General features: G+C 37.2%; 1 protein-coding gene across 2 annotated transcripts; it reads right to left on the bottom strand.

Moving 5' to 3' along the window:
- Nucleotides 1-50,198: 50,198 nt before the first annotated feature.
- PDR2 (phosphate deficiency response 2) lies at nt 50,199-57,482 on the bottom strand. Of its 2 annotated transcripts, none has more exons than XM_079046557.1 (22): nt 57,260-57,482; nt 56,630-56,947; nt 56,400-56,489; nt 56,116-56,306; nt 55,956-56,028; nt 55,696-55,868; nt 55,444-55,615; nt 55,232-55,336; nt 55,040-55,150; nt 54,856-54,942; nt 54,580-54,762; nt 53,817-53,867; nt 53,622-53,747; nt 53,444-53,523; nt 53,243-53,351; nt 53,018-53,146; nt 52,867-52,932; nt 52,702-52,773; nt 52,420-52,571; nt 52,191-52,302; nt 51,785-51,901; nt 50,199-51,407 (listed from the first exon to the last, which is right to left on the bottom strand). In XM_079046557.1, the coding sequence occupies exons 2-22, from the start codon at nt 56,876-56,878 to the stop codon at nt 50,361-50,363; spliced, it is 3,495 nt and encodes a 1,164-aa protein (XP_078902683.1). In that variant the 5' UTR covers nt 56,879-56,947; nt 57,260-57,482; the 3' UTR covers nt 50,199-50,360. The 2 variants fall into 2 exon arrangements, with proteins under 2 accessions (XP_078902683.1, XP_078902684.1); XM_079046558.1 differs by having other exon boundaries at nt 56,630-56,942.
- Between the last annotated feature and the right edge of the window lie 14,607 nt (nt 57,483-72,089).

The raw sequence follows: 72,089 nt of genomic DNA, 5'->3' as shown, positions 1-72,089 counted from the left end.
TGGCCCAATTTTCCAAATTAGGCCCAAACCTTTACATGGTCCTAAGTAAAGGCCCAACTACTTAGTCTAGTCCAAACATTTGGCATTTCTAATGGCCCAATATCATATAATCATTAAGGCCCAAACTATGGCCCATGTATGGCCCAATTCTTTTTCAAACTAAATCCAAAATTTACCTTTTTGGCCCTTGCTTCTAAACTTCCTTTCAAATTAAATCCTTAATTTACTAAACAGCCCTCGACCTGCAAAATTCTTTACAAACTAATCCGGAATTACACTTTTAACCCCTGACTACTGAAATTGTGACAATCAGCTTCTCGAAATCACACCTCGCTATATAATTATTGATTTTAGGCTACGAGTCATTCATTAATTTATTAAATGAACAGGGCGTTACAAAACCCCCGCATGGTCTTCACATAAATACAAAATGTATCAGTAGCACATCCGCAATAATCATCACAACTAGATAAATGGGTCGGCCTTGGTGCCTTAGACCCATTGGTATGATGAGGAGACTCACCTCACACTGCTGAAGTCCCGCGGATAAAACTCTAGCTGCTGGTTGACAGATTCCCGAACTGTCAATCATCAAAACGACACCTAATTAATAATTGGGTTCCAGTACATAACCATAACTCCATGTTTGGGGTATAAAGACAATTTTACCCTTAATCTAACATGGTCCAAAACCAAGGTCCAAACACGTACTTTGAAGGCCCAAAAGCCAAACAATGAACCAAAGCCCAACATATGGCCCAATTTTCCAAATTGGGCCCAAACCTCTACATGTTCTTTTCTTATGGCCCAACTATTTACTCTAATCCAAACATTTGGCATTCTAATGGTCCAATATCTCATAATCATCAAGGTCCAATTATGGCCCACCTTTGGCCCAATTTTCCAAATTGGGCCCAAGCCTTTCCAATGGGCCTTATCCTAGAGCCTAATAATTTCCTTAGTCCATAAACTTGTTCCCATTTGGCCCACGAAGGCCCACAGCAGCCCAGCCCAAGAAATGGCCCAACAAGAACCCAAACCCAATTAGGGTTTTTCACATAAAATGACGATTAGCGTTAAATGTTCCTACTTAACCCATTAGGGACTTAATCCACTAAGTCCACCACTCCACTAGTCCAAACATACAATATGGTCGGGTGTAATTCATAATTCCAAATCCAACGGTCCAAACAAGGGTCCCAACTAATCCAAAATACACATTCCCAAAATTAAGGTTTTCTAAACCCTAATTAGGGTTTCCAACCCAATCGTGTGCCATTTAGTCAAATAGTTAGGTTTTTAGGTCAATTAGGGTTTCATTAGGTTAATTAGGGTTACATAAGTCGGGCACCACCCACTAACACCTCGGGTAGTGGTGGTCAACGGTGGCTCACGGCGGCGGCCACCACCTCGTGGTGGTGGTTATGTTTTTTGGCTAAAAATATCCAAGCATCCCAAGATAACAATCACACACACAAAAGCACCCAGCCATCCAAGGTGGCGGCTGGTGGCAGTAAAATGGTGGCGTGAGGTGGCAACCACCACCTCACGGCGGTGACGGGTTGTTTCCTTGAATAATCCGGCCATACAATACATTTTACATCGCAATATCCAAATAAACACACACACACACGCACACACCCAGCCACCCTTGTGGTGGCAGGCGGTGGTTGGAGGTGACAGCCACCACCTCACGGTGGTGGTAGTGGCTTTTCTCCTGAAATTCGGCCAAGTAACCACACGCCCACAAACTGAAACACGGACACAATACACGTCTTTTGCTCGGAAATGAACACAACCACCCACCTCACGGTGGCATACGGAGACGGCATCGACACTGGAAGGCGGCCACAGCAGTGGCTAATGGCGGTAATGAGCGCGAAAGGGTGGCGACAGAATGCAGTGGATGGAAGAAAACTGCTTGCGGCAATGCAACAGTGGAAGGAGGTTATGTAGCAGCAACGATCCGGAGAAGAGGGAGGTTCCGCGATGACAACAGCCACGTTCCAGCTCTTTCGGCTTCTCCCAACAGCCACAGTGTTCCTTCCCGTCGGTCCTCGATCTTCGCCGGCAGCAGATGCAACAGTGGTGGTGGATGTTCCGGTGCTTCTCGGCGGTTGACGACGGTGCTCCAGCTTCAACAGGTAGGAAGGCGGCGCCGAAGATCGTAGGAAGGAGGGTGGCGGCTGGATGAACCTGTTAGGGTTAGGGTTAGTATGGTTGAGCAAGGTGACGGTTTTAATACATGTTCATATAAACTTCTTGTCAAATGTACACCTTTGGTCCTTCATTCCTAATTTATTTTTGATTGAGCTCCATAAGTTACCATATAGCCCATCCATGACAAATTCTTTTCAACTTAGGTACATAATTTACCATTCGGCCCTCCACATTCCAAAATCTATTCAATATAAGTCCAAATGATACCAAACACCCCCTGACTTCTGAAAATCTTTACAAAATAAATCCTGGAATTACACTTTAACCCTCGAAAATCCAATTTATAACATTTGGCTCCCCGAAACCGACTCTCTGCTAAATATTATTGATTTTGCTATAAACAAATATTAAAAATTACATCTCGGGGCTTTAGAGTTTATTATTTATTTAATTAATTTTAAACGGAATGTTACATGATAATGATCACCTGCCTTGATATGTTTCATTGATTTTAATCTGAGATTACAAAGATTATGAAAATAATATGAGTACAAGTGTAATGGTAGAGCTAATTTTCCGTGGTGTGCTATTTACAAGTGTTATTTATTGTCTAAGTTAATCAACGAGAAGTCCGAGATTTCCAGGATCCTCCTTGAACAGATATTTCCACGTTATTTAACTTAGTATCCTCGGATCTTAAGCTTGGTTGGAGTGACTTTACGTTGACAATGAGTCTTGTGTTGACTAATTCTCCACATGTGAGAAAAATAAAGAAAAATATAGCCATTATAAGTGTAAGGAAATATTAATGGTAATAATCAGGATCCTGGGATGTGTTTAAGGATCCTGAGGCTTCAGAAATATTTAAGGATCCTGAATACGATTCAAGGATCCTGCCCCTTACATATATCAGAGTATTGATATCGCAATAATTATACATATATTTCGAGCGATATTTATGTATTTTTAGCTATATTTTGGTATGATTTAAGATAAAAGGTACTTATAAAGTTTGAAATTCCATTTTACAGCTAAAAATCATTTCTGAAGAAAAAGGAGAAGAAAATGTGCAAAAATCCGCAAAAAGAAGTGAAAGAAAGTACACGAAGAAAAACGAGATCAAAAAGTCAAAGAATTCAAAGATAGCCACGTTGGAAAGACGAGAAAACAAAATAAAAATATAAAAAGAATTTAAATTAATTAATGAGGTTTAATTAAAATAAATTATTGGGAATTAATTATTTAATTTCTAAATAATTTATATTAATTAAATTAATTTAATTAAATTTAAATTGCAAAAGAAAAAAACAAGAAGAAAAAAAATAGAAAAGAAACAAAAATTGAGCCCAAACTCGGAACTAGCCCAAAACCCGGAGCCCAAAACCCGAAGCCCTGATCCATTCTCGCGACCCAGATCCGGAAGATCCGAGCCCGATCCGATGTCCGCCCCGCGATCCACTTCCCCTCACAGACTAACCCGATATTTCCGATCCATACCCGGCTCCGACCCGGGTTGGATCCGCGCTTTTTTTCCACTGGTGACGTCATAAATGACGTCATCGATCCGATCCATGAACAGACTTCGATCCAGGCTCCGACCCGACTCCGATTCGTTTCCTCTCACATAAAGTCCGCGTGTCGACCCGTTCCGACCCGGTTTCCGACCCAGAATTCGATCCGGTACTGTTCAATAGCTAAACGACGTCGTTTTATGCTCCAGATTTGCCAATTCCGATTCCATTCCATTTTTAACCATTTTTTCTCCACTTTTTCCTATTTTAAACCCATTCCTTTCCAACCAATACTCAATAATTCACCACCTTTAAACTTTCCAACCTTTTATTCCCATCTTTTTATTTCTTTTGAATTCTTTTTCATTAGATCCAATCTCAATTTATTTCTTTTTGGTATTTAATTCTTCCAATTTTTACTATAAATACCACCATTTTTCACCAAAAAAAGAAGAGGAAAAAGAAAAGAGAAGACATTGCAATTATGCATTTTGATACACAAATTTCTTCCAACCTTTGAACCAATTTTCTACAATTGGGGATTCAAGAGTCAAAGAGCTAAGGAATTGAAGATTGCAGTGGCATTAGGGACTACATCGGGTTTGTTTTATCGAAATGTTTAACATTCTCAATATGTTTTCTATGTATGTTGTAACTTTAATTATGGGCTAAATTCCTTTTGCTTTCACTTGGATAATGAAACCTTGAAAATATGATTTGATTTATATTATTCGGATATTAATTGTTATTTATTTTATCATGCATATTTGATCATTTATTTTACATGTTGAATTTTTTTGTAATTAATTTTCCTATAACTAAGTTAATATTTTTAAACGATCACTTTAAATATATTATCTTGAATCATAAATTTTTCATGACCATTGATATTTATGACTAGTAATGAACAAAATACTAGGATTAGGCAAAATAAAATACTAAAAATTTAACATGTATATTTTATATCGTATGACCAACTTACGATTCCTATTAGTTTTACTACCACTAAAATTAATAGTTTGATCAAATGTTTGCATGATACGAATTAATTATTGTTAATAAAAATTGTTAATTGCATGACAATTGTTTTTAATTATTTTTATTATAAAAAGGGTAAAAAATCTAGATCATGATTTTTAACCAATTTTAGAAATCGGTAAATAACTAATAATATCCATTGCACTTAATATAAATCATTCATTACTAAAGGTGGAATTAAATCTAAGTGAAAGCATCCTTATCATTCTTGATTCTTAAAAACCAATTCTTGTTCTATATTTGTTTTTACACTTTAATCGTTAAAATTCTCACTATTTGTCTCGTTACTAAAAATTCCCCCAAGTTACTTATCTTTTAAGTTAATTAGCGACAAATAGTCTAAACGTAAATCATACTCGTTTCCCCAAGTGTTCGACATCCGTTCTTACCATTGCTATATTACAATTACAATTAGGTACACTTGCCTAAGTCGTGTAGTAAATTCTAGCATCGGTAATTTCGACCTTATAAATTTAAAACTAGAGTGAATTTTTACACATCAGTATCCTAAAATCATAAATCATATGAAAGTCCAGGATGATGTGCACGATCAATCCTTCTCCTTGACCCTGTCCTCTTAAGTACCTGAAACCATAAAATCAAACTGTAAGTCAAAGCTTAGTGAATTCCCCTAAAATATCACATGCATTAAGATAGATAACACATGTAATGGTTCTAATCAATCATTGGATTGGAATGTCTCTTCCCAATCAGTCATCGGACTGGAATGCCAACATGCAACGGGTCCAATCAGTCCTTGGACTGGGATACCCGGGCCTAGTCAGTCATCAGACTGCAATGCCCGGGTTTGTTAGCTTACACACATAGCAGTAAAGCCTCAACCCAATCATACTATGGTGACATATGCAATAGATCACACATATAACAGCGAACAAATAATCGTGTGGATCTAATAGATCACTATAGTATAAAAACATCCTATATACTAGGATACATAAGCTAGTGGGCCGGCATTGGTGCCTTTGACCCACAATGTAACACCCCGATTTCTTGGATGCGGAACTTGAGAATTTTATTCACATTATAGGACCTACTCGACAAGTTGGTTGGTCCCAACTCGTCGTGTAGGAGTTGAGATGTCCGTGTGATTCTTAGATTCTACTCGACGAGTTGGAGGACCCCAACTCGATGAGTAGGAGTTGAGTATGAAAACCCTAATTTTCAGGGTTTGTACCCTATTTAAAGGACCTTAAGCCTTCATTTCCGCCTCCCTTATCACCTTAACGCACTGAGGGAAACCCTAATCGATCTGTATTCATCTATGTGTGTGAGAGAGAGAGAGAGGCTAAGATTGAATGTTCTAGTGCATTTTTGGAAGGAGATTGAGGAGCAAAAGGCTAGGAACGAGAAAAAGCCCTTGGATCCAGTGTTCTTTCAGTGCTAGATGCTATTTGGAGGTAAAAATCTATCACCTTGATCATTGTTTGGTTAGATCTCTTCACTAGGGAGTTTATGGCCATTTCCATCTTTTCTTTGGGTCCATAAGTTGTTTGAGCTTTCCATGGAGTTGATACTTCATATTTGGACAGTATTAGGTCCCTTGAGCCTAAAGATTCAATCTTTATCAAGCTATTGGCCAGCTTTCATGCATTAAACCCTCTATAGAGCTTGTTTTGGCATTTTGAGCCCTAGATGCCATGCATGGACGTAAAGCTTGCAGCTTTACGTGATACTTCAGCCTTAGAAGGCTAGATCTAGAGTATGGGGCCTTAATTCTGCTTAAAAACATATGAATAAGAGAATAGACTAAAGGGACTCGACGAGTTGATGAGCCAACTTGACGAGTTGGTTAGAGTTTTTCCTCGATAGACTGGACGCGTTACAACTCGGCGAGTTGATGAGACAACTCGACGAGTTGAGTGGAGCTTTCCCATTTTTGGATTCATAGTGAACTCGACGAGTTGGTGGGACAACTCGACGAGTGGTTAGGGTTTTCCCTGATCTTCTGGACTCTGCATGGACTCGACGAGTTGGTTAGCAACTCGGCGATTTGACTCCAGTTTTTGTGATTACTGGGCACTGAGGAACTCGACAAGTTCATGAGTAGCACTCGACGAGTAGGGGCAGCTTTGACTGTTTACTTCTGTTGACTTTAGGGTTTTGGTCAAGCTATGGATTTTGTATACCATGGAGAGGCGGAGTCTAGACCAGCAGTTCGAGTGTCGGATATATTGCTTTTCTAGGCGAGGTGAGTCTTCTCACTATACTTACTTGAGTGGTAAGACTGTGTGACCAGAGGGTCTTATGTGCTTATACTGAGTTATGTGATATTATGCATTTTGTCTTTGTGATTTATGCTATATATTATTATGTGCCTTACTGAGTTAGGATCGTAGGGTCCAAACCGAGTTGTGAGACCGGAGGGTCTTCAATGAGATACTGAACTGGAGGGTCCAACCCGAGCTGTGAGACCGGAGGGTCTTCACTGAGACACATGACCGGAGGGTCCATACCGAGCCGTAAGACCGGAGGGTCCTCACCGAGACACATGATCGGAGGTTCCATACCGAGCTATAGCCATGAGAGGCTTATTATTTATGTATGTGGTATTTTGGGCAACTCACTAAGCTTCGTGCTTACAGTGTTTGTGTAAAATGTGTTTTAGGTACATCTCAGGATCACGGGGAGGCGCAGACATGATTGTACACTCCAGCTAGAGATTATGTTTTTGAGGATTCTGGGATATTATCAAACATTTTGTGGTTTTGTGTTTTGAACAACTTACACATTTAGGTATTGAGAAATGTGAGAATGTGTTTTATGCGGTTTTAAAAATGAAATTTTTGTTTGAAAATTTAGAGTGTTACAAGTTGGTATCAGAGCCTTGGTTTGAGGGATTCGGATGTACTCTCGAGTATGTCTGGACTCAAACTGAGGATTTGAGAAAATTTTCTAAAAATAAATGATTTTTATAAAACGAGTAAGAGCTTTTAAGAGAAAACGAGACGGAGCAGTGTGTACAATCAGCCAGAGCCCAAACGGTGATTTCCCAAAATACCATTACTTGTTTATATTATGAGATACTTATGAGATATTTGAGCTTCATGCTAGAGGATAGGCTAGGTATTTCAGGAATTTAGAGCTAGAGTTGCCTGATTCATGATGCCTTAGCCTAGGGGATGCTAGTGATTGATATTATCTGCTATTGCTCTATGTATGTGCTGAGTAGGAGTACCTAGCAGGGATCTTTTAAAGAGAGCTTTAAGTGGAGGAGTAATCTAGGAGAGATACCTAGATGTGCATTTGAGGAATCTACTGAGAAAGTAGTTAGCTACCCATAAGAGGTAGGATTGCCTGAGTTCGGTGATGCCTTTTGAGCTGAGGATAGAGCAAGTGGATTTGTATGCTAGAGTGGTTTTATATGCTGGTGGAGGTTATTCGATGCCCGAATGTTGCTTGCTTTATGCTTTGTGGAATTCTTGAATGATGGGAGACATCTACTAAGTGAATATGACTATATTCAGGAGGTAGATGGTTGGCATCATGAGGACTTCTTCAGCAGCTAATGGCAGAGAAGTGTGAGAGCCTAGGGGAGCCTAGGGAGTAATTTAGCCCGATGAGTGCGTTGTTTAGAGGTGAGTATTCAGCGAGCAGGTGTAATGGAATTGGTTGATCGAGAAGGTTGAGCAGCTACTTAGGAGATCTGGGACGATCTGTGTAGAAAGTATGGGTAGATGTGGAAGGTAGTATGGGCCCGTACTACAAAAAGCAGAGGACCCATACTCGAAACAAGGAGAATTCCAGAGGTTCTAAGTAGCAGATTGAGGGGAGATAACATGGTTCAGGTACCATGATTCGTAGCAGATGGTGCTTCCATCTTTACCAATTATCCCGTTGTGATTGTTCAGACTGCGAGTGGATATGGTAGATTGTGGAGCCAGAGGGCCATGTCAGTCGAGCTTCAGTAGAGTGTACTATGCGATGAAAATTGAGTTTAGATCCTGAGGATTTTGACTAGTGAGATGCCAGTTGGAGTCGCGGGACTCAAGGAAAAGTTGAGATAATGCCTTGTGGAGGATTGCGGTTTGGGTTGAGTGATCGGCCGATGGGTGAGATGTTACTTTCTGTGACGAGAATTACACTATTTCCGCTTCCCGTGTGGAGCGAAAGGGATAACGAGCTTACGGTTTCAGAGTTTGGGGGTAAACCCTGTGGGATAGCATATAGTTGTGATATTTTCACCGGATTATTTGTAGTATGTCTGACGCGAGGTATTTCTTATACCGTGAGAGAGTCATCAGTGGGGACTGAGATGGATGAGGACAAGGATATGCCTTAGTCGAGTATTGTAAGGCATATCTTAGCAGCAGTTCTAGTTAATCAAGAGGAGTATATCGGAGCAGCGGCACTCGTTGTTTATGTTGTATATCGACTGTGAGAATGAGGTCTCTTGTTTCTATGATAATTCATACGATGGAATGTTAGCTGAGGAATCGGAGATGAGGTGTGTGTCAAAGTTCATTATTTTCAGGTTGAGAGTCGTAACTAATTCGGGACAGACGAGATGTCTGGTGAAGTGTCGGTATGAGATTTTCGGGTGACTAGAGGCAATCACATTGGGTGGATTCCGAGGTTTTCATCTGAGATTCGGGATACTTGGAGTTATTTGGTCATTATCTGGAAGGACATCGAGTGTTGCGTGTACGTTCCATGATTCAGGAATGTTACATCTGGTGAACCAGTCTGAAGTGTGGTCTGTTGGTATGGCAATAGACGGTGGTTCGAACCCTAAGTGGGGGAGAACTGGGTATTCTATGGGGAGGATCCTCAATCTGACATGGTACAGAAGTTTGGGTTATGGGGATCTGTGGTCCAAATATATGAGACTGGGGTCATGTGGTAGTCAAGGCAACGTACAGAGCGAGATGATGCATGTTACATATGCTCAGGAAAGAATGAGTGTCTTCATGGCAGGTGGCCGTTGGACAGGAAATTGATTATGGTCTGTGTTTCTTCGGGTGTGCCAATGTTTGAGTTTCGAGACGGTTGGGTCGTTGAGGTCAAGATTCGATTGCTGATAGATTGATAGTCCTACGTATAGATTGTTATCTGTACTCTGGGAAGGGCAGCAGTTGATTTTTCAATCAACTCAGAGTCGGTATGAGTAGTTCTGCATGGGCTTGATCAGTAGAGGATGGGGCTTTGGATTGTCGTCAACATGTTCTCAGTCATTGACGATTCCACCGTGCTTCAAATTGTGAGTTGGAGTATTTCAAAGTTTCGAGTTCTGTAAGTGGAAGATCAGTGGTCGTGGCAAGACATCGTGAGATTCTGTGATGGTGTAACGAGGTATCCGAGTATGATGCCCTAAATTGTTGGATTACTACGAGACTTGGGTTGTCATACGGCAAGTGGAACATCAAGCGAGTATATTTCCAGATGTGAGATCATTAGTTAATTGTCGCCAGACAGGGATTGTCCAAGGGTGTAAACTGTACTGAGGGAAAGTGCCTAGTCTACGAGAATTTTCGTCAAGAGTAATGGTGCATAATCTAGGTAGGTGTGTGCACCTATCTATGTTGGACCGCGGAGCATGAGTTAGTGAATTCAATGGGGTGATGACTTGATGAGGAGATTGTGGGGTGATAAGAGAGTGAGTGGATCCGGGTAGGAGTAATCACTTAGGACAGTCAGGGAAAAACCATGGGATGAGCCCATGGCGAGTGAGAGAGTGTTGTAAGACTATGGAGAGCCATAGCATTCATGAGACAGTGAGAGAGAGAGTATCGTATGACTGCAGGGAGTCGTAGCATACACAAGACAGTGACAGAGAGTATCATATGACTGCGGGGAGCCGTAGCATACACGAGTCAGTAAGAGAGTATTGTATGACTGTGGGGAGCCGTAGCATACACGAGACAATGAGAGAGAGTATCCTATGTCTGCGGGGAGCGGTAGCATACACGAGTCAGTAAGAGAGTATCATAATACTACGGGGAGCCGTAGCATTCACGAGTCAGTGAGAGGGTATTGTAAGACTACAGAGAGTCGTAGCATTCACGAGTCGGTGATAGAAAGAGTGTCATAAGACTGCAGGGAGCCGTAGCACTAATCAGTCAGTGAGAGAGTGTTGTAAGACTACAATGAGCCGTAGCATTCACTAGCCAGAGTGTGACGCATCGGGGTTCTTAGGCCTGGGTAGCCTTGCCAATTGATTCTGTGGGAACCTGGTGGCCAGACCAGGGGCGAGAATGAGGTCTCGGCGATGGTGGGGAACCGTTATATTTTGAGTTAGGGGGTTGTCACAAATCAGAAGGATCGAGGTGTAATGCATGCGTAGATTCATAGAACATGGGTCATGAGTTGAGTATTAGATTGGATACGAGTGGTTCCAATTCTGTGTAGGACCAGACTCTGGTGTTGAGTTTGGCTCTATCTATGTGGAGGATGAGCAGGATGGGATTCGGATTTTTCAGATGGATTTTATTCTGAGTGGGAATGTTTCCCATCTGATGTTTTTAGACTTGGGTGAATCGGTTTGTTGGTTTGAGGAGGACCACGACACGCATGAATTAGCAAGTAGTAGACAACCGAGGTTGGAGGTGAGGTGCGACTTCAAATCGGTTGTAGTAGTCGCTTGGGGTAAAGCGAACTTCGTGAATTTGTAGTTCAACTATGATTGGTTGAGACAGCTCGGTTTGATAGAACGATTGTGAAGTCGTATGGCCGGATGTGCTAGGGTAGCCGTGAAGGTTCAACTTTTAGGTCGGGAGCTGACCTGGTACTCAGAGAAGGAAGGAACATTTGAAGGGAAGCCGATGCTTATGGTTATGAATATCAGGGGATATTTCCGACTGGACATGGTCGTTCTTCTATTGTCTAAGGGCAGAGTATTGAGATCCATTTTTCATATTGGTCTGATTGTAGTACCGGTGGTTGATACTTGGTGAGATGTGGCCCATCTGTTCCTTTTGAGCTACGGTTTGGATCGATTGGTCTGTCTGACATAAGTGATTAGCAGCCAATTATGGTCAAGGACTTGTCCCCATCACTCTCAATGAGATAATCAGAGTTGGATGTGTTTTATCGATCCGTGATTCGATAAGCGATTGACATGGTGATATTCCGCATGGCGGTCTGCGGGGAGACAGACCACTACAATTTCTGAGTTCGGGAGGGTCAGAGCTGATACCGCCACGAAAAAAAAGGGTCCGTCCTTTTTCGGGTTGAGGGTTCCTGTTTGATTTCGGATGTCATGGGAGAGGGGATCGTTGTATGATACGAGATTTTCCGGTTGTGCTTCTCGGATTGTTGTTCCAACCGATATGTCGATAAAGAGCGATTTCGAAGGCAAAATCTATTTAAGTGGGGGAGAAATGTAACACCCCGATTTCCTAGATGCCGAACTTGAGAATTTTATTCACATTATAGGACCTACTCGACGAGTTTGTAGGTCCCAAATCGTCGTGTAGGAGTTGAGATGGCCGCGTGATTCTTAGAGTCTACTCGACGAGTTTGAGGATCCCAACTCGACGAGTAGGAGCTGAGTGTGAAAACTCTAATTCTCAGGGTTTGTACCCTATTTAAAGGACCTTAAGCCTTCATTTTCGCCTCCCTTATCACCTTAACATACTGAGAGAAACCCTCATTGATCTGTATTCATCTGTGTGTGTGTGAGAGAGAGAGAGAGAAAGAGAGACTAATATTGTATGTTCTAGTGCATTTTTGGAAGGAGATTGAGGAGCAAAAGGCTAGGAACGAGAAGAAACCCTTGGATCCAGTGTTCTTTCAGTGCTAGCTGCTATTTGGAGGTAAAAATCTATCACCTTGATCATTGCTTGGTTAGATCTCTTCACTAGGGAGTTTATGGTCATTTCCATCTTTTCTTTAGTTCCTTAAGTTGTTTGAGCTTACCATGGAGTTGAGACTTCAGATCTGGACAGTATGAGGTCCCTTGAGCCTAAAGATTCAAGCTTTATCAATCTATTGGCCAGCTTTCATGCATTAAACCCTCTATAGAGCTTGTTTTGGCATTTTGAGCCCTAGATGCCATGCATGGACGTAAAGCTTGTAGCTTTACGTGATACTTCAGCCTTAGAATGCTAGATCTAGAGTATGGGGCCTTACTTCTGCTTAAAAATGTCTGAATGAGAGAATGAACTAAACGGACTTGACGAGTTTATGAGCCAACTCGACGAGTTAGTTAGGGTTTTTCCCCGATAGATTGGACACCTTACAACTAGACGAGTTGATGAGACAACTCGAAGAGTTGAGTCGGGCTTTCCCTTTTTTAGATTCAGAGTGAACTCGACGAGTTAGTGGGCCAACTCGATGAGAAGTTAGGGTTTTCACCGATCTTCTGGACTCTGCATGGATTCGACGAGTTGGTTAGCAACTCGGCGAGTTGACTCGGGTTTTCGTGATTACTGGGCACTGAGGAACTCGACGAGTTCATGAGTAGCACTCGACGAGTAGGGGCAGCTTTGACTGTTGACTTCTGTTGACTTTAGGGTTTTGGTCAAGCTGTGGATTTTGGAGATCATGGAGTGGTCGAGTCTACACCAGCAGTTCGTGTGTGGGATATATTACTTTACTAGGCGAGGTGAGTCTTCTCACTATACTTACCTGAGTGGTAAGATTGTGTGACCAGAGGGTCTTATTTGAGTTATTGACCTGAGGGTCTTATGTGCTTATACTGAGTTATGTGATATTATGCATTTTGTCTTTGTGATTTATGCTATATATATTATTATGTGCCTTACTGAGTCAGGACCGGAGGGTCCAAACCGAGTTGTGAGACCGAAGGGTCTTCAATGAGGTACCGGACTGGAGGGTCCAACCCGAGCGGTGAGACCGGAGGATCTTCACCGAAACACATGGCCGGAGGGTCCATACTGAGCCGTAAGACCGTAGGGTCCTCACCGAGACATATGACCGGAGGGTCCATGCCAAGCTATAGCCATGAGAGACTTAATATTTATGTATGTGGTATTTTGGGGGACTCACTATGCTTCGTGCTTATAGTGTTTTTGTAAAATGTGTTTCAGGTACATCTCAGGATCGCGGGGAGGCGTCGGCATGATTGTACACACCAGCTAGAGATTATGCTTTTGAGGATTCTCGGATATTATCAAACATTTTGTGGTTTTGTGTTTTGAACAACTTATACATTTGGGTTTTGAGAAATGTGAGAATGTGTTTTATGTGGTTTTAAAAATGAAAATTTTGTTTGAAAATTTATAGTGTTACACACAAGTAAAGTGAGGAAAACTCACCTCACAGTCTGAAAAATAATTGAACAAATCACTACTCCAAATACTGCCTCTACGTGTCCCATATACAATAAACATGTACCTAATCTCAAACTACTATTCAAATTACCCAAAATGCTCTTAAGTCAAACTTGGTCAATGTCACACCCCCGAACCAGGACGGCCGGAACGTCTGGGGGCGGATGACGTCATTGTATATTATCACAACCATTGAATATGAATGAAACATAGCAACCAAACAACATACATTAAAAGATATCAACATACATTGTTTACATATTGTATTTGTTCAAAAAATTACACAAAAATGACATAAAGTATGAAATTCCAAAATGCAGCAAAATCTGGTTCTTAGGTACCTGCTTACTGGTTCCCTGAGAATACAAGTCATTTTGAAAATCGTCAACATTGAATGTTGGTGAGTTCATAAGCATGTTTGTATGAAAAGATTTGTAACATCCTTGCTTGTAATATTTCGTATGACTCCAGAAAATCCGATATTTTCTATGAAAAGGGTTTGTAAGTATCGTTCCAAAACTGTGAATATATGCATGCATGTCCTTTGTTTTCTTTTGTTTGTAATTGTAAAGAGTATGTTCCCAGAAAATCCAATATTTTCTTATAAGTAAACGGTAGTCTTAACCCTAAGACCAGAAGTGTAAGTGGCTGTGTACTAAAAAATGATATGCAGTTTTATATTTTTAATAAAACCTGTGAAGTATAAGCTTCCCGTAAACCAAATTAGTATTGTTAATCCCTAAGTGAGTTCTTATAACCAAGCTTGATATGACTGCTATGCCTGAACGACGTTCTTCAGGCGTTGGAATTGATAGACTTTTGTCACCCTAGACTTGTCGGTCTAACTGTAGCGAACAGCTGAGGTGTTGGGCTCTCAATCCCGCATAGATCTATACACAACGGTATCGCTCTCCCTCCAGGAGACTCTGGTTATAAAGTAGGACTTAAAGTGTACGCTAGCTAGGTACGGTGAAGACGGTGTCTCACTAGAGCCTTAGCGGATTTACGCGAACTTTAACTTCCATTATTGAATAATGAAAATGATATTACTTGTGTATATTTATGGTTGGATTTTTATGACACGTGTTTTACAGCTTTCATGACATACAACTCATTAATCATGCTATAAAGGCTTTATGACAGGCAGATTATGACACGCAAATTTTTCTGTCATAAATTTTGTTTTGTAAATCATTTTGGTTAAATTATTTATAGCACTTTTTATAAATAATCATTAATGGTTATATCTATTCGTAATATATGTTGTGAAAATAGCATAATACCTTAGATTTTAAGCCATCAAAATAGTGATAACATAGTTACGATTATTTTACTAATAAAAATTATTTTTAGCAAAATAATCAAGTTTTGTAACTTGTTTAACACACCATATCTAGTTTGAAAGTTTTGTAACACAAAATATATTATTTTGTTTTCACTCTAATAAGTCACGAATTTTTTTCAAAACGCAGTTAATAACCTTGAGATCTATTATATCTAAATATTTGTGTAAGAGTTAAAAATACATATGTCCAAGGGTTAAACATGTTTGGGCATACACCCATATTTTCGCCATTTTTAGTGTACAACATGACCACAAAAACTTTTATAACACAAATATGTCATCAACATTTACTTTATCTTTTTAACACATGTTAAGAACCTTTTTGTTTAAGAACTTGTTTCATTTTTTCAAACCATAAGCATGAAGCATGCAAATATTCCAAAGGGTAACGAGATTTGAAAAAACACGAAAATATAGGGGTATGAAGCTCAACTTGATTTCGTGTGGTAGGAAGAAGAAGAAGAAGAAGAAGAAGAAGAAGAAGTTGTTGAGCCTAGTCTTGAGCTTGGAGAGATTTCGAAATTTTCAAGGGTTTCTAAGATTTTAACACACAACAAAAGTGTGTAAACAAGAAGTTTGTAGCATAAAGATGTTTGGAATTACAAGGGTTACACGAAGTTCTTACCAAATGACTAAGATTTTCTTGAAGTGAAACTCCTTCCTTGAAGATGGAACTCAAAAATTTGAGAGAAAAGATGAGAGAACTTGAGAGTGATATGGAAAAATGTTTGATGTGTGTGCGGTTGTGCTGTTTGCGGCCGATCATAAGAGAGGGGGGTTAAGGATGGGACTTCTCTTGATACATGGTGGGTATAAACACTTGCATGGATAAATGATGGACAATTACTTTGAGATTTGTTGGGTAATTATGAGGTGTCACCACTAATTTCCATTTCTTTTGCCCTTTTTTTTCGTTTTACTAATACCAACCGAAAACCATAGGGTTTTCAGCCCCTTATGGCTCTTCAAAGCGGTTTTCGGTTTTAGGGTGGCCGAAAACACCCTAATTCTTTAAAGGGTTTGCGATCTTGATGTGTGTATGGGTTTTTGGGTTTTATTTGATCCAATAGGTGGGTTTTCGGTCCAATGGAAGGCCCAAAAGAAGGGGTTTTCGGTCCAATAAGATGTGCATGGTCTTTGGGCTTATTTGGGCCCAATAAAAGAGTTTTCGGTCCTATAAGGCCCAAAGGGAAAATGTGTTTTCGGCCTAGAGGGTTTGGGCCGAGAATTCTTGGCCAAGGCCCAAAATCAATTGGGCTTACCTATTGTGTCAAGTTTTGGGCTTGCAAGAGGTTATCTTAACTTGGTTCTCAATGTATGCTCGTATGTAATCCAATAACATTGTAGTTTGAATTTCATTAATTTGATGTTATAAAGTTACATAGAGGAAGTTTGTGTACATGAAACTGTTGGATTAGTGTCTAAGCCCATAACTATTTTGGTATGTACTTGACCCGATTGCGAGCATGGTCCTTTTGGGTTGCCTTCACCAAAGCAACTTGATAGGATGATTTATGGAGAAAGAGATTAATTATGATTTATTAATATATTATATGAATAATATATTAAAGGAGAAATCATATTGTTTAATTAATATTAGTCAAGAATTAATTAAGAAATTAATTTTGTGGCTAAAAGACTTTAATTAAACTTGGGGGACTGATATTGTAATTATAAGATAGTTGCAATTGGGCTATGGATCACCTTGGAACATAGGTTGGACCCATAAGGAATTCGTCCAAGGGGTGTTCTAAAGGGAGTCCATAGGCTGCTTAGGGCCTAAGCAGTCAGATTAGGGTTTCCTAGTTCAAAACCCTAATAGCCTCACATATATAAGGACCCCAAGGGCACCAAAAACGTGGTGAAGCTTTCCTTAAGGTTCTTTGACGAATTTTGGTGCCTCCTTCTCTTCTCCTAAGTCATCCTCTTGCTATTGGTGTTTGTGAGCCATTAAAGGTGTGACACTTGTGACACTAAGCTTTCAGAAGCCAATTACAAGAAGGAATAGATTGTTATTGCTACATAACAATCAAAGGTAAGATCTAAACCCTATTCTTATGTTAATATCGATTATCACATGCTAGATCTAGGGTTTATGGCTTTGGATGCTTATTGCATGTTCATTAGACAAACTAGATCCAAAGCTTTAGGGTTTGCATGTACACCATAGGAATGATGTAGTGCTCAAAACTCATTAGTGGTATCAGAGTCTAGGCTGTTTGTTTGATGTATTTGATGCTATAGATGATTATTCAAAGCTAAAAATCAAAATTTCTTGGATCTGGAGGCTGGACTCGCCGAGTCCATAGGTGAACTCGCCGAGTTCATAGGCAACTCGATGAGTCCAATGTTGGCTCGACGAGTCGGAGTATCAGATTCGAGATATTTCGGGATTTTGACCTATTTTACTGTGGGATAATTACCAAAAACTTTTTTCATTAATAAAATCCGAATTTTATCAATATTTTGTGATTATCCTTACCAAAATAGAAGATAATTGTCAAAATTAAGATAATTACTTGTTTTATAAGATAAATATTAATTATTTGTAATTTTGTTTTGAATTATCTAGTAAGAAATTAAATTAGTTCAAATTTAGATAATTACCAATTATTTGATTAATTTAATTATTTGTAGTTTGATCTAGATAGTTTTGAAAAGTTTCAAAACTTGCCCTCAAGTTTTGGAATTTAAATTTTTTGATTAAAAGTATAATTTTGAAATATTTAAATTCTAAACCCTAATGTTTTTGAAATGTTTCAAAACTTGCCCTCGAGTTTTGGAATTTAAATTTTTTGATTAAAAGGTTAATTTTTGAAATTTTAAATTCTAAAACCCTAGTTTTGAAAAGTTCAAACTACACCCTTATGGTTTTATTAAGTTAATTAAAAGTATAATTAAAAGAGAGTTAATAAATCCATTATGATATGGTTTATATTTAATTAAATTAAAAGTGTAATTTATAAAATTAAACCACCTAGTATTTTAAAAGTGTAAAATACACCCTTATACTATATAACGTTAAGAGTCCAATATTATATATGTATAACTTAAACTGCTAGTCTTACCGTTAGTAGGCCTCATTCACGAAGCCGATCTATAAGGGGGTATAAGGTTATGGCCTATAAAATAGATGTTTAATAGGTGTCCACTCTTACCCACCGCTTCCCTGATTGGTGGAGGGTCGTTAGCCGAACGGGTAGGATAGGGCAAACCCTCTCCTCATTAAAAGTATAATGAATGTTAAAGTAACTAAATGTTTTACAAAAATTCTCAATCTTAGTTACTTTTGGCAAAAGTGAATTGATGCAATTCCATGGAATTACACTTTGTACCCTTGTCGAGACAATTAGTGGAGCGTGTGTGGTTAACCGGCACACTAAGTTGGGTTTGGCATTGGTAGCGAAGGGTGACTCGATGTTTGTCATAGATCGATGGAGCGTGTGTGGTTAACCGGAACGTCGATTAGGTGACTGTAACATTGAGGGCACCACGTACATTCGCATGGTTATTCACACCTTATTTGTGATCCTCGGCATCCCAATCACAAATGAAGGGCATAATCGAGATTAAACATGACATTGAAAAGTTCAATGAATCTCAAAAGATCTAGGAGTTTCAATTCATTTAAAACTTAAACCTTCAATTTTCGTTTTTCATGGTGGAAATTGGTAAATCGTCATTTACCTACCTTCAAATGTTCTGCAATTTGGATTACGGCATCCCTCTTCATATTTGTAGGATATTGTGTTGGGTCCTAGCCTTAATATCTCATTTGGGTCTTTTATTAAGGACTCAATCAACTAAACTTGAAATTTCTCCCGTTTTATAGATGTCAAAGTCTAACAACTATGGTCTTCCTAAATTCGTTGGAAAAAGTTTTCCACGTGAAGATGATGTTCCACGATTGCATTGTGGAAATAGAAATGATGCTTCACTTCCTCCACCTCCTCCAATAATTCTCCCTGACCCACGTGTTCAAAGACTTGAAAAGTTCAAGGTCACTCAAGCCCTATTGGAAATAAGACACAAAGATGGAAAGTCTGTGTGTGCACACGTCTTAAAGATGAAGTCACACATTGACAGGTTAAGGATGTTGAGTGTCGATGTCTCAAGGAAGTTGGTTGTTGACTTGGTTCTTCAGTCACTTCTCGAATCATATGGTAAGTTCGTTAGAGAGTACTATATGATAGACCATGACATGACCCTCATTGATTTGACTTATTTGCTTATTGCTGCTGAATCAGAAATGATTTGGCGCACTGGTCGAGCAAATTTGTCTGATAAATCAATGTCCCAACCTTCTATGGGCAATGGAAACATTGGAAGTCCAGAAAAGTTTTCTCTACGCAAGAGAAAGGCTGAGTCTGAGATAGTCCCGTGTACCATTCCATAAGAATCCATGTGTTTCTTCTGCCAAAAGACGGGGCATTGGTTACGAAGCTGCCCTCACTACCTAAGAGATCTAAGAGATGGGAGAGTCAAGATGTATGACTCTCCTTTAGGAAGTATCCACTATATAACTCTATTAAGTTCCTATTTGGAGATTCTTAATACATGATGTGATAAGATTACATTTCGATGTTTTTGAAGGATCGAAGAAAGGAAAGGAAGCTTAGAGGAAGGAGCGAGTTGAGTCTGATCGCGAAGAAATGGATTACGATCGCATGGATTCGATGATCGAATTTTTGAGCTGTTGCTTAGAGTTATGATAAATTGCTTAGGCATATGTAATAGCATAGTTTTCATTTTCATTGTAAGGATATATTTTTCCGCAATAAAATAAATTTTAATTTTGTCTTATATATATTTCCTTGGAATGGCAATTATGAAAATTGATGTTTATGTGTTTATATTATAAGCAATATTAAGTGGATGTGATTCTTAGTTATGTTATTTATGGCAGTGTCGTAATTTTCTAAGTAAGGAAATATTCCCATCACCCAAGTTTCAATTGGACAGAAGCTTGGAATCATATGATTTGAATCATGTGATGTATGGAAATCTTGGTACTTAGAAATTTTAAGGCCAATTCCTTGACAAAGAGTCAAGTGAATGACTAGGAGATTGAGTTCACAATGTTGTGCATTGGTCAAGTCCACCATAAATAACAATAAGATTATTTGTCATGATTTACTAAAAGTCTAGTAGACGTGATTATGCTTACAAGATTAAGTATAATTCTGAATCATTGAAAGTTTCAATGAATGGCAGAACGAATAAGAAGAATCAATGAAGGCAGAAAGATAAAAAGTTTCTCCAATCTATGAAGAAGGGAGAGTACTTTTGTATCTTGTTTTATGATCGTCTTAAGAACCATATTACTATTCATCCTCTAAGGACACCTTAGGGCACTAGTATGGCTAAGAAGAGGAGTCGGGAATTGTCAAAATGGTTAAGTCAATAAGATGTATCGTACTTCGTTCCAAAATCAAGTCTTAGAGTCATACTCCAATATTGTAACTTGAGTGACATAATCTTAAGTAGGAATGTTCTTACACTTGCACATTTTGGTAAGTTGTGATGTCTTGAATAAGACAAAGACCAACTAGAACCAAATTGCGCGTAGATTTCTCTTGATATAGACACACACTAACTCTTGGATATTTGTTTTGTCAAGAAATGTTTCTTGATAAGAGAATCCAATATGTCAAGAGGTCAGTGGGAGTCTAAAGATCTTGAAAAGTTTCAAGAACAAATCAAGAAGTAAACCTATTAAACACTAGCACACGACTTGAGGATTGTAACCTATCGTGTTGACAAAATTTTATTTCTGTGCCAATCCAGTTGAGTGATCATGCATATGAGTTCTACGAGTTCTCAGTTGAATGCATAAGGGAAAACACCTTGATCAATGAAAGTACATTGACTGGAATAGGTGAGCTGCTAAATAACTTGGAAGCAATGGTGGGACCCTTGATGGCAAGAAATTAAGAATGAACAAGTTCTGTCCATAAGAGTTTGAATTTGTCACAAACATTATCTTACGATTATGCTTAAGACAAATTTGCATGGATAGGAACGCATGCACCATAAAATCTAAGTGTCATAAGGTTTCTCTCCTTCATGAAAATGATTGTGAGGAAACGCTTTCACTAAGAGAGATTTTAAGGAGATAGCGATTATGTAAATTGCATTCTCAAATTCGATTATGATTACGGCATCCCTCTTCATAGTTCGAATTGTGAGATTTGGCAATTAGTCTGAACATTTGGGACTTAGTAATATAAGTTTTGAATTAGTTTAGACACACATGTGAGTTGTCTAAGGAAAGGTGTGTGAGTTTGAGAAGCTTAGATAAAGGCTTATCGAAGCACATCGTATTGGAAATATGAACTTTGGAAGTCAATAAGTATTGTCTTTTAGAAGTCCAAATGTTTTCTAAATACGTGTCAAAGCTAGTGGGAGTATAAATGTTATGCTGGAATGGATCTAATCATCATGTTAGTGGGAGCATGATTATTATTTTAAGTATTGCAAGTTGGCAATATTAATTACATAAAAACAAAAGGTTTCACTTTGCAAACTTGCAGGGGTTGAAAAGTTGTTTTTGCCATAATTAAGGGAGAGAATATTGTACTTCGTTTCCAATCTAAAAGCTTAGATCGAGAAATTTTAATAGAATTTAGTCAAGGATATATTTATTATTTGCATTCTCAAATTTGATTATGATTACGGCATCCCTTTTCATAGTTCGAATTGTGAGAACATGGAAAATAGAAATATTATGGCAAAAGACTGGTAAAGTATCACGTCTTTATGTAAGACATTATGCATCGTGTTCCATACGCTTCGGGTATAGGATCAATCGCATATGCTATATTATTTGACCGTTCTAAAATTTTCCAAATGCCTAGGGCATTAAGAAGGAAAAAGGACTAGAACCGGACATGACTAAATTTATTAAACAACTGTCAAAGGACAATCTAAGGTTCGCCAAGGATTGGTTGTTTGTGGGCAGTTGGAAGTGTAGTAATGGAAGGACCATACTGACATTATTATTTTAGATATGATTCTATTAATAATGAGTTGTCATATGGCAAATATGGAAATGTTTCCATATTGGGAGTTGGACGTTAAGAATTTATGTCTAGATTAGAAACTTTTATGCAAGAAGGATGTTCAAAGGAATGTACTTTGAATGTGAGACTTCACGTCTATGGAATTGTCTTGTAACAATCTCCAATAGAGCATTTTGTAATTTCATTGGCCGAGTCTTGGTGACTTTTGTGTCGTGACATTACGAAAGGACCGTTGCATAAAGTGTTAGAATCTAACATATTCGAGTAGTGGCGAGAATTTTGTAATCTTACACTAATTGATAAGGATTAGGAATTGTGAGATGAGTGTGATTGAAAATGTTATTCAATTATACTATTTCGCAAAGTAAGGACCATAGGTAAACATAGTGTGCAAGTTGAGAGCATGGGACAATTTTTGTCATAATTCAAGTAAGAAGTTCATTACCCGAAACAACAAATAATGAGTAATCAATATGGTGATTAACTAAAAGTGTTTTATTTATACTCAAAGGTTTGAGGCCATATAGTATTAGTATTATTCTTGTGTTTCACTTTGCATGTTTTGACTTCCCGAATAATAAGATTATTCAAACCCTCTAAAGTCGCTCATACTTTGGAAGTAGGTATGAAAGAAGATTGTCATGAATTGGTTTGTAGATTGTCTAAAGTGTATTAGACATGGCAAAGGTTTGCTACAACGTTCATGAGTGCTTATGAATATGATTTGAACATTGGATTAAACCCACGCTCACTTGGATCGCTTCATGGATTTTAACACGAGTGATTGGTGAGACGATAATATCTTATATTCTTGAAACCGAGATGTGTAAGTTGTATCTTGCAAGTCAGTTGCACATTGATAATATGTAAACGCACCAGTAACTTGGTGTTATAAAACGTATTGTTGTGTGTGATTCGGTAAGTGAGTACTAGCGAGCATTGAGTCAAAGTTTATCTGTTCCTTTTACCCAATGTGGGATAAAAGCAATATCTGTGGGCCCCTCGATGATTTAGTGATGTCAAACGTAAGTGCTCGGCCAGGCCATGGCTAATTTGATTTGTTCAATTAGTCGGTCGTCATAAATTGGAAATCGGGACCAACACATAGACTGAGAGAATGATTTCAATCCATGTCTCACGTCTATACGATATCTAGAATGGAGGAATATATGATCCCTTATCTAAAGGACGCGTATCTGATAAGATCAGAGTTGACAGCAGCTTTTGAAAGCTACGATTGCTGATCAGGATCTGAAGTCATACGCATAATAGTTATTAGACTTATCCAAGTGGGAGACTGTTGGATTAGTGTCTAAGCCCATAACTATTTTGGTATGTACTTGACCCGATTGCGAGCATGGTCCTTTTGGGTTGCCTTCACCAAAGCAACTTGATAGGATGATTTATGGAGAAAGAGATTAATTATGATTTATTAATATATTATATGAATAATATATTAAAGGAGAAATCATATTGTTTAATTAATATTAGTCAATAATTAATTAAGAAATTAATTTTGTGGCTAAAATACTTTAATTAAACTTGGGGGACTGATATTGTAGTTATAAGATAGTTGCAATTGGGCTATGGATCACCTTGGAACATAGGTTGGACGAATTCTATGGGAAGCCCGTAAGGAATTCGTCCAAGGGGTGTTCTAAAGGGAGTCCATGGGCTGCTTAGGGCCTAAGCAGTCAGATTAGGGTTTCCTAGTTCAAAACCCTAATAGCCTCACATATATAAGGACCCCTAGGGCACCAAAAACGTGGTGAAGCTTTCCTTAAGGTTCTTGGACGAATTTTGGTGCCTCCTTCTCTTCTCCTAAGTCATCCTCTTGCTCTTGGTGTTTGTGAGCCATTAGAGGTGTGACACTTGTGACACTATGCTTTCAGAAGCCAATTACAAGAAGGAATAGATTGTTATTGCTACATAACAATCAAAGGTAAGATCTAAACCCTATTCTTATGTTAATATCGATTATCACATGCTAGATCTAGGGTTTATGGCTTTGGATGATTATTGCATGTTCATTAGACAAACTAGATCCAAAGCTTTAGGGTTTGCATGTACACCATAGGAATGATGTAGTGCTCAAAACCCATCAGAAACACCATCTCAACCCTAAATTTGCTAGTTGTGACAGTCAAGTCCATGGCTAAAGGTCAAAGTCAAAAGTTCAACACAGGCTGAGTACGTCATGCGTACTCCATCTCTATGCATGGCGTAGAGAGTGCCCTTCCCATGGTACGCCCTTTGTACTCGGTCAGCTCCCAAAATCCTCATTAAGTGCTTATTATGTTAGGTTCTCACATCCAAGTCTCAGATCTAACCCCAAATAACCTCTTAAATCATAAAGTTTCCAACTTTATGACTTTGCATGCCTAGAAAGTGTCCAAATCTAAAGAACCTAACATATCACAAGATTCTAAGCCCCAATACTCATGCATGGATGGAAGGAAATGATCAAGATCACATTTTTATGACTCTGTGCACTTCAAAACATCTGAAAATGCTACTCCTAAGGTCTGGAGTAGCTCATACTCAACTACACCAAGATTATTGGACCAAAATGCATAAAACCTAAGAACTAACAAGATCTAGTGAACTATTCATCAAGTTTAGAACTTTAGACCTTCTTCAGGTTGCTTGAGAGGTGCAAATACCAGATCTACAATGCTTGAAGCTTTCCAATTGTACTCCAATGGTCTTCTTCCTTCAAAGATGAACACAAAACACTCAAATATCTCAAAAACTCTCAAATGAATATTATGTTTTGCAAGGGGTAGTTTGGGAGGATGGAGGCTGAATATGGAAGGGATTTATGATGGTAAGGTGTTTAAATAGGGCTCAAAAGCCCATATTTAGGGTTTGCATAACAGCCGAGTACGCCTTGCATAATCCTCGAATATGTCATGTGTACTCGTAAACACCTATGTCACCTTTTAATGACTTATTCCCAGCGTACGCCCGACGTAGGGACCATTCTGCAACAAATTTACATTTTGATTTAAGAAAGGAAATTACCTGATTTGTCTAGGTGTTACAGTAAATAAAAATCTAACGCACACAAAAAGTTACAGTGTCAAAAGCTAAGAGGAGAATGGTTGACTTTTAGTAGAAGTCACCAAAAGGGGAAACATGGTACTACTTAAAGTAGGAATTTTAAGACAAAGAACGCTTGCATCGGAACTCGCATGAAATAGTTATGATTTTTATAAAATCATACGGTTATAAAATTTAAGCTAAAAAACTATGTTTGCCAAAACGAACAAAAGGAAAGTTGTAGTGTACATCGAGATCCATACGAATATATAAGAGTCGTCGAAAACGGAGTTTGCATGCGAGATATACGGATTTTCAAAGATTAAAAATCGTCCACGTGTGCGGCGTGCATTCTAACACTTCGATCCGGCAGGATACGGATGACGTGGCACCATGAGAGGGGGAACACGTGTCAGCCCCAGGGTGGTTCACGCGGAACTTGCATAGTGCGTAGCGCACGACGTGCACCTCAAAAATCCCCTATAAATAGCAGGCTTCTACATATCATTTCTCCCACCTTCAAAATAATTATCCTCTCTCTCTTGATTCTCACGTTGATACCTTCTGAGCGTTCCTTGAGTTCTAGATTTTTGACTTTCCCTTACATCAATGGTTTCAAACATCAAGGGTGACTTCACGGCCCCATTTTACTATTTTCAAAACTTTTGCAAGGGGATACGTGTTATAAACTATCGCTTTCATAAATATTACGGACTGTATAAACTTAGTAATATGATTATGCCTAAAACATTAGGATGATATTATGCCCAATAGATATCCTACCCAACCTTTAGGGATAATATTATGCCTACTTGTTATGTTGACTCGTACTGATCGAAAACATCACACCTAGTTGTTACGCTTGCCAGTTATCAAGAAATGTTTTTCATCACTATAGCCAATCTTTGGATATGCTTAGTACCTAGTAGTTAATATGCCCAAATACCCAGCTACGCAAAACATTCTAACTTGGTTATATATATATATATATATATATATATATATATATATATATATATATATATATATATATATATATATATATATATATATATATATATATATATATATATATGTATGTATGTATGTATGTATGTATGTATGTATGTATGCATGCATGTATGTATGTATGAGATAATAAATATATGTCTATATATATATATATATAATAAGTATCACGTATAAATACAATGCGATCGACCAAGGGAGGCCCCCACAAACAAGTGTTAGATGAGATACAATTCATCCCTAGTTTAATAACCTTTAGCTATAAAGACCCAGGCCTATAATCGTTAAATCTTAAGTGATCGGGAAACATATGCATGGATCTATATGGAGTTGTCACTTCCACCTACGTTCGCTAGCTACAACCCGACGGCAGTCGGAGCATGCATAACTTTCTAAACACGAACGACGTCTGATGAAGCGTTGGAATACTGGGCGGACAATAACTAGTCATAGCTCGATTATGAGAGCTCATCGTAACATTGTTAAACTGAAACTACTACTCTTTAATGGACGCCTCAAAATGAGTAGTAGCTCATGCAAAACAATAAAATAATACTAGGATGGTATTACACTAGTAACTACAAACTATACAGGACTCTAGGGAATCTATCAAGAACTAAATAATAAAAATCATAATATGCATTTTCCTATCCATAAACAAAGATCTGGATTCGGATATATAGGTACTAAACTATCCGAACCACTACTAGGGTAACCCTAAGAAAACAGTTTGGCCTACACAAATCCACTAACACAGGCTGACATAAGAAACTCTACGGAGTATTTTAAAGTATACAAAAACCTATGAACTCACCAATATTATGTTGACCTTTAAAACCACATGTATTACTAGGAAATCAATTGGAAACAGAAGATCTTACAGCAATGGCTAATGAGGCGACTAGCAGTCTATGAAGAAGCATAATTATCAAGACGAATTATATTCATGTTGTTATGTAACACAAAAAATTGATTGATATTTATGTTATAAAGGTATGTATTAATTTGTAACGACCCAAATTTACAAAAGAAATTTTTCATTTTTAGATAGTCAAAACACTTTCCATAAACTATAAAATCTCAATACATTTGTTTTCAAATTCTTAACAATAACAATATTATTCCAATCATCAGAGTGTCCCATAAAAATGCCTGAGAGACAGTGTATGTCGCGCCATCAAGCCTTGCCCTTGCCCTTGGGCTCAGATGTACCTGAAACAAATCCACAAACTGTAAGCTAATTCTTAGTGAGTTCCCCAGAGCATACCCCACATACAATCCACATAAACACATATCATATTAGTTATAACAGCTACATATACCACATAATCCATGCATACAACATATAGTGATGCCGTGGGATCGTCCCCAGGGTCTTACTCCAGGATGCCATGCGTTCCCCACACGGTCTTACACCTAGGTGCCATGGGCTCTCCCATGGTCTTTGACAGGAAAGCCATGGGCTCTCCACATGGTCTTACATCCAGGTGTCATGGGATCTCCCATGGTCTTTGATTGGAAATCCATGGTCTCTCCAAATGGTCTTGCATCCAGGTGTCATGGGCTCTCCCATGGTCTTCCATACAAGCATACCACATATACAACTAGCATACTTCCTAGCACATAACCAACTATCATGCCTCATAACATAACTTCAGCTAGTGTACCACATATCATAAAATGGGCCGGCCATGGTGCCTTAGACCCATTGGTATGGTGAGGAGACTCACCTCTCGTCAATCCTGAACTGACAAGTTAAGATCAGATAAATCCCACGTGCTGCTCCAACTAAACTGCCTATAATCATCATGTAATTGACTTGTCATAATCCCGAACTACCATAAATATCCTCAAAGTCAATCCTAGTCAACCCTGGTCAAAGTCAAGGTCAACAGTCAACGTCAACAGTCAATGCTGACCTCAACTCGTCGAGTGCATCCAGCAACTCATCGAGTTACCCGAGTAACTCTTCAACTCGCCGAGTTACCAATGTAACTCGTCGAGTTCCTCAATGTCCAGAAGACCGAAAACCCGTGTAGACCGAAAACCCCAATCCTTCACAGAAATCACTCGGAATCTTGAAAATGGGTAAACCCTACTCGACTCGTCGAGTTGGCTAAGGGACTCGATGAGTTCCTTCAGTCCTTTTTGTGTTCAGACGTTTTTAAGCTACCCCAAAGCTCCAGATTGTAGATCTAGCCTCCTAAGGCATGGTTTCCACGTAAAGTTGCAAACTTTACGTGCATGCAAGCTCTTAATTGCCAAAACCAAGCTAGGGGAGGGGTTTTAGCCGAAGAGGAGGACCAAGATTGATAAATTCAACAAGTTTATAACTCTAAGGACTTAGAGGAGTCCAGATCTGAAGTTGCAACTCCAGATCTTACCCAACACCCGAAATGCTTCACAATTATACTAGAAATGGCATAAAACCCAAGAAAAAGGGGATCTAATGTTAGAATGATCAAGGTAACAGCTTGTTACCTTCAAATGTGTGTCCAAACATTGTAGATGTTGGATCTACAGTCTCATTCCTGCTCCAAGCTCCTCAATCTTCAAACTCCTTCAACTAAATGCACAAAAAACTCTCTCTTAACCTCTCAATCACAAGGAAACAGCAAAGAACGGCTTAGGGTTTCTTCTCTGGGTAGTGAAGTGGTAAGGGAGGCCACAAGAGGCAGATTAAGCCCATTAAATAGGGTGAAAACCCTAGAAAAATAGGGTTTTCCTTTACAGCGTCTACTCGTCGAGTCGGGGCCTTCCGACTCATCGAGTAGGATCTGAATCCCGCATCCTCATAAATGATCTCTACTCAACAAGTTGGAGCTCCCCAACTCGCCGAGTCCAAGCACAAAACCCTAAAATTTAGATAAATTAAATGATACCTGGAACAGGTGTTACATACTTAAATTGTATCCTTTAACTGTGACCAACACCATAACTTCGCGCCGCCTAGTGTTTCTGCTGCCGGTCGGGGGTGTGACAAACGAGCAACTGATCTCTATCTCACTTTTTATGACACACACTGTATACTGTCGAACTTCAAACTTTGAAAAATCATAACTTCTTCATACGAAGTCATATTTGGGTGTTCTTTATATTCGCACGCTTGTGGTTACTGTATCTACAACTTTCACTTAGATCATTTATCATAAATACGCTTTTATTTTTAATTGTTATTTCTGGCTTTTCTTTACGTTTTTGTTATCGTGTTTTTATACAAATATTATATCATTATAATATTTATCCGTATAACACAAATACAATATCATATACAAAGAACACTTTTGTAAACACATAACATGTAAAAAAATATCATTTATTTATTTTTTATACAATTACATTGATTCGATAATGTAAATGAGGGTCTTTCTACGATATGTCTAAGGAAAATGTGGGCGTTATGGTAAAACTACATTGCCTTAAATGGAATGACATTTATGCCCTTGAGCCAATGTTTGGCAGGTTTTTGGATTTATGGGATGGATTAAGGAATTTTACTTATGGGACCAGATACCACCAGATGGTTATGAAGCATAATAGAAGGTTAAGGCATTATACATTTGGGACAAGAATACCATTATGAACAGATGTCAACCTTACCCACAGAAGAAATGGTGTACTTCACAACAGATTTAATGTTGTTTTCTTTGTAATTGTTTGATGGTAATCAACACATGATTCTCAACATTATAAATTACTTGTTGTGATGTATTAATGCTTGATTGTAATCAACATTCCTTTTCATATATAAAGGGTAAACAGTTATGGAGGTAGACCTATTTAGCGAACACATAGACCACACAACAATGTACTTTTTTAGACATGTTTATAGACCTTTATACAAACCGTAACAGTAGGGCCAATACGGGGGGGGGGGGGGGGGGGGGGGTACTCGTGTTTACAGACTTGTATATAGACATTTATACAAAATTATTTACAAACTTGTTTACAGACCTGTATATATAGACCCTAAAACTTTCGGTTCCATTGTTCCTTTTATCATATATGGATGCTAAAATCGATCATTTTTTCAATAAAAACATGGATGTTTTGCTCATAACTTGTTAAAATTAGCCATCAGGTGGTCATGAGCTAGTGTGGACATTGCATTAATTTCCCTCATATAAGATCGAAAACTTGACTAAGTTGTGGACTTTGCAGCTCTCCAGAATAGCTTCCTAAACTCAACAAATGTGAACTTCTTAAAGTAAGTATAGATGTGTCTGGCACATTGCATATGCTCACATGCCAGTGCTCTTTCCTTAACAACCTCTACCTAGCCTTGTAAGATGAAAACATATAAGATCTCTAACTTAAATGTAATATAACATTAAGAAAAACACATAAAGCACTAACTTTTATGTGTGTCTATATATATATATATATATATATATATACATATATATATATATATATAAGGGCACACTGTGTATTGGTCAAAAATGATTGTAAGACCTCTACCATCTCCCATATCAATGTCCTCAAGTAGTAGATCCAAGAACCACTTCCAAGTTTCCTTGTTTTAAAATGCCACTACATCCAATGCGACAAGGTACATTTGGTTTTTTGGAGTCCCTACCAACAGTTGATAATAGTTCAGCTCTACAAATACCTGATATGGGCATATTTAGTCATATAATTTATATATTATCTTAATACTTTATGTTGATTTTATCTTAAATAATGAACAAAAGCTACTTAATTAGTTAAAATCTCATTTCATCAACAAAGACATGCTCGGAAGGAAAACGAAGCGGATTCAGCGATTGGAAGCTTGGATCTTGGATTTTGAGGAAAGAAGGATGTTGTTGGACAGCTTAACCCCTCGTCAGTGTTTTGGACATATCTCATGACTCGTAACTTCGATTGACGATATTGAAAATGTTATGAAAACTAAACACAATTTCGGACGACTTTAATGTTTTGAGAAAATGTTGATTCCAAACAAACTAGACGAGTTGGGTCCAAAAACTCGACAAGTTGCCAAGAAAGCTCCCGATTCAACAGTGCCTTGCCGTACACACGTTTTATGTGAGAAACTCGGAGAGTTTTTTCATAAAACTCGATGAGCTGGAGCTGTTTTTCACAATCTATATATAGAACGTTTTCATTCGAAACCCTAACTAATGTTGGAGGCTTTGAGCGACTTTTGGAGGCCAGAGAGGTTCTTAGAGGCTTTGGTTTTCGAGAATTCAACCTAGAAGTCAATTTTGAAGAGATCAAAGGCAAACAAACATTACTTTTATCTTAATCTTTTGTGTGAACCATGTTTGAATCATTAGATTTTGATTTTAGGATGCTATTTGTTGTAGTTATTAGCTAAAAGCTCCATACTTCTGTTTGGACTAGATGATCTTATGAATATGGTTTAATTGAGTGGTTTGGATTAATTTGATTTGATTATTTATCTTGTTAATCTTGTTAAAAGATCCTTACATGTTAATGATAATTATTTTCTGTTAATAATCAAGTTTATTGAGTTGTATGAATATCTTCTTAATTGCTTGAATTATATAGTTTTGTGAAAACAAGATTGTATGCCTAGTATTAGTGAACATGAACCTAGGGTTAACTAATTAATAAGTAAGTTAATGTATGAGCATGTGTGATGAACAACCACATATGAGTTGATTGAATTGAAAATTTTAGTTAACTAATATTACAAGTCTTACTTGATTCGAATTGAACACTAGGAAACTTGTTAGTTTAATCACTTGATCACTGTTTGAATTAACTTGTTTGCTAAAGGATTAGTAATAGTGAACATGAACCTAATCACATTAGAAATCGGTAATCATTGACATATTGATCCATTGCACTTGCCACAAAATCAACCATAGGAATAAGTGAATCGAAATCTAAATGGAAGTCTCTTTTATCTTATTGAATCTAGTTGTTTTTTTCATTCTCCTTTAGTTGTTAATTGTCTTTTGTTTAAGTGTTATTTGATTGCTTAAGTTTCTAGTCTTGCAAAACTAGAGAAAACCCCCTTTTATTACATGTTTTCATTTAGGTAATACTAGTATTTATTTTAATTGTTTACCATTCCTTGTGTTCGATACCATACTTACCTGAACTAAACTGCTAATCGATAGGTACACTGCCTTTTGTGTGTTTGTCTTTGTGTTTAAGTTAGTAGGATTAAAACTGGTACATTCCACACGTATCAATACCCTTCAAAAAACATCCATCAACATCGATGACCCTTCTAAATCATTAAATCCAACCATCGTTGACACCTTTCAGGAAAACAAACATCCTTTTAAAGTTAATTGTAAAATTAGGAATAGGATTCACCTCTTTTGAGACTGTTGAGCCCAGATTAGACCTCAATAACTCAACACCATAATTCCACAACTTTTCATAGTGTCCCACCAAACCACCTTAAATCTCATCCAGCACAAAACTCTTGGTATTTCTATATTGCCCAACACTTACATTGAGACCAAAAAATTTCTTCATTAATGCTACCATTTTCCTGTAACTAAGTCGGGGCCTTTACAGAATGTAATTGGTTAACATTTTACCAATCCACCTGTATGGAACAATAGAACTCAAGTCTATGGTTCTACAACAATTATGTTCATTAATTAGTGATTTGATTTGGAATGAATCTTCATTACTCATCGGACTAACCCATAGTTTAAAAGGGCAAGATGCATTTCCTTTCTTACTTGTACAACACCTCACCAACAATCTAGTTCGAGTTATTTTATTCATACCACAATGCATAACATTTAAACACAACATTATTTTTTTACATTTCTTCAATTCATATCGGTCAAAGAATCTCATACCTAATATGGGAACCATTGTGTCCCATTTCTAATTGGGATCATGAATAAGAAATTGTACCACCTCATCATCAGCTTCATCCTCTACCCCTCCTAAAATAAACTTTTTGTGGGACAAATAAGGATCAACAGATTTTGGAATTTCAGTAAATGCATCATCATCTTCATGGTCCACTGACACATCATCCGACCTAACCGAGTCCACATCATCTTCACATGTATCATTAGCATTGTCCCTTTTTCCGAATTTCTCTTCTTCAATCCATTCCATAATTGCTTCATGTTAATGATCAATATAGAAATTGATTTTACAATCATTACTTTATACAGCATCAAGAAACTTCACATAATCATCATAATCTCTCAGCTCTCAGCTCTCTAAACCCATCTATTATGGCCAATTTGGAAGACATAATACATATCACGACATTTATACTTTATCATAATCTGGAGGTAGATAATGAAGTCCTTGAACTCCATGTTTCGTAAGTCTACCACTGTAACAGAATTATTTTGAGGTGAGAATTAAATCAAAGGCTTGGGAACAAAAGTACCTTTGTGTTAAACCTCTATACTAAGGTTACCTTATCATGAGAACAACATTCTAGATGTAGAACTTGATGTCACCAAGGCTGAGGAGGAATCTATGTCACCAAGGCTGTGGAAATTGATTTCATATAGGGTTGCTCAATCGAAGGTAAAAAAAAACCCTAGAGAGGTTATTTGCTTCACTCCCTCCCATTAAATGATTTTGAGAAACTGATACTTTTTTCTCCTTAATCCACGTAAGGATAAAAAAAAATGTCATGTCATTGCTTAATTTTAGTTAATTAATTTATCAGATCATTTTTTTCATTTAACTAACAGCATCTGGTTACCGCCGGATGAGATTTGAACAAAAGGTAAATTTTGTTGGTGTTTTTGTACAAAGAGCTTAGTTGGATGGTGTTTTTGGAACAGGCAAAACTTTGATGGTCTTTTTTGAACGTTTTTAAACTTCCTGGCCCTTATAAGTCAGCTCTTTTCAAAGAACATACTACTTTTTTCACATATTATAGTATTTTATTTATTTACTTATTATAGAATAAATAATAGGAGTCTTTATTTATCTAGTTTCAAAAGTGCAACATCATGGAGGGGCTTAGTTGGCCTCCCTCCACGTCGTTGAGTTATTCGGAACAACGCATCTTCCTAACACTTCGTAGCAATGCCCGGAGGGCTTAATGTAAGGTAACGCGTCCTTCTCTATTTCTTCCTCTATTATTTCCTTTGCTTTTATTCTTTCTTGGCCTCATGATGGCGTGGTTCTTAGACGAACATAATCCCCTCTAGGAGTGGTAGAGAGAAGAGAGACATTGATGCTGATGTGGAAGTGTGGTGGGTGGGTACCATACCCACCGGCTTATGTTGTGAATTTATTTGTCAAACTTGAAAGTCTAATTATCTTCAATTTTTAATTGTTTATAATATTTCATTATAAATAAAGTGAGAAAAAGGATTTAGGAAAATTGCCTCGAAGATCCCAACAATCATCCCAATAACAATAATAGAGAAAAATAACAAGCCACAAGAATATATATATATATATATATATATATATATATATATATATATATATATATATATATATGAAAACTCCAAAATCGAGAAAAAAAACCATAGGCCTCCAGAGAGAAAGAACAATTGTATAATAAATTATTACAATCACATAGACTAATCTCTCAAGCCTCCCCAAAAACAACTACATTCTCTCAAAGTGTTAATTAACAATTTTTACACTCTAAAAGAAGATAAGAAAAAAAGAACCAAACATTTCAAGTGTATTTTGGTGGGTGCATTGAAACCAAAGCCTTGGACACATTTTATAAGCTTAGAGCTCACCTAAATTCTCATCCTTGTAGCAATGTGGGATGGGAAGCCTTTCTTTCATATAGCCAAAAACTCAACAAATCCCAACCTTCGATAAGTGAAAGAAAACCGCAGCCACATAAAAAGGAACATCATCTTCAACCGACAATCATAATTCCAAAAGCATAGAATTATCATACTGTACCATAAAAGCGTATCTCCACTTAGAATAAACCATTCGAAGAATTTCACCTCGATGCATGTTAAAAAATTGTTGAAAATTTATGATGCAACTTCCCTGTTTGGCATACCCAAAAGTTCACCAGCCATCAACATTAATTTCACCATACATTTTGCATTCCTGCAAATTTGATGCCCATGTGTAAATCGTGAATCTGTTAACAAAACTACATCCCTTTTCATGGTAGTATGGGCGTACCATAGGGATAACATGATTTTAAAGGAAGTCATCATTTTAGTAACATCGATACAATTGTATTCGAGTCGATCACAATGGACACACTTAAGTACCAAGTCTTTCCTAGCCAGAACATTCCCCGGACATTACGTATTCCCGGCTTGTATACAATTCTATCGTACACAAAATAGTTAACTGGATCCTCGTTTTTGATGTGGAAGATCAGACCAAGTTGCAACCATAGAGCATAAGAATATCCTTTAAAGTACCGAGACAGCTTCCAATATGACAAATAGATATTTTTTCCTAGTTGTGGAAGATTAGACAAAGTTGCAATCACAGGGCATAAGACGAACCTCTAAAATCGTGACCTCCTCTAAAACCCGGAACTCTAATACCACTTGTTGAGAAAATCGCCTCAAAGATCCCCAACAATCCTCCCAAAAACAATAATAGAGAAAAATAACAAGATACAAGAATATATGTGGAAACTCCAAAACCAAAGAAAAACCATATGCCTCTAAAGAGAAAGAATGATCCATTATATGATAAATTATTACAATAATATAGACTAATCTCCCAAGTCTCCCCAAAAACAGCTACACTCTCCTGCATTGTTAACTAACAATATATACACTCTAAGAGAAGATAAGAAAGAAAGAACGGAATACTTTAAGTGTATTTTGGTAAGGTACATTGAAGCCAAAGCCTTAGACTGTTTTTAAAAAGTTTGGAGCCCACCCAAAGTTCCATCGTGTAGAAAACATGGTATTTGAAACCTTTCTTTCATATAAACAAAAACTCCATAGAATACGCACCCTTACCCATATCTTTACTTTCTTCTCCTCCCTCGCTTTGTTAAACTCGCGAACCACCACCACCACTATCTCCACCATCACCCATCTTTGACCTTTCTAGTTAGGCGGCCCCAACAAATTGAAATCCCAAACTTAACCCATCTTTGACCTTGCCAATTAGGTAGCCCCATCAAATTGAAATCCCTAACCTAACATCAAAAACCCCTACCCTAAACAAGAATAAGGACATACTATCACACCCCCACACCGGATGGCGGAAACGTCCGGGGGTGGAACGACAACACAATATCACAATAATTGTATACATTGAAACACAATCGCATAAACAACCATTATATCATATGATAGTATCAGTTACATGACCCAAATGTTACTTAGTATCAAAATACATTACAAGGTTTGCATCTTATCAAAATAAAGTAGTTCCCGTAATGATATTTGGTGTCTTGTCTTCAAAAGTAGCTCCACTGATCCGAGCTTAATTGTTTCCTGATATTAAATGTCGTTTTAAAATTCCACATAAAGTTGGTGAGTTCATAAGAGTTCAGTTGTAGAAAAATCTGATATTTTTCCGTAGATGAAAATCGTATCTCCGTCTTGTAGAAAGTTTTGTATTTGTACGCCTTCAGCGTAAAAGAAGAATGTATGTGTGTAGTAGGTATCCAAAAGCATTTATAAAATAAAAGTTCCCATAATTTCTAAACTTATCAAAAGAAGTGTGACTTGTCATATGATTTTTATCATCCAAAAATCAAGTGTATAAGTAAATAACCATACTTATAAATGTGGTGTATATGTAAATAACCATACTTATAAATGTTGTGTACAAGTAAATAACCATACTTATAAATGTTGTGTATAAGTAAATAACCATACTTATAAATGTAGTGTATAAGTAAATAATCATACTTATAAATGTATTGTATAAGTAAATAACCATACTTTTAAATGTAATGTATAATAAATAACCATACTTATAAATGTGTTTTGCACTAGAATTTCACTATTCGATGTTATTGTGAGCCTCTATAATCGAGATATCTACTGTAATGTTGCCCGCCACGAAGCTTCTTCGGACGTCGTGAAATGTTAAGACAATTGTCACCTTTGACCCTTCGATCGTGGTTGTAGCTAGCAACCATAGGTGGGGGTTGTCAATCCCATATAGATCTATACACAATTCTCCCGCTCACTTAAGATTTAACGATTATAAGGTTTGGGACTTAGCGTAATGGTTGAAGAAATGTCTCACATAACCCGTCGAAAGTATGTTGTTCTAGGTTGTAAATCAAATCAAAGCTTTTCCATATTCAAAATGTTGTTCTAAATGTATGTTGATTACCCATTGTGTAATAGTATTACCCAGTGGATAATGGTATTATCCAATGGGTAATGGTTTTGTCCAATGTGTAAACAAAAAGTTTTAATCTTTCAAAACTAGACTTTTGGTATAAATATTAGTTTGTGTTTATCCATTGTGTAATAATATTATCTAATGGATAAAGATATTATCCACCATGCAATAGCTCTAATATGAGAAAATTGTGCATAAAAAGAATAAGACTTGTGTGCTATCTTTAAAAACATGAATATATGTATATATCTTCATAAAAAGAGCATAAACATGCATGTAAGAGTATTACCCAAAGGTTAAAAGTTTTATCCATCATATATTACATCTAGGACCTTTGTGTAAAGTCATTGTCCAACATGTATTTTGTTTGCATAGCATGTAACCTCCCCCGAAAGTGTAAAATAAGTGAAAATTAGTAGAAAATGAGGTATGAACTCACCTTGTGTGCTTTCCCTAGAAGATGGCAAGAAATGGTGGCAATATGAGGTAAGAATCAAGTGACACCTTCTTGAAACTCCAAGATCTTGCCAAAAATAATTTCAAAACACTTGCCAAAAGCCTTGAATCAACTAGAGAATTCTTGGAGAGTTTAGAGAGTATAGAAGTGAGATTGAAGATGAAATGGTGGGGAGGGAGGCCTCTTGGCCAAATTTATAGAAGGAGAGGGAGAGAGAAGAGTGGTGGCGGTTTGCATGGGGAAGGGAAGAGGTAAGTTGTTGTGAATATTTAATTTAGGGTAAGCTTTCTAGCTTATTTTAATCAAGTAGGGCATCTTGATTAAAATATTCAAGCATGGTTCCTTGATTTCTTTATTATATAGATGATATGATGATGTTGGATATGGGGAGATATGTTGGGAGAGAAGAGACATAATTTGTCTCATATAGTTTTTATAAAAAAACTAGCTTTTTTTATAAAAGTTTGTCATTTATAAAAGTGTGGTGGCATTTTATAAATTGGTAAGGTTTAATAACTAATAAAAATATTGTTATTTAATATTATTAACAATAATATTAACAACTTATAATTAAATTGGTTTTCTCAAATTCGTTGTATAAAATATGAGTGTTAAACGTGATAACATTTCGTTTTCTTGATGTATGACCTTTTTCCAGAATAACCACCGGAGTATCAACTAAATACTAGGTCATATGATGTTTAAAACGTGTTTATGGATTTGTGAACAAGTAAACCTCGTGTTATGAACATTACCCAATTCCCGGTAATATTTGTGTGTTTTATCGAATTACTACATTACCGTAGTTTACTGATCGCAATAAAAGTTTTTATTCGATAATGGATTCAAAATAGCGTACGTAGCATTATAATATTCAATAGTACATTAGGGATGTTACGAAAATCACATTTCGCCTTTTTGACCTAATATACGCACAATTGACTTTTGTTGACCCTCTTTGACTTTTGTTGACCAAAATTTGACGAAGGTCACGTCACCCCCCCGTTGAAAGGAATTTTGTCCCAAAATTAGTCTTAGATATCGCGTTCCTAGGGATTTGGGAAAAGTTGGGGATACTTATGTTTCATTTGATCCTCACGCTCCCAAGTGTACTCAGGTCTCCGCTTAGCGTTCCAGCGGACCTTCACTATTGGAATGTGACTTTGTTTCATTAGTTAGACTTCCCTATCCATGATTTCGATCGGTTCTTCGATGAAATTTATGCTTTCATTAACCTCGCTCTCATCTAATGGAATGACAAGGGTTTCATCGGATAGACATTTCTTAAGGTTTGATACGTGAAAGGTGGGATGTACATTGTTGAGTTCTTGAGGTAATCGGATAGACATTTCTTAAGGTTTAAAAATACTCAGTCGCTAACCTGAAACTCCAAAGGCTTGCGCCTCCTGTGTGCGTAGCTCTTTTGTCGATCTCGGGATGCTTTCAGTCTTTCTCGTATCTGAACGATCTTCTGTATTGTTTCCCGTATTATCTCGGGGCCGGTGAGTGTGCTTTTGGTCGCTTGACCCTTAGCCAGTTGGGTGTCTCCAACTTCAGCCCACCATAATGGTGATCTGCACTTACGTCCATATATTGCCTCAAACGGAGCGGCTTTGATGCTAGCGTGGTAGCTATTGTTATAACTTATAAGAGACCTCAATCAGTGGTAGGTGAGTGTCCCATGCTTTGCCGAAGTCCATCACACAGGCACAAAGTATATCTTCCAATGTTTAAATGGTTCGCTCACTCTAACCATCTGTTTGTGGATGGTAAGCTGTACTCATATCGAGTCAGGTTCCCAAGGATTTTTGCAATGATTGCCAAAAACGTGAAGTGAACCGGCTGTCCCTATCTAAGATTATGGACAATGGCACACCATGCAGTCTTACGATGTCCTTGAGATACGTTTTTGTCAGCTTTTCCATATTATCCGTCTCTTTGATTGGTAGGAAGTCCACGGATTTGGTTAGTCTGTCTACGATCACCCAAATGGTATCGTGTCCACCCGCAGTCTTGGGCAACTTTGTTATGAAGTCCATGGTAATCCGCTCCCACTTCCACTCGGGTATTCATGGTTGTTGTAATAGCCCAGAGGGCTTCTGGTATTCTACTTTGACCTTAGCACAGGTTAGGCACTTTCCTACGTAAGTGGAAATCTCTACTTTCATGTTTGGCCACCAATACAACCTTTACAGGTCCTAGTACATCTTGTCTGCCCTAGGGTGAATGGAGTATTTTGTCTTGTGTGCCTCGTTCATGATCAAATCCCTAAGATCGCCAAACTTTGGCATCCAGATTCGATTCATGAAGTACTGTACTCCGTCTTCTCTGAGTTCAAAGTTCTTGTCCATTCCCCGCAGCGCTTTGTTCGTGATGTTTTCTGGCTTTAGAGCCTCGAGTTGAGCATCCTTAATTTGTGTGAAAATAGGTGAGTGAATGGTCATTTTTTAACGATTTTACTCAACGTCCATAGTATTCCTTCCGGCTCAAGGCATCTGCTACGACATTTTCCTTGCCCGGGTGGTAACGAATATCGCATTCGTAATCGTTTAACAATTCGACCCATCTTCGCTGCCTCATGTTAAGTTCTTTCTGGTTGAGGATGTGTTGAAGGCTCTTGTGATCGGTAAATATCGTATACTTAGTGTCGTATAGGTAGTGCCTCCAAATCTTCAGTGTGAAGACTACGACTCCAAGCTCAAGATCGTGGGTACTGTAGTTGACTTCGTGTGTTTTGAGTTGCCTAGAAGCATAGGTGATGACCTTTCCTCTTTGCATGAGTACGCATTCCAACCCTTGATTCGAGGCATCTCAATACATGATGAAGTCCTTCATGCCTTCCGGAAGGGATAGGATTGGTGCACTACACAACGCTTGCTTCAATGTCTGAAAGGCATCCTCCTGTTTGTCTCTCTAGCCAAAACTTAGTCCTTTATGGGTTAACGTTGTGAGGGGTTTAGCTATCCTGGAGAAGTTCTTGATGTATCTCAGATAGTAACCCGCAAGACCCGAGAACTGATGTATCTCTTTTGGCGTCCTTGGTGCCTTCCAGTTCTCTACTGCCTTTATTTTGGATTGGTTCACATGGTTCCTTCTTTGTTGACTACATGTCCTAGGAAGTCTACCTTCCGTAACCAGAACTCGCACTTTGAGAACTTTGTGTAAAGTTTCTCTTTTCGTAGTAATTCTAGTATTGATCGTAAGTGTTGCCTATGCTCCTCCTCACTTCGTGAGTATATCAATATATCATCGATAAATACGATCACGAATTTGTCTAGGTACGGTCTACATATGTGATTCATGAGGTCCATGAATACTGCTGGAGCATTGGTCAATCCAAATGGCATTACTACAAACTTGTAATGACCATATCGAGTTCTGAACGCCGTCTTCGGAATATCTTCTTCCTGAACTCTAATTTGGTGGTACCCCGATCTCAAATCGATCTTTGAGAAGTAGTTGGATCCCTATAATTGGTCGAACAGATCATTGATCCTGGGAAGTGGGTACCGTTTCTTGACGATAAGCTTGTTCAGTTCCCGATAGTCAATACACATTCTAAAGGATCCATATTTCTTCTTCGCGAATAAGACTGACGCTCCCCAGGGTGGGAAACTTGGTCTAATGAATCCCTTATCTAATAATTCGTGTAGTTGACTAGACATTTCTTGCATTTCCGTTGGGGTCAATATGTACGGAGACTTTGCTATGGGGGCTACTTCTAGGATTAAGTCAATTATGAACTCGACTTGTCGTACAGGTGGTAATCCCGTGAGGTCTTCTGGAAACACAACAGGAAAATCATGGACTTCTGGTATGTCCGTGATTTCCTTCACCTCTTTCTTCTGGTCCATTATGTGTGCTAGAAATGGATAATACTTCTTCTGTAAGTACTTTCGCTCCTTGATGCACGAGATGATTCGGAGGCCCTTGCTTTGTTTTTCACCGTATACCACAAGGGTTATGTTGTTTTGTAGGTTGATTCGGACGGCTTTCTCGTGACACATGATGTCGGTGTGCTGAGTGGTTAACCAATCCATGCCAACTATTATGTCGAAGCTCCCAATAGTCATAGGCATGAGATTGATTTGGAAGGCGTGGTCGTTTAGTGTTAGGGTGAAATTTAGGTAAATTTCCTTAGTGTTTTCGGTTCGCCCGCTAGCCATCTCTACTGTATAGATTTCCTTAAGTGTTTGTGGGTTCTGATTTAGTAGTTGTTTGAACTTATGACTAACAAATATTTTCTCGGCACCACTATCTAAAAGTGCTTAGGCATAGGAGTTATTGACAGGGAACGTACCGGTTACAGCGGTGGGCTCCTGCATTGCTTCTCTTGTTCCCATGGTCAACGCCCTGCCTTGTCCTCCTCCACCTGGATTCTTTGTTTTTGGGCAGTCCTTCTTGAAGTGTCCTGTCTCTCCATATCCATAGCAAGCGGGTTGCTCCTGAGTTGGAAGTTTGGTTGGCCACTTGGGTTGGGGCCCTACAGAACTTGGTAGTGTGCCCCTTTTGTATGCAATTGGAGCGATACATCTCCTTACAGGAGTCGGTATGGTGATAAGGACACTTGTCACATTTTGGGAGGTTCCCAGATTGCTTCGTTTGGTTGGTGGATGCAGGTGTGATAGTGGTGACAACTGTTACTGTCCCTTGTTTCTTCTGGGGACCCTGTTGGGGTCTTTAGTTCTTTTTATCCCAGAATTTCCTCTTGTTATCTCCCCCTTTGGGAGGTTCAGCTTTCTGAACCATCGTTCCCTGGTGGATGCCTTGGTCAGTCAACTGATGAGCAATGCGCTTTGCGCTGTCAAAGGTGGTTGGTCGAGAAGAAATGACCATCCCTTGGATTTGTGGGGTAAGACTCCAGATGTATCTCTCTATCTTTTTGTACTCAGGAGTAACCATTCCTGGGCACAAGACATCCAGATCATTGAAGCGGTTGGTGTATGTCGCTATCTCGGAATCCTTCATGGTGAGATTCCATAGTTCTTGTTCTAAGCCTTGTATCTCACTCCTCGGACAGTATTCCTCTATCATCATGACTTTCAACTCTTCCCAACTCATGGGTTCGTGCAGGAGCTGATCTCAAACATTGATTCAGTCTTTTCAATCCAGCATGTTATTTCGATTACTACTCCATCGCCACATAAATTTTTGGGTTTGCATTTGGAAAAGTCTTTGTAGGAACCAACTCGGGAATTTCCCCTGTTGTCGTTATGGGAACTATTGTTAACGTGTTCTGATCCCTCATGTCTATCGGCATGGTAGTTGGCTATTGCGGTAGCTACCCTTTGTGCAATCATTTCTTTGATTTTTGCTGAATCCATGGATATTGGTGTTGGGGTTGGTGTTGGTCCCGTACGGATTCTTGAGCTTCGTCTGAGTGGCATGACATCAATAGGCTAACCTATCTATCAGATGCCAAAATAGCGTACAAGATGTCCAGCCATCTCTCTCATCTCACGAGTAGCTTCTTCTACCTTTTGTTATGTGGTCGTTGCTCTAGTCTCAGCTGCTAGGGTTTGTCACTCCAAGGTGGCTACCCTCTCCTCTAAGGAGTGTATGTGTGTCGTAGTGTCCACCTGCTCACCCATGAGTGTAGTTGTGTCGCCCCATCGTGGAGGCACATCCTGAAAAGAGGGAGATGGAAGGGGATCATCTATGCCCTTGATGGGATAAGGCTTGTCAATGATCCCCTTGATGTATATCTCCTCATCTGATTCCTCCTCAGAATCCTCTTCAAGATCCTCCTTAGGGTCTTCCTCGTGAATCTCCTCTGGTTCTTCCTCGATCCAGCTATTAGTTGTCATAGCAGTGTAATAAGGGTCTCGATGGTGGAATCCAGTCATGTCCAAGAACGAAAGGGCGTATAAGTGTGCACTATGTGATTCCTAATATAGTGACTAATACCACTAATCTGTTAGTTCAGACTCTTGGTGGGATTATTAAGTGTTGTTATATAGATTTACTCGAGTTTTTATATTGTTGTCCACTATGCCCACACTTAGTTACATGTCAGTCAAACCCTAGTCGGGCGTAGTCGATCAGGTTACTTCTGCCCAAAATTTGACAACAGGTTAGACTAAGTCTATTCATAGTGTCCAACCCAAACTCCGATGTTCTTGGTTTGTTTGATTGTGACACTGGCTTTGGGTGTATATGTATAATTTTATATAATGTTATTATTATATTCTAAATTATAATTGTAAGTTGAAATTTTTAGTACAAATTCCTTTATCATCATGACTTTCAACTCTTCCCAACTCATGGCATTCACAATAGTGAGACCCATAGTCGTTACATGGCCATTCCACCATGACAGGGCAGAATCTATGAATGTGCATGCAGCGAATTTCACCTTGCACTCGTTCGTGCAGGAGCTGATCTCAAACATTGATTCATTCTTTTCAATCCAGCATGTTATTTCGATTATTACTCCATCGCCACAAAAATTCTTGGGTTTGCAGTTGGAAAAGTCTTTGTAGGAACCAACTCGGGAATTTCCCCTGCTGTCGTTATGGGAACTGTTGTTAACGTGTTCTAATCCATCATGTCTATCGGCATGGTAGTTGGCTATTGCGGTAGCTACCCTTTGTGCAATCATTTCTTTGATTGTTATTGAATCCATGGATATCGGTGTTGGTGTTGGTCCGGTACGGATTCTTGAGCTTCGTCTGAGTGGCATGACATCAATAGGCTAAGCTATCTATCAGATGCCAAAATAGCATACAAGATGTCCAGCCATCTCTCTCATATCACGAGTAGCTTCTTCTACCTTTTGTTATGTGTCCGTTGCTCTAGTCTCAGCTGCTAGGGCTTGTCACTCCAAGGCGGACACCCTCTCCTCTAAGGAGTGTACGTGTGTCGTAGTGTCCACCTGCTCACCCATGAGTGTAGTTGTGTCGCCCCATCGTGGAGGCACATCCTGAAAAGAGGGAGATTGAAGGGGGGTCATCTATGCCCTTGATGGGATAAGGCTTGTCAATGATCCCCTCGATGTCTATCTCCTCATCTGATTTCTCCTCAGAATCCTCTTCAGGATCCTCCTTAGGGTCTTCCTCGTGAATCTCCTCTGGTTCTTCCTCGATCCAGCTATTATCTGTCATAGTAGTGTAATAAGGGTCTCCATGGTGGAATCCAGTCATGTCCAAGAACGAAAGGGCGTATAAGTGTGCACTATGTGATTCCTAATATAGTGACTAATACTACTAATCTGTTAGTGCAGACTCTTGGTGGGATTATTAAGTGTTGTTATATAGATTTACTCGAGTTTTTATATTGTTGTCCACTATGCCCACACTTAGTTACATGTCGGTCAAACCCTAGTCGGGCGTAGTTGATCAGGCTACGTCTGCCCAAAATTTGACAACAGGTTAGACTAAGTCTATTCATAGTGTCCAACCCAAACTCCGATGTTCTTGGTTTGTTTGATTGTGACACTGGCTTTGGGTGTATATGTATGATTTTATATAATGTTATTATTATATTCTAAATTATAATTGTAAGTTAAAATTTTTAGTCGGAGGTATTAGTCCCCGTATCTATAGTTGTATTTCTTACATGGAAGAATATACTTAGTTTGCTATAGACAATTGCTCTGATACCAATCTGTCACACCCCCAAACCGGATGGCGGAAACGTCTGGGGGTGGAAGGAGAACACAATATCACAATAATTGTATACATTGAAACACAAGTACATAAACAATCATCATATCATATGATTATATCAGTTACATGACCCAAATGTTACTTAGTATCAAAATACATTACAAGGTTTTCATGTTATCAAATAAAGTAGTTTCCGTAATGATATTTGGTGTCTTGTCTTCAAAAGTAGCTCCACTGATCTGAGCTTAATTGTTTCCTGAGATTACATGTCGTTTTAAAAGTCAACATAAATTTGGTGAGTTCATAAGAGTTCAGTTGTAGAAAAATCTGATATTTTTCCATAGATGAAAATCGTATCTCCGTCTTGTAAAAAGTTTTGTATTTGTGCGCCTTCAGCGTAAAAGAAGAATGTATGTGTGTAGTATGTATCCAAAAGCATTTATAAAATAAAAGTTCTCATAACTTCTAAACTTATAAAAATAAGTGTGACTTGTCATGTGATTTTTATCATCCAAAAATCAAGTGTATAAGTAAATAACCATACGTATAAATGTGGTGTATAAGTAAATAACCATACTTATAAATGTTGTGTATAAGTAAATAACCATACTTATAAATGTAGTGTATAAGTAAAATTACCATACTTATAAATGTAGTGTATAGGTAAATAACCGTACTTATAAATGTAATGTATAAGTAAATAACCATACTTATAAATGTGTTTTGCACTAGAATTTCACTATTCGATGTTATTGTGCGCCCCTATAATCGAGCTATCTACTGTAATGTTGCCCGCCACGACGCTTCTTCGGAAGTCGTGAAATGTTAAGACAATTGTCACCCTTGACCCGTCGATAGTGGTTGTAGCTAGCAACCATAGGTGGGTATTATCAATCCCATATATATCTATACACAATTCTCCCGCTCACTTAAGATTTAACGATTATAAGGTTCGGGACTTAGCGTAATGGTTGAAGAAATGTCTCACATAACCCATTGAAAGTATGTTGTTCTAGGTTGTAAATGAAATCAAAGCTTTTCCATGTTCTAAATGTATGTTGATTACCCAGTGTAATAGTATTACCCAATGGATAATGGTATTATCCAATGGGTAATGGTTTTATCCAATGTGTAAACAAAAAGTTTTAATCTTTCAAAACTAGACTTTTGGTATAAATATTAGTTTGTGTTTATCCATTGTGTAATAATATTGTCCAATGGATAAAGATATTATCCACCATGCAATAGCTCTAATATGAGAAACTTGTGCATATGAAAGAATAAGACTTGTGTTCTTTCTTTGAAAACATGAATATATGTATATATCTTCATAAAAAGAACATAAACATGCATGTAAGAGTATTACCCAAAGGTTAAAAGTTTTATCCATCATATATTAGATCTAGGACCTTTTGTAAAGTCATTGTCCAACATGTATTTTGTTTACATGGCATGTAACCTCCCTCGAAAGTGTAAAATAAGTGAAAATTAGTAGAAAAGGGGGTATGAACTCACCTTCTGTGCTTTCCCTAGAAGATGGAAAGAAAAGGTGAGAAGATGAGGTAAGAATCGAGTGACACCTTCTTGAAACTCCAAGATCTTGCCAAAAATACTTGCAAAACGCTTGCCAAAAGCCTTGAATCAACTAGAGAATTCTTGGAGAGTTTAGAGAGTATAGAAGTGAGATTGAAGATGAAATGGTGGGGAGGGAGGCCTCTTGGCTGAATTTATAAGAGAGGGAGAGAGAAGAGTGGTGGTGGTTTGCATGGGGAAGGGAAGAGGTAAGTTGTTGTGAATATTTAATTTACGGTAAGCTTTCTAGCTTATTTTAATCAAGTAGGGCATCTTGATTAAAATAATCAAGAATGGTTCCTTGATTTCTTTATTATATTTAGATGATATGATGATGTTGGATATGAGAAGATATGTTGGGAGAGAAGAGACATAATTTGTCTCATATAGTTTTTATAAAAACCTAGCCTTTTTTATAAAAGTTTGTCATTTATTAAAGTGTGGTGGGATTTGAGAAATTGGTAAGGTTTAATAACTAATAAAAATATTGTTATTTAATATTATTAACAATAATATTAACACCTTATAATTAAATTGGTTTTCTCAAATTTGTTGTATAAAATGTGAGCGTTAAACGTGATAACATTTCGTTTTCTTGATGTATGACCTTTTTCCAGAATAGTCACTAGAGTATCAACTAAATACTAGGTCATATGATGTTTAAAACGTGTTTATGGATTTGTGAACAAGTAAACCTCGTGTTATGAACATTACCCAATTCCCGGTAATATTTGTGTGTTTTATCGAATTACTATCATTACCGTATTTTATTGATCGCAATAAAAGCGTTTATTCGATAATGGATTCAAAATAGCGTACGTAACATTATAATATTCAATAATACATTAGGATGTTACGAAAATCACATTTCGCCTTTTTGACTTAATATACGCACAATTGTTGACCCTTGTTGACTTTTGTTGACCAAAATTTGACGGATGTCACACATACGAAGGAGGGTGTAGTTGGCTCTCAAGTTGTGATTTTATTCATATAAGGTTGACAAAAAGGGATTGTTGGGGAGGAGGGCAGCGACGAGTGATCAAGTAGGTATGAATAATAGAGGAGGGGAGTAACGAGCAAAGATGGTGATTGTGAGCTTAACGTCGTCAATTAAGTAGAGTAAGGGGTTGTTTGCTTGCCTCTTAATTGGAAAATTAAGAGGCAATCTCTTAATTTTTCAGATTCAGTGTGTTTGGTAGCATCTGAATAAAAGCCTCTTAATTTATCAAAAACCTCTTAATTTTTCGGATGTGAAACCATGTCTGAATTAAAAAGAAGAAATGTGTCTTCCTTTATGCCCCTAATAACATTTCAGTGGCCATCGTCTTCACTTCTTTCTACTCCATCAACACCACCACCCCCTTCTCCCTCCCGCTCCATCTCCGATCTGCAACCCTCCGTCGGCCTCCCTCCGCCAACGACGTTATCCCCGCCAGCGACACCGATGTCGACATCCCCAGCAGCGACTCTGAAACCACCGTCCTTTCTCCCTCCCACCGGTTCTCAAATAGGTTTTTTCTTTCTTGCCCTAAAAATCGATTATCAATTCATTGATGGATTGTTGTTTAGTTTTTTTTTTTTACTGAAATCAGAAGCCCTAAAAGTCGATTTTTAGAGCTGGAGATTTTATTTTTTTCCTGGAGTTGTTCTTCCTTCGGATTTATCCAGGTTTTTGGTTGATTGATCGAGTTTGGAGGGTTGTTTTTTGGGATTTTATGTGTTTATCAGGGGATAGGTGTTTATCCTTGCAATAATGTAGTTATTCCATGGATATGGATTCTTCTGTCCTTGTTTCTTTCAAGTAATTTGCATCAAATATGTCTCAAATAGTCAAATGACATAATTTGCAGATCATAATCACATAATTGGCAGATCTATTTTTCATATGGTGATAGAATGCATTATTTTGTGCACAGGTTTTGAATGTGGGTGTTCCATTTGTGTACTTTAATTGTCAAGATGTTAGTGTCACTTTTGGAATGCGAATTATCTAGACTTGTAGATGAATCGATGGAATGAATGGTGTTTATGCTAGAGATGAATGTATTAGGTTATATTCATATTTTATTTGATTGTAGGAAATTTGGTTATTACACTATTAAACATGTAAAATAGCTTTGTATTATTGAAGTATCCAATTCAAACTTCTCCATTTAGCTTTGTTATAGCATTGTACTTCAAAATTCAGATCCTGCCAAATAGCCCTTAAATTATAATTTATCCCCCAAAGTTTAAATATTTGACTATTTTTGGTACAACACCAAAAAAAATCTTTTTATATTGAACTCAAAAAAAAAAAAGGTGATAGACCTTGAAATCATTTTGACCACGCATATCAACTTTTCAAGACTTAGACAAAACCTGTACACAAATGCCAAACACAAGGACTAAAACTATAATTTACTCTAAATCTTATTACCTTCGTTTCCAATATTTCATTACCCTATAAATAAACTGAGAAAAAAAACTCTCACATTCCACCCCTATCCTTACTCTCTTCTATCCCTTTGTCGACCTCACCTACCATCACCATCACCGATCCTTGACCTCGCCAATTGGATGGCCCCACCAAATTGAAATCCCTAACCTAACATCAAAACCCCCAAACAAGAATAGGAAGGACATGAGAGAGGGCATAGTTGCCTCTCAAGGTGTGATTTTATACAGGTGGGTTGACAAAAGGGGATTGGTAGGGAGGAGGGTAGTGAATATTGAATAATAGAGGAGGGCAGCAAGAAGCAAACAGCAAATTACAGTTTTAGCCGCCATTTAAATCTGGCTACTTTTGGTACAACAGCAAAAATATCTTTTGATATTGGACTCGACACAAAAAAAGGACCTACCATGATTGACTTGGAAATCATGTTTGACCACGCATATCGACTTTTCAAGACTTATACCAAACCTGTACACAAGGACCAAAAGATACAAAGAAACTACAATCAAGCCATCAATAAACTACTTTTTGTCTTGATAAAAAAACGCTACAAATAATGTTTAATACTTTCATCATCTAAAAGTACATCAATAATAAATGTTAACTTTGTATCAATCCAAATTAACCAACCAAAACTCCAAAATGTTAAAAACCTGTGTAAAAGTAAAAAGAAATTCACTGCGACTTTTTCTCACCATCGATTAACTTTAGCTTTTTAACCACAGGCATTTTACCGGGAAACGCCCAGCGTAAAAACCTCTCCCAACTATAACACCCAACAAACATCAAAACCGCCCAAATCAAAAGCTTATCCCTCAACTCCCTTGGCAACGGCACCAACTTCAACCAATCATTCAAATCGCGAAACAAATCCGAAGCAATCACTGTAAAAAACACAACCGCTCCCAAAAGCGCAATCTTAAACGGTTTATTCTCGCTAATACTCTGATTAAACGGATGCCCCATGTAATTCACCGCAAACGTCGCCACCTGTATCATCATACTCACCATGTAAGAAACCGTATTCACTAAATTGCTTTCGAATTCCGAATCCGGTTCTATGCATTCCTCGGGCATGTGTTTTTCAGCTTCGGAGACAGATGAGATTAGGAAGAGGATATGGAATGTGAATTGGCCGAGGAGAGAGAGGAAGACGTAGTAGCAGAAGATGTTGGGGTGGGGGCGTTCGGCGGAGAGTGTCGGGAGTGGGCGGGCGTGGGAGATGAAGAGGAAGAACGCGGCGGTGAAGACGCCGGAGATGGTGGCTTGGATGTCGCCGAGTTTCACTCCGTCTAAATACATGACACTGAGGACGTAAGCGGTTGCGAGGCAGTTGAGGCCGAGGATTTTGAACATTTGGAGGGTGGTGACGAGGGTGCTCCGGCCTTGGCGGATGATGTCGGTGGTGGGGGAGACGGAGGCGTGCTTGGCGGTGAATGGTGAGGCCATGGAGGCGTCGCCTAGTTTGACTATCGGAGCAGAACGACCGTCGTCTCCTTCGTTTAGTTCGTCCATTAGCTTCTTTAGCTTCTGTCTTTGGACTTCTGCGGGTGTTAGATGGCGGTTGGAGGCGGTTGGAGTGGCGGTGATGGTGGTGCTGGAGCTTGGTTCGGTGGTGGGTTTTGGTTTTTTTGATTTGGTGGTGGGTTTTGTTTCTGGTGTTGGTTTGTTGTCGGGATTTGGTGGAGGTATTGCGTTTAGTAGTGCTACTCCTACATGTGCCTGAAAACCACAAATAAACATCAACAGATGGTTACGATAGTTAATAAAGTCAATTTTACAATTTTGGTCCCTGAATTCAGATCTTTTCTCAGATTTGGTCCCAGAAGAAATCGGTTTGTAATTTTGATCCATAAATCAGTTCAATTTTTAATAGCTGAGACGGACGTTAATAAATTTAAGAAAAAACTACAAATTTGTTTTTGGTCAAAGGGCAAAATGGTCATTTTGGAAGGAAAAAAAACACTAACAGCTGAGTAGTTAGAATTTCACAATTCAGGGGCCAATATGAAAGAAACATCAAAAGAAGGATCGATATTGTAATTTAGTCTAACTAATAAACAAAATCTATGAAAGTAAATTGCTATTTCTTGCATTACCTGTTTCAAAGCTCCAACATCATTAGTGCCATCACCACACATCAAAGTTACTCTCCCGGATGATTTAAAAGTTGTCATTATCAACTCTTTTTGCTCCGGAGCCACCCTGGCAAATACCTGATAATTGAAGTTGATTTTTTAGCTAAACAACTTCATATAAAAAGTTTAAAAAAAATTACAAATTTGGTCCCTGTATCATACTATTTTTCCAGGTTTTGTCCATGAGCAAAATGGTCATTTTAAAAAAGCTAAACTGAGTGGTTAAATTCAACAACCATGGGTCTATATCGGCAACAAACTGATACAAAAAAAATAAAAAAATAAAAACAGAACCCCGACCAAAACCGAAAAATACAGTATACCACAGGGACCAAAGTTGTAATTTAGTGAAAAAAAGGTTCACAACCTTCACATATGGAATGACTTTAACAACAGCAGAAGTCTGCAGCAACATTTCAAAGCAGTCGCCTCCGATACAGAGGTCGTGATCCTCTGCTAAAGCCTCAACTTCTTCCTCACTGTAAACAGAAAGTGGATAATGTATTTTCTTATCAAGGCATTGTACTTTGAAAAAAAATAAAAATAGGATGCTATAATAAGCAGATGAATGAAAGTACATTGCTATTTCTTGTTACCTGTAGCTCACAACTTCAGTTTCATCTGGTGAAACCCATTCATATCGTTCCTTGTTCTTTGTTGGAGCAAGAATCAAAGCTGGTTTTGAGATTATATTAACTTCACGAGCAACATGACATGCAGTCAATGCTTGATCACCCGTAATCATAACCTAATGCAAAATTCATAAATTTAACTTTTTTGCTATTTTTCAAGAAAACTAAATAAAATCATCTGAATGAGAGTAAATGACCACTTTACCCTTGCATTCTAACAAACAATTTTCACTCAGTGATACTTACCAAGTCATGTGATGATTTTTTCAATTCAGCCAAGACAGTAGCAGAATCTGCTCTGATAGGGCAATTAAATACCTGAAGTTTATTTATACAACAAAAATGAAACCATGTTAATAAACTTTTAAAAAAAAAAAAAAAAAAAAAAGTCAAATAATTTAATATTTATACCGCAAAACCAGCAAAAGTGAGTCCGGTTTCCACTACTTCTCTATCCAAGTTTCTAGCTTCACTCACCTATAACAAACAAGCCGATTGTTGTGTAAGTGAAAACTAGGGATTCTCAGAAGGGCAAAATAGTAAATAAGAAAAATATATTTACCGTCATATCAGGAAGGGGTTTATATGCTAAAGCAAGGACACGGGAGCCTTGACGTGTGTACCTCTTGTAGGTGTTTATATAAAACGAGGGTATATCATTTAATCTTTCTTGAATGGTCTCTGGTGCACCCTAAAATAAACACCATTTAAAATTTTAATAAAATTAAATAAAGGTAATACACCATAATATGTTATATTATATTTAAGTATTTAACATTTTAAGTACCTTCACAAACGCAAAAAATTGTTCTTCTGTACGAATAACAACTGCCATTCTTTTCAAGTGGGATGCAAAGTGATGCCTTTGAACTATTTGAACTGCACTACCACCTCCCCTGTAAAAAAAAGATTATTAATTAATTTCAATCACTTATATATTTTTAAAAAAAATGTTAATTAGGGTTTAATTTCATTGATAACAGCTTACTTCTTAGGCATGGCCTTCTCATCAGATTTATAACTCCATTCTATCCCTTTGATTGCAGCCTTCTCAAGAGGATCACCAACCTAAAAGCAATGGTATAAATATAAAAATGCACAATGTATTTTCTTTATGATCAAAATATTATAATTTGAGATTATAATTATTATAATATTTTATATACCAGTTTGTTGTCCACAAAAACAAGTGCATGGCAAGAAGCGAGAATTTCCAAAGTTCGAGTTGGGATTTTTTTAGTGTCTGTTTCAAGATCTAAATCCGCATTCAGTCCACCAACTCCAGAGAATTCCTGAAAAAAAAAACATGAATGGGGGACTGGAAACGAAAATTTTACCATGAATGGCAGAATTGTAAATACCATGTCATCGGATGTCAATGTTCCCGTCTTGTCGAAACAACATATATCAACCTGCAAAAGATTTACTATATGATCATAATAGCAAAGAAATGGAGGGCAAATTGGTCATTTTACATCCATCAATTAACGGTGTCAAAGTTGGACTAAAAGCATGACCAAATTGCGTTTTAGGGACTAAAAATCGAAATATTGGACCATATCTGTAAAAGCCGACAAACCACATGGACTAAAAATGTCATTTGCTTAAAAATACATGTAGTATATGCTAAAAGACTTAATCCCAGATATATGATCAAACTAGCTAAGAAACTGGGGCAAAATGGTCATTTCACACGCACTTAACATCCATCTATTAAAAGTGTCAAAGTCAGGGACTAAAAGTACAACAAAGCAACATTTCAGGGACCAGAAGTTAAAAATCAAACTATTAAGCCATACACGTAAAAATCAACAAACACACAAGTTAGAAAACTGTAATTTACCCAAATATACACGTATTAGAAGCTAAAAGACATTACTAGCAAAGACATGCTAAAACATAAAGCAATGGGGGACAAAATGGTCATTTTTACAAGCATTTAACATTCATTATCCATCTATTAAAGGTGTCAAATTCAAGGACTTCAAGTGTGAAGAAACTATGCTTTAGGGAACCAGAAAGTTCAATATCAAACAACTGGACCATACCCGTAAAAATGAAGAAACCACAGGGACTAAAAATACAATTTTAATTTTTACCACAAAAATAAATGTTAATGCTCACCTTCCCAGCAAATGGTATACGAAAAGGCTCTGTACAAAATATACCACGTCTTGCTAATGCAATCAATGAGGTATTAACAGCTATTGACAACTCCATTGGCAATTCAGGGGGAATCACAGAGGTTATAATTAAAGAACAGCTCAGAAGAAGCTTGTATCTACTCCTGTTTGGGTCCTCAAGCCCCTAAATCATGAAAAAATTACGGTTATAGCCTTCACCACACCTTTAAAACGCTAATAGATGTCAAATTTCAACACCCAGTTGAGAGCTTTATACCTTTTTTAGTACATATCCAGCTGCTATAATTGCAAAAACAACTAAAAACAAAATGAAGAACCCACTCTCCCAGCTGTTAGCAGTAACCTACATAAATATATATAATATATATATATATATATATATATAATTATATAATTATCAAACAAACAGTGATAAAAATGTACCAAAATTACGGAATTACCCTCTCGGTTGAAAACAAAATAGTCCGCATGAGTTTCCCTTGAGTTGTCTCAAATCCAGTTCTTAAAACAATTGCTAAACAGCCACCATCGGGAGTTTTCATATGAAAGGTCTGAAATAAATTACAAAAGAGTAAACTTTAGACTGAAAATTAAATAAAATTGGATTTTATTTTAATGTAATGTGTAAAAACCTTATCAGGAGTATGCTGCAATATCTTTGTGCCACCAAAAAGAACATGGTTTTTATCTCGTTTAGATGACAAACACTCTTCAGGTCCTCTTCCCATTATTGAAACCTGAAAAAACATGTAATTTGTATACATAAAGTAGAGAAATATTAAAAAGTATAAAGCATAAACCCTTTTCTTGAAATAAGGAAGTAAATTTCAAGAAAGAGAAGCACCTTCCATTGAGGGGTGGATTCGCCAGTTAGGATTGCTTCATTTACAATAGCAGTGCCAGCTAGGATAAGCATGTCAGCAGGGACAGACTTTTCTTCTCCATCTTGACCAGCAGCACGACCAATGGACACAACATCACCAGGCAAAAGCTCTGTTCCTGCTACCTTTGTCCACCTGTCATGACAAAAGTCAACATAAGTCAACAAAGAAAGTTGTAATTTGTAATTTGTAAAGATGAATAGATAATAACTTACTTCCCACAACGATACACCATTAGCACCTGAGAATCTACTCTCACACGTCTAAGTTCTGATAAAGTCTTCAATCGACTTTTGGCCATTGTTGACTCAAACATAAACAGCATAAAGAGGGTGAAAAGACTATAATACCAATACTCATCTAGACACCAAAGTCCCACACAAAAAACCTGCAGTTTAAAGGGAATAGCTTTATTAACAAAAAAGGGTAACAAAAGCACATGTTAAAGGTGTCTTTCATTGATGATTAAACGGACCTGAAATACAAAGAAGGGCTCCATGCAGTGTTCTTTCATTAATTTCTGGAATGTTGGCTGTGGATATTCAAATCTAGAAAAAGATTTTGATAAGATAACAAGAAATGTGAGTTGATATCACTAGTGACATGGGAAAAAGCATAAAATTGAAGAAACTTACACATTGCGTCCCCATTTCTCAGCAGCAACTTGAACTTTAGCTTCAGTACCATGTCCAGTACTTTTGAGATAATACCCAAAAGATTCTTTGGAAGGGTAAGGAAGCTTACAGAAAGTGTTTTTCTCATTTGAATAGATGAAACACTGCTTTCTGAAATCAAAATATATCTCCTCTGTTGAAGAGCCTGCCAGCTGATATAAACAAAAACATATTGATGTCAATGTTGATACAGATGATAAAAAGATAATGATTTTCTAATAAGTAATATAAGTTGAGCTTATAACCTTCCGGAAATGTAGTGGTACTACTTCTTTAGCACCACAAAATTTGGCTGGAGTAATTTTGCATGCATTTGCATGATGAATATCATTAACCTGCCAAAGAATTACACAAATCACAATTCCCATATAAAAGAAACCAAAACGTGTATAGGAGCATTATAAGAATGTGATGTTAAGTGAAGTGAATTATAGAAAGAAATTACATTGAAAAATTAGTTTAGAAAGACACAAACCTTTGAATACTGAACGAAACATTTAAAATCCACAGACCATACTGTAAAGAGGATCACCAATATGTGGAGAACAACCAAACCTCCAAAAATTATGAAGGCATCAAGGAAATCTAAACTGGGTACGATAACAATCATCCATGTAGCATAAAGTACGGCAAATGGCCATGAATCAAATCGCCATGGCCAGTGTCTCTTCCTCAGCAAATCAACAGTATCAACAACTTTTCCATTGACATGAAACCTTGTCATCTCTCTTGTAAATTAACAACTCAAGTTCCAATCTAGTTAGCAGCCAATCACCCCCCTTTGAAGTCTGAACTGCAATGAAGACCGTAAACTAAACATAAGTAGATTAAATGACCTAGCACAATCAGAACTCGATATAGCACAATCAGAACTCGATAGTAATCTTATGAAGAACTTTACGTAATTATACTAATAAAATTCTTTCCCTTTGTTTCGTTTGAGCTTTCTTCTTCACTTGTTTTCACTATAGGCTACATATGTTCTGAACCATACGAAATCGGACTAACACGATTGAATATATTATATAAATAACTAGCGTCATTCTCACTAAAAACAATCAACCTTAAATCATGAGAACTGAAACTTGAACATAAACTGGCTTACTTGTGACTAGGTTTAAAACGCTTCGACGGAGATCAAGGCGAAGGTGATGGAGATACCTTGTCCGCCTCTCTCTGTCTCTCCCTCTCTCTCTAGATCGTTAGGGTTTATATAGCGGTGGCGACTCCAATTGAGGGTTTTGATTGTTGGTAAAATGGGGCGGAGATCTGGCGGAAGGCGCGATCGGAGGGAACACCAAGAAAGAAACGCAAGAAGTGAACCAAAAGACTCGACACCATGTAACTTTGGGATAAGTTACAGAAACAGTCCTTAAACTATTTCATAACTTCCATATTCTGCCCGGTGGTTGTGTTGACAATTTGATTGGTATCAAATGTTGATGCTGAATGTGGTTTTACAAATGCTCTTTGTTGAATACCTATGATATATGATATTTAAAACTCGATTAATCTATTGACTATTGAGTTTGAGCAAGACATCTTATTTATATAGATCGGGTATATCCAAATACTTTGTAACATATGTTCGATTGTAAAACCTTTTAAATCATGATTATAATTTTATTCATTATATTATTACATTGATGCACAGTATACACCTTGATAACAACTTGAAATTTTATGAGGTACAAACATCAAGGACCTAACATGCAAACATCAAAATATCAACAAGTATCCATTGTAACAAAAAATATGATAACCCCCTTTATCGATAAGATTACAAACAAGAAATATATTTATGGGAAATGAGTAATCTACCCTCTTTTTGGTTGTTATTCCGAAATATAACTTTTTTTTTAAATGACCACTTGGTTTGGAATGAGGCATTCTGGATCCGATTTTAAATTCGGTTAAATGGGTAGATAATTTCGACCTGGTAATATGGTTCTCTTATAAATATCATTTAACCCATTTCGGACTAGACTTCGACGTCTCTTGTTTCGGATTACCCTACATCTCATTCTGGACACATTTACAATTGAGATAGCAGTGAAGAAATGCAATGTTTATTTGTAAGTTTCAAATTTGTTTCTAACTAATTGCATTTATTTTAGATTATACGTTAAAAAATGTTTAGTTTACGTAATTATACAGGTATTATAGGGTTTTCTATAAATATTAATTGTGTTAAGTAAATAATAGGATTACATGGACTTATACATTTATACATTTATACATTGTTAAAAAATGGACTTATACATTAATAGGATTACATGGACTTATACATGGACTTATACATTTATACATTTAGTTTACGCAATTATACAGGTATTATAGGTATGATACATTGTTACCAAAAACTCTAATTTCCGCTAGTCCGGAACGTGTCCGGAATTTGATAATCATGTTCGAAATACAATGAACTGGGTCTGGAATTTTGGTCTGGAATGTCGTACCTAGTTTTCGGATTCCGGAACATACATACAAAAATCCTAATTTTGGAATACAATCAAAAACACTAATTCCGGAATACAATTAAAAACCCTATTTCCGCTCCGGAACATACATACAAAATCCCTAATTAATAATTCTTTTGATTGTAGCACGATATAACATACGAAGCGGTTGTTACTACAACCTGCATACCTGAACTTGGGCGCGAAATCATGGCGCGCTTACAAAGCTGACTAGTTTGTGGGGCGATGTTTAGGCGATCATGTTTTGTTGATTACGTGAACATGTTGATGGGTGTCTAATGTCACCCTTTATTATGTCACTATCTTAAGTGCAACGAAGTTACTACTTTTGATCCAGTTAACCTAGAAGAGCTTCTATTTTCGGTTGGCGGGTATTAGGTTTGCTTTGACAGGAAAGCATTCTACTTGGTTACCGGCTTGCGGTTCGGGGATTATATTCGTCCCACTTCTGGTTTTGCAAAATTCAAAGAACATGTGTTTCCATTTGTGTCGCTTTCACATTCGGTGAGTGTGGTTGGCCTTACGGACGTGTTCAATAACTTACTTCGTCAATTAGGTAATGAAGATATGGTGAGAGTCTCCCTGTTGTATATGCTAGAGCAATGATTTTTTGAGAAATGCATTTGACAGCCAGTTACTAATGAACGTATGGCACACATTTCTAATTTATAGGAGTTTTTAACAGGTATATAGTTTTTTACCAGCATTATATCAAAATGATACATATACTTATTAAGTGTAATTTTTTGACATATGTACCCATGGGGCAGATTGATATGGGGTTCACTTACAAATAGATGCGTACTGTGTTTGATAAGATTGAGGACTATTTGAACCCAAATGCGCCAAGAATCGGTAGTAGACACACATATACTATACATGGATTTGTCTATGCATTTAAGGTATGTACACTATGTTTAATAAGAGTTTTTAAACAACAAGTATTGTAACTTTGTTAGCTTGGTAGGTTGTTTGTCATCTTAATTTTATAGATTTGGATATTGGAGACATTTCCCAACAGTAATATTGTTGTTTCCCCTAATTAAAAAATAATAATAATAACATGGCATATTGAATGAATATAGGGCTTACTGAGACAGCTAATAACACCATAGATAACACCAACCTTTTTATTTGGTCGATCATTGGAGTATGAATCGAGGTTTCCTAATTGAAAAAAAAAACAAAAAACAAAAAATAATAATTACTTTGAAGGATGACGAAAAGAAAGAAACACCAATTCGAAACAGGAAGGCGTAATTGAAGAAAAAAGGAAAGAATTGAATTGAATAATTGTTTTGATGTTGTTAGACGTGAGTGACAAATTGACTACGATACATGGTGTAGAGCGGGTTTATCTGATTTCATAAATTTAAAAAAAAATATATATTTTCATGGAAGCAAGAAGAACCAAAACGGAAAAGGTAGATGAAGACGAACCCTCTCATCACATCTGAGTACTATTTCCTCCATAGGTCCGACAATATGTATAAGTGATGCGTGCAATTAGCTACACCTAATTTTAATATTTATAACCTAACTATCTTAACTAACTAAATTGCACCTAGGCAATGTACCTAGTCAAAATTATAGAATAGTAGGGTAAGTCGGGTGTCGATCACAGGGAACGGTATTGTCTAATTAAATTATCTACTACTAAATTAACCTAATTATTAACAAAGGAAGGGGTTTTATCTAATTTTGCAAGTTTAGATGAACTTAATTCTTAACACAATTCAATCAATAAACAAAACACTTCTGTTAGTTCGAATACGCTTTCACTCAATGGTTTATAAATTAGTTATGACAATTACTGTTGGTTACCAATTAAAATAGGATTAGCAATTTAGGTCTAAATTTACTAAGATTAACTAATTCATGTAGATCTATGTATAGTCATACAATAGCTAACACATAATCAATTATTTAATGGATTGGAGTTATGTAAGATTGATTTGATAAACACAATTATGGTCATAATATGAGTTCTCTAGCACAACCTAATTCATTAATTCAAGTTCTCAACTAAGATTGGTTCGATCTTAGCTCTAATAATCTAATGTTCACTAAATTACTAGGTGTTCAAATTCATGCAGAATAATGGTCATTAACTACACAGAATAAGAAGTTTAAGCAATTAAATTAACAAGTCAATCATGCTAGGTAAACCAATCAACACAAGACATAACCAACAAGCAAAGTCTAGTTTAATTAAATAAAACCATGAGTTCCAGCTTCATCTAGCTAACAGAAGCAGCTAGATTTAGCTGGATATCCTAGCAAATAAGCAAACACAATCCATAATCAAAAGCATGTTTAAAGGTACCAAACTATGAATCGATTTATGAACTTCTTCTTCCTTGGTGTTAAAACCAACTTCCAGGCCTTCTTTCTCTCTGATTTTCGACTTCTGGAACCTTTCTAAGCCAGCCAACCTCCCCAAAGTCGTAGGGATCAAGGATATATATAGTATTGAATTTTTCCCGATTCACCCCGTGAATATCCAAAGTTCACCTCGTGAATTCGTAAATATCCGTATACAACACGGATTCCTGATCCGCGATGTTTATCTTCTAGAAGGCCATACTCACCTCGTGAATCTTCTAATTCTCACCTCGTGAGTAGATATTTTTCTGATTCTCTTTTCCTTCAAGCCTTTAACCTCCAAAGTTCCATTCTTTAACGTTTTTAGTCCCTTTTCTTCAAAATATCTTCTTTTTGGCTGCAAAATATAATTGAACCTTATAAGTACCATTATTCTATGCAAATAACCAAAATATATATATATAAATGTACTTAAATATTGCCTAAAAATACGTATAAATATAGCAATATCAAAATACCCCACACTTATTCTTTGCTTGCCCTAAAGCAAATCTACTTATTTTAACTTAAACCTTCATCACTAACATCACATAGAACAATCCAATTCCAGCTCAGCCATTATGCCAAGACCTCAACGCATGCTTTTGTGTCTAAAATTTTTCCTAAAGGACCCCCCATACTCTAAATACTCACAATCCTCATAAACACGCGCCCACTTCTTTTGAACAATGCTCATTTTATGCATCTCTCCGAATCCATCCGCAGAAAACTTCTTAACCTCAAGGTATTTTTGTAAAGCTACCCAAGCATACATAACTAGAGAATTACAACTTTAAGATACCATAATGGAGCTCTTGAATTCTTCTTTCTTTGACATTTGATCTTCAATTTGTACTTTGAATTCATCACCTTTTTGTGTGATTTTTTGTATCTTCAACTTTTGATTTTTCTTCAGAATTTTTGATTTTTGATCTTCAAACTTTGATACTTCTATAGCTCCAAAAATTCTTCAACTTTTCACTTTTTGGTAATTTCTCTCTTTTTTTTTTTACATGTATAACTCACTTTTTCACTCAAAACCCTACATGCTTATGCAGGAGCGCTTAACTTCAACATTTATTGGTTAAGGTATTATTTTTCCTGGATACATTTCTGGTACACGATGCTAAACATATTGCGTCCCTCAAACTAAGCGAGGTTGTGTTTTTATCCCATGATTTCACTGGAATAAAGGAGGTCACAAATGCACTATAACGTATATTGGTTCAACTAAACATTTGAGCTCTCATCGGATAATCCCACATAACACTAGCAACTTAAGTTCAAATTATTATTACTAGATTAAATTATTAGATTATTATTGCAAATTTATTAAAAATTTTAAATTTACTACGTTTCTAGCAATTTACTTTTTTTTTCAACCCAAACAATTACTTTTTCGACCTCCTACCCCACACTTATTACATACAATGCTCTCATTTTATGCTATGCAAAACATATAATTAAAAAGAGGGAGAAAAAGGAACAGACTCCCCTGGGATAGAAGTGGCGAGATCGAACTCCAAAAGTGTGGATAAAGTGTGCATCTTGAATACGGACTTCGTGAAATAGGAACTTGGATCTTGAACATGCGACATATGTAATGTACCGGCAGAGTATGGTATCGAAACTTCAATGTTCAACAAATGTGGTGTAAAACTCCAAAACGGAAAGAACAATGTGGGAAAGCATACGCCACATTGTATGGTAAAGAAAATGAGCCATTCTTATCCTCATGATAATCCCAAAAAGAATGGTGGTCAACCACATAATGAATATGGAACAATAACATGCATTTTTTGTGAAATATAAATTCACGTCGTGGGGCTACTGAATTCACGAGGTGAATTTTTGAATATTCACGAGGTGAAGTCGGTGTGAAGCGGGTTCTGGGAAGTCATCATATACTGACTCACGAGGTGAATATTTGAATATTCACGAGGTGAAAACTGGAATCCCAGAAATAATTTGCCCCCAACTCTTCTTTCAATTCTTGTATTCAACCCCATGTCTTAATGGATTAATACTCTTCTCTCTAACTCTACCTTCGCTCTTGACTCACCCCACACTTATTTTAAATTGTGGGTCTCGACTCTCGACTTTAAACACTCCCGGCTAAACATATACGCACTCATATCTCGATATCCTTTTCATGCGGCTCCTAGCAAATCTGGAAATTAATAACCAAAGGAAGCAAAAAGTAACATAATATCTTAATAGTCTTACAATCCAAACAAATTTAAAAACAACATAAAACCAAACCAAACAAGACTAAAATAAACGAAATAAAACTAAAAATAAACGATCAATCATCCTCATCATCCTCGTTCGCTCCGCTAGTCCCGGCCCCATCGCCCCTCGAATGTTGATAAAAGCTCCACGTTGGGCAAATGGGGTAGTGACCCAACTGTGGTGGTTGCTCAATCTGGAAATGTCGGACCATGTTTTCCATTGTAGCCCCAATCCAATTAGTGCTCAAAGACAATTGATCAAAATAACCTGCCATATCTCCTCCAAAATGCGCTTCTCCAAAAGGTGCGGGTTGATGCACCGGTTGTCCTCTCTCTCCTCGTCCTCGCACATTACTCCTCTGAGGCCTTGGCTATGGTTGTTGCTCAGGCTCTTCGGTCGGTTGGTCCTCACCCTCGTTATCGATGTGCAGTATCCCCCAATGCGTCCCATAATTGACCATAACCCGTATGGTCTCAAGGTATCCCATAGAAAATGTGTTCCCTTGTATACACGTAAGTGTCCTTGTAATCGCAGGAATGAGCACGCCATAAGACTTGGCTAAGCGGGTGACAAAATGGCCACCACAGATTGGGCTCCGGGGTCGGGAACTCACTGCATATTCTGCCAAGTAACGAGCCAAGAAGTAGGGAAGATTGCAACAAAAACCCGGTTGTAAAATAGACCACAAGACAAATAAATTAATCTTGGTGACCCTTATCTCCAAAATTTTTATGGTGGATGGAGAAGGTGATCAGCCTATGAAGCAAACGGTGAATGGGTGATTTGATGTTGCTTTCTGGTGACACACCGGAGTTGAAAACACCAAAAGTGATATGGCTCCAAAACTCATATCCCGACATTCCACCGGAATAAGTACGGGTAGCCTCCCGTAAGAACATAGAAAACTTGTAACGCCCACAGATCCGGGCTAGTCAATTTAGAGACGATGAGCATCAAAAATGAGTTTTTTATGGAAGATTATTTATAATGATTAATCTTAACCAAGTTGTAGTATATGTTACAAGGGTTCCGTACATATAAAGAACACCGAAATCCGAGTTATAACGAAGAATTTATGGCCCGTCGAAGTTTTACGGCAAAACCGGCACGGCACCGGGAGACGTAAATAGTGAATTTACGGTAGAAGACTTTTTATCCTTAGTGATCTAAAAAAAACTTGTAGTATACATTAAACCGAGAACATACAAAAAAAGAACGCCCAAATCTGACTTCGTATGAGGAAGTTATGAATTTTCTAAGATTTGGCATAGCAGTGCACGACCCGAGACTCGAATTTTAGTTCGAGCAGTTTTTGGCCTACGCGACCTAAATGAGAGTTGAAGATATCATTAATAGGAACTCAATGGTAAAAAGACAGACGAAAACGGAGTCCGTATGTAGAAGTTATGAATTTTACGCGGACATTTAACAGTATAATCTCCTCCTACTGTTAAATTTAAGATCGGTCGAGAATTAGCCGACGGAGTCTAAATGGAAGTTTTAGATCTTGTTTTTACCTACGCGTGGATATAAATAATGTCGAGAGTAGAGCTCGTATTTTAAAGATGTGGACGAAACTTGGTCCCTACTCTTCGAGCACGATAAATTCGATACAGTTTTGTAAATCTGAGATAGAATGAGAATTAGTTGACGGCGTCTAAATGAAAGTTGTAGTACTCGTAAATACCAACGCGTGGATATAAAGAAAGTCAAAAACGGAGTTCGTATGAACGAGTTACAAATTATAATAGCATATTTACGTATTAAAATAAAGTATAAATGATATATACGTACACATATATATACAAATGTATATATCATTAGAAAGGTATCGACGATGCGGTTATTACAAGACTAGTGTTGAGTACTTTCGACATTAATTTAGTACAAATATCGTTAAATCTATATAAAATAGTATTATGAAGGGGTGTTTAGTCGTTTATATAACTATAAGGTCATTAAGTAATTATGGAGGGTAGTTTTTGTAAATTCAATTACTATAAATAAGAGGCTTGGGATCTCATATTTCTTGCACCATTCTCTTGATTCAAGAGTCTTTCTCTTCTTATCCCCCGAGAATTTCGGTCCCTCGTGATTCGACTTCTCTTTCTGTAGTTTTAGTATAGTAAGGTGAGCGCTGAAGCGCTGCACGAATCTTTCTTAGAAAGATTCAACGACGAAGTTCTGCCCCTGCAGAGCCCGACTCCTAGCTAAAACCCCCTTGTAAGTAAGTTATGCTTACCCTATTTTAATATAGCTTATATTTTGTAACACCCGATTCCTGGTATGTCTTTAATTCAAGAATTTTATGTATTTTTCTCTGGGACTCGACGAGTTGGTGGCCCAACTCGTCGAGTAGAGACGGAATCCGCGGGAAGTTTAAGTGACCTACTCGACGAGTCGGAGACTGACTCGGCGAGTAGGTGCTGTTTGGGTGAAATCCTAAATTTGAGGGTTTGCACCCTATTTAAACGTCTTATTGCAGCCTCCATCGTCCCTTATGCTCCCAGAACACCTCATATCGAAACCCTAGCCGCTTCGAGTGATCTAAGGCTATTTTTGGTGCTTTTGGGTGGTTTATGAAGCTTGAAAGGAAGGAAGAAGCTTGGGAATTCGAGTTGGGGTTGTAGATCCAGAGATCTTATTCCATCTTCAGCTCAATCAAGGTAAATGCCCCCTGTTTTGGTCTTCCATTTGGTTGTTCATCTTTAGGGCTTAGATTTTGGGTGCATTTAGGGCTTTCTAAGCCATTTTCGGATTTGTGAAGTGATTCATGGGGTTCTACTTTCAAATCTGAGTCATTGGAGGGGTCTCATGGCATAAAGGTGCCAACTCTATGGCCATGAGAGCCCCATGCACATTGTAGAGCACCTTTTATGGATTTTTTAGCCAAAAACCCCATGCATGTGCACCAAGTTTGGAACTTTACGTATTAAATAGACATTAGGAGGTCAGATCTATGGTTTTGACGTGTTAAGACCCATTTAAATCAACTGTATAGTAAGGGTCAAGAAGGGACTCGACGAGTTGTTCTTGGAACTCGGCGAGTCGGTGTGTAGTGACCACTAAATCCCTTTTGTGGTTGGACCAGTGGTTCGGGAAGGAAGTCCCGTAAATGTTTAGACTCGTAAAGGGTGTAAGGGTCGAATTATTGTAATAAGTCGAATTGTATTCTTAACTCTTCGAATGTTTTGTAATGTATTTTACTAAGGCGCTTTTATTCGAAGCGTTAGTGTCTATGCCTTAGTATATTTTTTGTACGCTTTCAGTTCCCTATAAATAGGGATATTTACTAGAGTTAGATAAGAGTTTTTACAGACCTGTCTTGATTCTCTGTAAACATTCGAAAGCGTAATAGAGCTGAAACAAGATCATATTTACATCTGGTGTTCAATCTCGCATTCTTAATTGATTTCATACTCTGATTTGTTTTATACTTGATTCTTTGATTCATCAATTGGTATCAGAGCAGGAATCACATCTGTGATCTGATTTTCATCCATTCAAAAAAGTTTTTGAATCAAATTTTTGGTTCGAAAGTTTCCGCACTTTTTGATCGTGGAAAATTTGTCAAGATCTTAGTCTGTGATTTGATTCTGCATTTGAATTGTTGAATCGAGTGTTCTTCTAGCAATTTCAATTTGATTCAACTAGTTTGTTTTCAAATTTCCAAATCTTCTTAAGAATTTTCAAAATCAACTTCCGTACAACAATGGCGAGTTTCAATCTCAATTCGATGACCTCGTTTTCTCATTTGTTAGGATCATCAACCAAAATTCCAATGCTAATCCCTGAATATTATGACCAGTGGGCTGATCGTATGCAGGATTATCTGAATGGTCTTGATGAAGAATTATGGTCATGTATCACTGGAAATGTTAATGTTCCAGTGACTGTTCAAGCAATTGGTTCATATACTACAAGTTCTGTTGTTGATAATCAAACTGATCGTCTGAAGAAACTGGAGAAAAGGTGTATAAGAGAATTGCGAGGAGCTTTACCTCCAGTTGTGTACAATTATGTAAGGAGTTATACAACTGCAAAGGAGATCTGGAACAATCTGAAAGATAAGTTTCAAGGAAGTGAGAAGACTAAAATCAATTCAGTCAAACAATGTTTGGTTGAGCTGAAAGATTTCAGACAAAAAGAAGGTGAAACAATTGAAGTCTACTATGATCGACTGAACGAGTTAATCTATCGTTGTAATCGCTATGGAATTACCAGGACTTCAATGGAATTCAATCTCATTTTTGTGATGGGTCTTCGAAAAGAATGAAGAAGCGTAAGTATGATGGTGAAGAATCAACAAAGTTTTGATACATCAACTCTCAATGATTTGTACAATCAGTTGAAGACACACGAAACTGAGGTAAATGAAATTGCTGAGGAGACGAAGCTGAATTTGGGAGGTCCATTGGCACTTGTATCAAAGATATCTGAGAAAGAAGCTGAAAATGGTGATTCTGAGGAAGAAGAAGGATTCATCATGAATTCGGATGATGAGGCGATAGCTTTTTACTCGAATAATCGTGTTAAGAAGTTTTTCAAAAAGTCGTTCAATCCGAAGACTAAGCTTGCTGAGGTAAAAGGAAATGTTGTGAGTAAAACTGTTGTTGAGGAGAAAAAGAAAATTGAGAAGAAAGATTTGAAAATGTCTGAAGGAAAAATCGAGAAAAAGCTGAAAGGTGATGCTGGTGTAGATTGTCATTATTGCAATGGAGCTAATCATCTTGCGAATGACTGTATGCTTCGAAAGAAGGATGAGAGGAAAAATAAAGTTAAAGATGAGGCGTATTATGCAGAGAAGCTTGAGGAGGTTCGTGCAAAAGCCAAAAACTTGTCATTGGTTGCAAAAGGTGAACATGAGGATGAAGATGGAACGTATCAAATCTGGTCATCCGAATCAGATGATGAAGAAATGAGGAATCCAACACATGGAGCAATGTATGCGAAAATGGAAGAGGACTCAGATGACGAGGAATTCGAAGTGAAAGGACGATGCTTTGTATCCAAGACAGAAGACAAATCCCCAATGACAACAAAGGTACGTAAAATTCTCGAATCTTTCAATATTCCTACACATGCTTATGATTCTGAACTAATATCTTTTGATGAGACGGTTACTTATTTTGATTCAATTGTTGTGTCTGCTAGCAATGAGGCCAACAAGTTGTCAATGGAGTTATTAGAGACCAAAAAGCGATTAGAAATGAAAATAAGTAAAATTGATTGTTTGGAATTACAAATAACAAATATTATGTGTGATAGCGATACTTTATCAAGTGATGTCAAACTTTTGCTAGCACAAAGAAACATTTATTGTAATGCTTCTAAAAGACTTTATGGAAAATTAACTGATTTACATCATTCATGTGAAATAAGTAAAGAGCAACATAGAAAGTTACTACCTTTTCTAGCATACGAAAGAGCTAAGGTAGATAATATTTCGTATGATTGTGAGCAAATTATAGCTGATTTTGACAAAGTTCCTGATGATAGATATAAATATGGAATTGTCAAAATTAATGAATGTCTTGATGCGAATGAATTAGTTAACATAGTGAATGATACTTTGACTAAATCTGAACAAATTCAAATTTTGAAAAAGACTGAGAATTCAACATCTGATTCTCAATCTAATTTTGCTGATATTGAAGATAATTCTGACAATATTAGTGAAATTAGTGAACTTGAGGATGTTGATTGTTCCCAGTTGTCTGTTGTTAATGTTGCATCTACATTTAAAGGAAAAGAAAAAGTTAAGGATTTGATGGTTGAGAAAGAAATTGATATACCTTCAACTTCGAAAGTTTGTGATATGAACTTCGTGGATATCAAAGACAGTCAATCTGATGATAGCGATAATGAAAATGAAGAGAAAATTTCGAAGGAAAAGAAATCTTCAAAGGAAGAAGAAACTCCACGAATAGTGGTTGATCAGGTGTATGGTGATACACAAAAGTTCGAACAAGTAAAGACTGAAAAAGGTGAACATTACCTTGAAACAAATATTGTGGTTTATCCAAATTTCAAGTGTACAGATGATGTCATTTTTCCAAATCAAGTTTTCGTAACAACTGGAAATGTTGAGAATATCAAACCAGAATTAAAGAAATTAGTTGAGGAGGATAATTCAAAAACAACTAATGAAGGTTTTTTCGCAAATCAAAGCACAGTTGAAAACAACTTAACAAAGAATTCGTGCGTGTTTCAACGTCAAAAACCACAAAGAAAATGGGTTGAAAAATCAAAAATTGAAAAAGTGAATTCAAAACAAGTTATAAAGGAAAATGAAAAAGTTGTCAAACAAAACTCCAAGGAATTCAAAGATCAAATTGACAGATTTTCGAAAGAAAACAACATTTCAAAAAGACAAGCAAGAAAGAAAATATTTTGGCAAAATGTTGAGTCTCAAAAGATGTCTGAATCACAATCACCCAAAAATGTTTTCAAAGCTAAAAATTCCTCTTTTTCAACAAAACCTCAACATTCATCTCAATCAAATCATTCAAAGTCTGAAGTGAATAAACAACCAAGGTTTTCGAAAGTTTCAGAAACTAATATTTCAAGAAAATTTTCAAATAACTCAAATCCAAATCAAAAATTTATTCAACGTCAACATTTTAAATCAACAATTGATACATCATATGCTCAATCTTTTATAACAAATCCAAAAGTTGATTTTGTTCCTCAAAAGCCAAATTTTCCTAATCAAACGAAGAAAGAAACTATGAAAATTTCACGAGAAAAAGGAATAACTTCAAGGAAGAACATTGATCATTGGCTTGAAGGCAAAGGAAATATGTATCAGTCGAATACATTTTCAAAGGAGCAAATTCACGAAGCATATGAGAAGTATGTGAATACTTCATCAAACGGTAGTTCATCTTCTAAGGATTCGAACATATCAGTCAAAGCTTGGAAACCAGTAATAAAAGCAAAGAATGTTCATTCACAAACTCAGAATTCGAAGGGTAATGTTAGTGAACATTCGAAACCATCAAAAACTTATGTTTCGGTTCCTTTAAATGAAGATGTAAACTTAATTGATAGTCTCAAAACCAAAGTTTGTGATTAGGTTAAAAATTCTTCATTTCATTCGAAATTGAAATCTAATTTCCAAGGACCCAAAAAGCCTTGGGTACCTAAATTTTTCCACTGATTGTAAGTACTATGTGACGAGCAATATGATAATAAATGGTACATCGATAGTGGTTGCTCTCGTCACATGACTGGAAAGAAGGAGAATTTACGTGATTTTCGAAGTCGAAAAAATGCTGGAGTTCTGAAGTTTGGGAACAATCAAAAATGTCAAGTCAAAGGATATGGGAAGATCACAAATGGACAATTCACAGTGAATCGTGTGGCGTATGTTGAAGGTCTTCAACATAACTTGATAAGTGTTTCCCAACTTGTTGTGGGCACTGGCAATCAAGTTCTTTTTAACGAAGAAGGAAGTGTTATTTCGAATGTCAACACAAAAGAAGTGTTACTGAAATCCAAAAGGAAAGGAGACATGTTCACTTTGGGCATCAATCCGATAGTAGGGAAACCTGCTATATGTCTTCTTTCGAAAGCAACATCAGACTTAAGTTGGCTTTGGCATCGAAGACTCTCTCATCTCAATTTTCGAAACATCAATAAACTAGTGGTACAAGATTTGGTAAGAGGTTTACCTGTACTTAAATTTGACAATGATTCTTTATGTGCAGCTTGTGAAGTTGGAAAGCAACATAAACAAGGTCATCCAATTACGATAGATTCGAAAATTGTTGCACCATTGGAGCTCTTACATATTGACTTGTGTGGTCCTTCAACTGTTTCAACTCTCAACAAGAAAAGGTACATTTTAGTTATTGTTGATGACTTTTCCAGATTTACGTGGGTTTATTTTCTCAGGCTTAAATCCGAAGTTGCACAAATCATGATTGACTTTATCAAAAAGATGGAAACAACATTGAAGAAGATTGTTCGAAAAATTAAGAGTGATCATGGAACTGAATTTAAGAACAAGGTCCTTGATTCATTTTTGGTGGACAAAGGAATTTTGCATAACTTTTCATCTCCATACACACCACAACAAAATGGTGTTGTTGAACGAAGAAATAGGTCTCTATGCGAAGCGGCAATGACTATGTTGGCATATGCGAATCTTCCACAATACCTTTGGGCTGAAGCAGTATCCACCGCATGTTTCACTCAAAACAGATCTTTCATTCATCGTCGTTTTAACATTACTCCATATGAAATTCTCAACAATCGAAAACCTAACGTCAAATTTTTTCATGTTTTCGGATGCAGGTGCTTCATTATGAATCTCAAGGATAATCTTACGAAATTTCAAGCTAAAGCAGATGAAGGGATTTTCTTGGGATATTCGCATAATTCAGTAGCATATCGTGTGTTGAACAAAAGAACACGAAAAGTTGAAGAAACTTTTAATCTTACATTTGATGATTATTACATTAAACAAACTACATTGCAGTTTGAAAATCGTCTTATTCTAAAAAACATACAAGATGAATCTGAATCCTCACAAACCTTAGATATTGATTATGATTTAATTTTTGGAATTTCAGATCATGTAGTTGATGCTGAAATAAATGCAAATGATAATCATCTCTCTGAACTAACAAAGCTTACTGATGATTCAACATCAACTTCTCCAGAGAAAGGCGAAAGTATGCAAAACAATCCAGTGGAGGGGGAGCAATTGGATTCGAATACTCTAGTTGAGGAAGAGCATTCTTTCGAGGGGGAGAATGGAAGAGTGAATGCTAATGTTGAGGGGGAGCATGATGTTGAGAGGGAGCATAATGTTGAGGGGGGGCATTTAGAAAACATTGAGAATAATAATGA

Source organism: Lactuca virosa, chromosome 4 (genome assembly GCF_052849685.1).
Source record: "Lactuca virosa cultivar CGN04683 chromosome 4, Lactuca_virosa_CGN04683_v6, whole genome shotgun sequence".
NCBI classification, from domain to species: domain Eukaryota; kingdom Viridiplantae; phylum Streptophyta; class Magnoliopsida; order Asterales; family Asteraceae; genus Lactuca; species Lactuca virosa.
This window is presented reverse-complemented; position numbering and strand designations above follow the sequence as displayed.

Bases quoted from the DNA above. Each gene is read 5' to 3' on its own strand.
- PDR2 (XM_079046557.1), bottom strand. From the start codon at position 56,878: ATGACAAGGTTTCATGTCAATGGAAAAGTTGTTGATACTGTTGATTTG. The intron at 55,337-55,443 runs GTGCTTCTCTTT...ATGTTTTTTCAG, and splicing joins AATCCACCCCTCAATGGAAG to GTTTCAATAATGGGAAGAGG. The intron at 51,408-51,784 runs GTAATGCAAGAA...TGTGGTTTTCAG, and splicing joins ATGTTGGAGCTTTGAAACAG to GCACATGTAGGAGTAGCACT.